At 43.8% G+C, this 72,089-nt stretch overlaps 3 protein-coding genes across 3 annotated transcripts; 1 reads left to right on the top strand and 2 right to left on the bottom strand.

Moving 5' to 3' along the window:
* Positions 1-15,448: 15,448 nt before the first annotated feature.
* On the bottom strand, positions 15,449-15,968 carry Fam89a (family with sequence similarity 89 member A). The gene is given in 5 exon segments (XM_027419580.2): positions 15,449-15,488; positions 15,490-15,772; positions 15,775-15,844; positions 15,847-15,932; positions 15,935-15,968. Coding segments are annotated over 5 exon segments (513 nt in total).
* Positions 15,969-17,529: 1,561 nt separating this feature from the next.
* LOC100751281 (olfactory receptor 7C2) lies at positions 17,530-18,492 on the top strand. The gene has a single exon (XM_027419581.1). The coding sequence runs from the start codon at positions 17,530-17,532 to the stop codon at positions 18,490-18,492; it is 963 nt and encodes a 320-aa protein (XP_027275382.1).
* A 14,265-nt stretch (positions 18,493-32,757) lies between these two features.
* On the bottom strand, positions 32,758-53,808 carry Slc1a6 (solute carrier family 1 member 6). The gene is made up of 9 exons (XM_027419582.2): positions 53,610-53,808; positions 51,952-52,089; positions 48,870-49,074; positions 47,077-47,119; positions 44,293-44,636; positions 39,477-39,710; positions 37,615-37,809; positions 34,453-34,587; positions 32,758-32,953 (listed from the first exon to the last, which is right to left on the bottom strand). The coding sequence occupies exons 1-9, from the start codon at positions 53,806-53,808 to the stop codon at positions 32,758-32,760; spliced, it is 1,689 nt and encodes a 562-aa protein (XP_027275383.1).
* Between the last annotated feature and the right edge of the window lie 18,281 nt (positions 53,809-72,089).

The raw sequence follows: 72,089 nt of genomic DNA, 5'->3' as shown, positions 1-72,089 counted from the left end.
GGCAGAAGGCTGATCTCCAAAATCTACAAAGAACTCAAGAAGCTAGTCACCAAAACACCAAATAATTCAACTAAAAGTGGGGTACAGAACTAAACAGAGAATTCTCAATAGAGGACTCTAAAATGGTTGAAAGACAAGAAATTGCTCAACATCCTTAGCCATCAGGGAAATGCAAATGAAAACAGTTCTGAGATACCATCTAGCTCCTGTCAGAATGGCTAAAATAAAAAACACCAATGACAGTTTATGCTGAAGAGGATGTGGAGGAAGGGGAACACTTCTCCTTTGCTGGTGGAAGTGTTAACTTGTACAGCCACATTGGAAATCTGTATGGCAGTTTCTCCGGAAAATGGGAACCAGTCTACATCAAGATGCAGCAATTCCACTATTAGGCATATACCCAAAAGATGCACATTCATACAATAAGGACATCTGTTCAACTATGTTAATAGCAGCATTATTTGTAATAGTCAGAACCTGGAAGCAACCTAGATGCCCCTCAACCAAAGAATGGATACAGAAACTATGGTACATTTACACAATGGAGTACTACTCAGTAGAAAAAATACAGTGGAATCTTGAAATTCACAGGAAAATGGATGGAACTAGAAACCATCCTGAGTGAGGAACCCCAGTCACAAAAAGACAAACATGGTATGTACTCTCTCATATATGGATTTTAGACATATAGCAAAGGATTACCAGCCTATAATCCACACTGCCAGAGAAGCTAGGAAACACTGAGGACCCTAAGAGAGACATACATGGTCCCACAGAAAAGGGGAAAGGGACAAGATCTGCTGAGCAAATTGGGAGCATGGGGTGAGGATAAAGAGAGTTAGGAGAAAGAGAAGGGGAGAAGAAGAAGGGAGAGAGGGACATGAGGGATCAGGAAGGTTGAGGTGGATGAAGAATAGAAGAGAGCAAGATAGATACCATAATAGAGGGAGCCATTACAGGTTTATAGGGAAATCTGGCACAGGGAAATGGTCAAAGATCTACAAGGATGACACCAACTACCAATCTAAGCAATAGTGGAGAGGCTGCCTTAAATGCCCTTCTCCAATAATGAGATTGATGCCATCCTAGAACCTTCATCCAGTAGTTGATAGAATGAGAAGCAGACACCCACAGCTAAACACTGAGCTGAACTCCTGGAATCCAGTTGCAGAGAAGGAGGACTGATGAGCAAAGGGATCAAGACCAGGCTGGTAAAACCCACAGAAACAGCTGACCTAAACAAGGGGGAGCTCATGGACCCCACACTGATAGCTGGGAAAACAGCATAGGACTGATCCAGACCCCATGAATGTGGGTGTCAGTGACGAGGCCTCAGCAATCTATGGGGCCTCTGGTAGTAGAGCAGTATTTATCACTAGTATACCAATGGACTTTGGGAGCCCATTCCACATAGAGGGATACTCTCTCAGCCTAGACACATGGGGGAGGGTCTAGGCCCTGCTCCAAATGATATGACAGACTTTGAAGATCCCCCATGGAAGGCCTCACCCTCCCTGGGGCACCAGAAGGGGATGGGATAAGGGGGTAGTGAGGCTCCAGGGGGGATGAGAGGGAGAGGGAACTGGGATTGATATGTAAAATAAGATTGTTTCTAATAAATAAAATTTTAAGATGATAAAAATATGAAACAATAAACCTTTTAGAAATAAATTCTCTATATATGTTAAATAATAAAATCATCATCTTGATCTCAAAAAATTGAATATATTACTCATCAAACACTGTAGAATAACCTAATCTACCTTTAAAGGATAACAATTGATCAAATATAAGGTAATTTGCAGAGCTTCCACATCGTATGCCTTTAATAAATAAGACATGGTAGTCTACATATGAAGTACTCATTATCTGCTAGGACAGGCAGCAAAAAAATGCTAAAGACAGAGGAGTGGGAGTAACCTTGGTGAGAGATATGAAAGTGGAGTGTAAAATTACAACTTTAGAAAATGAAGGTTGGAGGGAGAGCTAAATAAAACAGCAGGAAAAATAAACAGTATTCACAAAGAGAAAATTGGCCTCTAAAAGAATCAGTTTCTTATTATGTTAAAATATTTATCAGCAATAATAACATTAAAACATTTTTGGAAAGGAATGTATTACAGAAATATTTACATTATTTCCAAATTGTAAAATGAATGGCGAAATTGGAGAACATGTGGCTTTTGTGATTCCGGTACATCTATTTGAGAACATCGTAGAAAGAAAGGGATCTCAAAGGACACTTTGTTGCACTGCATTCACACTTAAGTCCTCTTAAGTATACAGATGCATTTTATAAGGAGGCAATATCAGAACCAATCTACACTCCTGGAATGTTATCAGTACTCTAATGACTGCAAAACAGATACAAGAGTGTCACTCAATTCGAAGAAACTTACAGGTAACGAAAGAAAAGGAAGCATTAGGGCTGATTAACTTGGGGCACCATGAGATAAAAGGGATGTGTGAGTTTAGAGTTAGTCTTCTTTGCTTATGCTTGAAACAAAGGGAGATTGTTTGGATCACAGTGCAATGATCTAGTGTTAGTGACTGGCTTAGGGAAAAAGGGGAACACGTGGATGCACTCATGATCAAATTCATTCCTTCCAGATATGGATCAATGAGGGAAGTGTCCAGAAGGTCACTATGCAAACACAGAGAGGAACCACTGCCTACAGAAGTCTGTGACCTTCCTGACTTATGATGACCTCTTGGGGAAGACACTCACTTTCATTTCCCTGGGCTTCTCGTCACTCACAGCTGTTGTTCTTGGGTCTTTCTGAAGCACAGAGACACTCCCATTGTCAAGGCCAATAACCAAGCTCTCAGCTACATCCTGCTCATCACTCTCGTGCTGTTTCCTCTGTCCCTTGCTCTTCATTGGCCTTCCCAACACAGCAACCTGTATCCTGCAGCAGAATGCATTTGGATTTCTGTTCACTGTGGCTCTTTCTACTGTGTTGGCCAAAACTGTGACTGTAGTCATGGCCTTCAAGGTCACTGCTCTGGGAAGTATAATGAGGTGGCTAATGATATCAAGACTTCAAACGTCATCATTCCCCTCTGCACCCTTATCCAACTTGTTCTTTCTGGAATATGGCTGTCAACTTACCCCCCCCCTTTGTTGAAAGAGATGCTCACTCTGAACATAGACACATCATCATCACCTGCAATAAGGGCTCATCTGTTGCCTTCCACTGCATCCTGGGATATCTGGGATTCCTGGTCCTAGGGAGCTTTCTTATCCAGGAATCTACCAAACACATTCAATGAAGCCAAGTTCCTGTCTTTCAGCATGCTGGTGTTCTGCAGTGTCTGGGTCACTTTTCTCCCTATCTACTGTTAGACTCCCGGAAAACTCAGGTATCCGGGGTCCCAGGCCACATTCGAGGTCACCCCAATCACCAGGCGGATTCAAGAGCTTGCTGCAAACTGCACGAGCTTTATTGTAATTTAACGAGCTAACCCCATGTTAGCTCGGGTCTTTCACCCACCCGCAATGGCGGATGGCTAGCAAAAGACAGTTCGAAGCCACTGCATACAGATCTTTATAGGGCAGCGTAAGGAGAGTGTCTAGGGGTATGCACAGGTTCAGGATTGGTGTGCCTCCAGGCTTGGAGGGTTTGCCCTGTGTTGATTGGTCAACTGGTTGTTATGGCCCATAGGCCCTCCCAGGGTGGATGCTATGCTCTCTACGTCATTGCTGTGCACTTGTCCATAAAGCACACCCAGAGTCATAAAGCATAGTGCCACCAGCTAACTTCTGATTGGTTCCTTGTCACAAGTCAGGCATCTGACTTTCTAGTGACTAACTAACTTCTGATTGGTTCCTTGTCACAAGGCAGGCATCTGACCTCTGTGACCAAGGCAAGTTTATGGCAAGCATGTGTTCGGCTGTTATGGCTGCCAAAAGGGGAGCAGGTCCCTTCACTACCACAGTACCAAGGGGAAGGCCATGGTATCTGTGGAAGTCTCTATCTTGGCTTCCAGTGCAGGGATCCTGTGCCTCATCTTTGCACCTAAGTGCTATGTCATATTATTAAGGCCAGATAGAAATTCGGTTCATAACATCAAAGGCTAAACACATTCTAGAAGAAAATTCCTTCTTAAAACTTAGCTAATGTGGGGGATGGGCATGGCACACATCTGATGGGGGAGGTCCTTCTGTGTATATGTTTGTCTTATTGGTTGATAAATAAAGCACTGTTAGGGAGCAAGTTAGGTGTCAAGGAGGATTCTGGAAAATGTAGTAAGGGCAGCAGCCGCCATGTGATCCCAGGAAAACAGGACTCATTCTGCCAGCGTCCTCAATAAGTTTATAAAATATATAGATTAATAGTTATGGGTGATACTTAAGACAGAGCCAGCAAATAAGAAATCTTAGTCATTGGCCAGCAGCATTGTACCTAATATAAGACTCTGTGTGTTGTTTTGGGCACCCACGTGGCAGCAGGGCTCGGGTGGCTTGGCGGAAAGATTTATCATTACACACATCTTTAATCCCAAAAGTCGGGAGGCAGAGGCAGGTGGATCTCTGTGAGTTCCAGGCCAGCCTTGTCTACAAAGAGAGTTCCAGGATAGCCAAGACTGTTGCATAGAGAAACCCTGTCTCAAAAATAAAAAAATCATAGCTAATGTATTTCTCAAATTAAATGGAAATCTTGAGGCCTGTTATGTACCATCTTAGCAGTTTCATATAGTTTGTAATTTGATATTTCATGACATGATTTATTATGTCTTTATTTGAATAGTTTAGGCTTATTTTATTTTGTAGCAATTAGATTTTTCATTTCCAAAACTTTTTGAGTTTTTTATATCTAATATTACTTTTCTGTAACTGAATAAATTTTCTTATGGAATGCATGAAAATTTATACATGGAAACACATAGGTTATTCACATACTTTCATAATGTGAAAATTTGATTCTAATAAAGATTTCAACTATTAATAAGTGATGACAAATAGATTCAAGAGCCATATATGTCCTCATTAAGGATTTCAAAATCATTTTACGTCTTTTCATTATAAAATACTAAATTTGTATCCATATATGGGTTTGCTACCAAACCCTTAATTTTATTTCAATAATTTATGGTACTTGCATTTGATTTATATTCCCACCAAGGAAATTCAAATCACATAATATTTATGCAATTTTTCATGAAGTTTATACTACAGCAAATGATTGTATAATGGGCTATATACTAAACTATTTTTAAGAGGAGACATCATCTCAAAATACGGTGTAAAATGTGATATTTTGTTTTGCTATAACAAATAAAGCTTGACTGAAGATAAGAGGGTGGAGCTAGCCAGTAGTTATTCATAGAGGCCAGGCAGTGGTGACACACAGCTTTGATTCCAGCACTAGGGAGATGGAGATAGAGATAAAAGGCAGGTGGAGACAGGATCCCAGCCTATTCAGTCTAAGGATTCTCTGAGACAAAAGCTCAGCCCAGGCTGGAGAGATGGCTCAGTGGTTAAGAACACTGCTGCCTTTCCAAAGGACCCAGGTTCAATGCCCAGCTCTCATACAGAGACACACAACCATCTGTAACTCCATTTCCAAGGTATCTGACATCCTCTAGACATACATGCAGGCAAAAGCTCAGCCCTTTTCAGTCTAAGGATTTTGTAGAAGTGAGAACTTTAATGGCTGGCTCCTTTACTTCTCTGATCTTTCAGCACTTACCCCAATATCTGACTCCAGGTTTTTATTATTAAGACCAATTAGAATTCGAGCTACAGCAAAATGTCAATCAGATCGACAAATTAACATTCAGTTGCATCCAACCACTCTTTAAACTATGATGAAATACATCAAATTCCCATATGTAACCAGGCCATATGACTCTAGTGCCAATTCTTTGACTCCAAACATTGAATCATCCCTTAATTAGTCATTCCTCCACAATCCATCTCTTTGTTAGACTGGTTTGTATTCTTTCAGTTTACACCTTGTAATGGGCAAGACCTTCAATTTTATTACTACTCAATTTCCCATAACTTATTACAATTTCATAAAAATTTATAATTTGTAGTTCTTTCTCTTTTTATTTTTTTGTGAAAGATAAGTACGATTTCTTTTTTTTTTAAGACAGCTTTTCCATGTAACATCCCTAGCAGTCCTGGAACTCATTTTGCAGACCAGCCTGGCCTTGAACTCACAGAGATTCGTCTGCCTCTGCCTCCCAAGTGCTGGGATTAAAGGCGAGTGCTGCCATTGCCTGGTGATAAGGGTGAATTTCTTATTGGGTTAAGAATTGTAAAACCCATGGTAACACATTCCTCTTATTGGGGTAAGAATTGTGAAACTCATGATAACACATTCCTCTTATCTTGCTTATCTGTCAATCATTTCTTCTTAACTTTCTTTTTAGTTATTTGTGTCTTTCATGCATCTCCAGCTCATTCATCTCCCTGCCCCTTCATATCCACCCTCTGCCCTTGAAACCCCCCAAAAAATAAAATAAAATTTAAGAGAAAAAAAGACAGAAATCACATTCCAGAAACTGTAATGTGACACGGTGTCACACAGTATACCCTTTAGTCTATATATCTTTACTTGCAAGTGTTCATTGCAAAGAGTCATTGGTCTGGTTTGAGGCCTCTGGTTTCTTTTTTATCATTTAAATTAGAAACAAGCTTGTTTTACATGTCAATCCCAGGTCCCTCTCCCTCCTCTCCTCCCCTGCCCCCCACTAGCTCCCTATGCCATCCCTTTTCTGCTCCCCAGGGGAGCATGAGGAGGCCTCTGGTTTCTGCTACACTATTGATGCTGGGCACTTACTGGGGCTTCTCTTGGATGTCCTCTTGTTCTGTGTTGTGGAGATCCTGCAACTTTGGGTCTACAGGACCAGCCCCTTCATGTGTTCCAGCAGATCATAGATTGAGTGGGCATTGGGGTGGGCCAACTCATAACCCTGATTCTGGGCCTGGACAGATATAAGCAGAGATCCATAGAATTTACACACCGACCAGCATGGCCTACTGCTTGATAATGTCCAAGGCAGTGAGACCTCATGCCAATAAATACCGTAGAGAAGAACTAAGTAGTGACACCTGAAGTTGACCTTTCACCTACAAGCCATGTGCACATGGGCACATACGTCTGAACCTGAACATACACAAAGAAGACATTAAATCAATCTTTGTACAACAACCTCATAAGTATATTATGAGTGTGTGCATGTGTGTGTGAATGCATATCAAATATGACTGGAAATGTTCATACCTGTGACCCTAGCACTGGGGAGGTTGTGACAAGTGTTGAAGGCCAGCCTACTTTACACAAGAAACTGTGTCTGGATATAGAGAAGTAGAGGCTGGAAATGGACCAAGTTCTAAGACACTTGTCTGGCATTTTCGAGACCAGGCACTGAGAAAACCCAACAGTCCAACCAGGTACTTGTCAGAAAATGCCAGGAAAAATAACCTTTAGAGGATGAGGGAGGAATGCTGGGAGCAGAGCAGCAGGCATCATAGGTGATGTCTGCTCCATGCTCTAATACCCCTATGTGCCTTTCTGGTACCACAGCTTCTTGTCATTCCTGTCCATGGGCCAGGGGGCTGCCCTGACCCTCCAGAAAGCACTTGACACTTGTCCTGACATCTCTGACTTCTTATTGTCACTGCCAAGGCTCTGGAATATGTTATCTGATCCTGTTGTTTTAGGAAGAGCCCTCACACCTCAGGCTAGCCTCAGACTCACTGTGTAACTGAGACGGGCCTTGAATTCTTCATCTTGCCTTGTGCTTCCCCAGCCCTGCTCCTACAGGCTTGGACCATGCTTAACTTATTTATTTTTTGTAATGGAGTCTAACAGTATTTTTCAGGCTCTTTTGTCAGGTTTTACCAAGTTATCTTTCTGCCTCGGCTTCCTGAGAAGCTGAGACTACAAATATGTGCTGCCATATTAGCTCTTAGTTCATGTGGTTGTTTGTTTATTTATTATCCTTCTAAAAATTTATTTTGTATTTTGTGTGTGATTTCCTGCATGTATATAAGTGAACTGTGTCCATGTGTATGAATGTATGTCCGTGTGTATGTGTGTGTATGTGTGTGTGTGTGTGTGTGTGTGTATGTGTGTGTGTCCGTGTGTATGTGTGTGTATGTGTGTGTGTGTGTGTGTGTGTATGTGTGTGTGTCTGTGTGTGTATGTGTGTGTGTGTCTGTATGTGTGTGTGTCTGTGTGTGTGTGTGTGTGTATCTGTGTGTCTGTATGTGTGTCTGTGTGTGTCTGTATGTGTGTGTGTGTCTGTGTGTGTGTGTGTCTGTGTGTGTGTGTGTGTATGTGTGTGTGTGTCTATGTATGTGTGTGGTGTACCATGTTCTTGTGGGTGGCCCCACACACATGCCCACACTAATTGAACTTAATCTTCTTTCAAAATATTATTAAATTAAGAGGACATTAAGTTTGGCAGGGCATGAGGAGAGTCCAGAAGAAGTTGGAACAGGGGAGTAAGGGTAAAATATGACCAAAATTCACTCTACACATATGCATACATTATATATATATATATATATATATATATATATATATATATGGATGTGGGTCTGTACATATACATATACATACATATACATATAGAAAGAGTATATGAAATATATATGATGAATATAATGCATAATATGTAATATATATAAACTGGTCATGTATATGTATGCATATACATATAAGTGCATGTATGTGTATACAATGAATATATATAATTATTATATAATAGAACTCATTATATATGTATTTCTCAAACAAAAATATTTTCTTTTTTACTTTATTTACTTTACATACAGCGTTTTCTCCTCCCTCCTCTTCTGCCACTCACACCTCACACCTCTCCTTTATACCCCCATCCATTCCTTCTGTTTCTGTTCAGAAAGTGGCAGGCCTCCCATGAGTGTCTACAAAGCACAGCATGTCAAGCTTTGGTAAAATTAAGGCTTGGTAAGTCAATCCAGTATGAGGAATAGGTTTACAAGAGCTAGTCAAAGCATTAGGGACAGCCCCTGCTCCTATTGTTAGGAGTCCCACAAGTAGACCAAGCTAGGCAACCACCACATATATGTAGAGGACCTAGGTCAGTCCCATGCAGGCTCCCTGGTTGTTGGTTCAGACTCTGTGAAACCCTATGAGCCGGTGAGTTTTCTTATGATGTCTTTGGCCCCCTCTGACTCCTACAGTCCTTCCTTCCTGTCTTCAGAAGGATTCCCTGAGCTCTGCCCAGTGCTTAGCTGTGGATGTCTGCATCTATTTCCATCAGTTACTGGATGAAGGTTCTCTGATGGCAATTGGGGTTGTCACCAATCTGATCACAGGAAAGGACCATTTTAGGCTATGTAGCCACTACTATTAGGTCATCCTTATAGATCCATGGGAGTTTCCCTTGCATCAGGTTTCTATCTGACACCTAAATGTCAGTCAATTTCCAGTCATCTCTTTCAGTGCCCTCCCCTTCTGTCTACTCCTAACTGAATCCCTCATGTTCCCATCCTGTCCCCAGTCCACTCAGGACATCTCTTCCATTTCCCCTTCCCACAGATATCTGAGCACTCCACACACACTTGGACCCTCCTTGTTACCTAACTTCTCTGGTTCTGTGGATTGTAGCTTGGTTATCCTTTATTTTACAAATAATATCCAATTATGAGTATACACCATGTTTGTCTTTCTGGATCTGGGTTACCTCATTCAGGATTTTTTTCTAGTTGCATCCATTTGCCTTCAAATTTCCTGATGTCAATGTTTTTAACAGCTGAGTAATAGTCCTTTATATAAATGTGACACATTTTCTCTATCCATTCTTTGGTTGAGGGGCATTTAGGTTGTTTTCAGATTCTGGCTATTATGAAGAAAGTCTCTATGAACACAAATGAACTTGTGTCTTTGAGGTATCATTGAGCATACTTTGGGTATATGCCCAAGAGTGGTACAGTTGGGTATGGAGGTAGAATAAAAATATTTTTTAAAAAAGAATTCTGTGTCATACTGTTCTTATATTCTGGAGTTGTTTAGATAATGCTTGAGTTCAGTTGTGAAAAGTAATTTATTATCAACTGTCTAAAGTAATCCACAAAGCTTAAAACAGGAATCAACAGTTAAGAACACCAACTTCTCTTACAGAGGACCATGGTTCAATTCCCAGTACCTACACGGCAGCTCACAACCATCCTTAACTCCAGCATGGGATCCAGCCCCAGCTTCTGGCCTCTAATGTACCAAGCACACATATAGTACACATAATGCAGATAAAACATTCATGCATATGAAATGAAAATGAATAAATAATTTCTGAAAGGAAAGAAAAATATGACCCAAAGTCCCTGTCCCGGAATGTGAGAATTACATTGGATGTGTTGAACAAGCAAAGTGATGATCCATGCAGAGTCCGATCACACAGAAGCCAACCCATCCTTCATCTTACTTCTGTTACCACATGTCTGGACTTGTATCTACATAGTTTTACGTATGGCTAGTTTTATGTCAACTTGATACAAGCTATAGTCATCTGAGAAGGGAGAACCTCTGCTGAGATGATGCCTCGGTAAGATCAAGCTGCAGGCAAGCCTGTAGGACGTTTTCTTAATTAGGGATTGATGGGGGAGGTTATGGTCCATTGTGGGTGAGGCCATCCCTGGACTGGTGGTCCTGGGTTCTGTAAGAAAGCAGGTTGAGCAAGTTATGAGGAGCATGACAGTAAGCAGCACCCCTCTATGGCTTCTGCATTGGCTCCTGACTCCAGTTTCTTGCCCTGTTTGAGTTCCTGCCATGGCTTCCTTAATGATGAACAATGATGTGAAAAAGTAAGCCAAATAAACCCATTCCTGCCCAAGTTTCTTTGGTCATGGCATTTCATCACAGCAATGATAACCCTAACTAGTGACAACGTCACTACTACTCTTTTAGTTTAAGCCAATCTGATCCCTGTGCCCAGTTTCACATATAGCACTCAGGTTAACATGGCCTTGAAACAATGTCTGCTCATGTTCTTGAAAGACAAATGTTGACATGTACATGGATTGACATGAACATGAAAAGGTAACTAAAAATGAGGACCAGTCCAGGGAGTAAGGGCACCATGATCATAGAGGTCAGGGGCAAAGAAAGGCATACCTGGCAAACAAGATCCTCTTTAGTATACAAAAATATCTTTCTACTTATTTTCCTCACTCATGTGAAATAAATTCTTCAGAGAATACAGTGATAATGGGGCAATTAATTTAATGAGATTCTATGGGAATTCAACACAGAGTCACTGGGAACACTTTTTCCCACCTGATGCTCCCACATACAGTGCAACAGTCCAAGGAATCAGTGACTTCAACTGTTCCTTCAAGTGGGATTAAGCACTTGATGTCACATCCTTGTCTTGCCTTAGAGCTTAGCTGAACCTCGTCCATTCAGAAAAAAGAGAAAGGGGACAGCTCGCCGCACTGGAGCTCCTGATGGGAAGTAGGTATAAAAGGAGCCTGTGTTCTGAATGGGTGAAGTCTGGTGCTCAAAAAGGTGCAGTGCAATGAGGAACATTTCTTCACTTAGTGTTCCACTCCATCAGCTCCAGTGTCTTTCTCAGTTTCTTTTCCTCTCAGCTTTGACTCATCCCCTCCCCTTATAGAATCTAATTCAGATATCTCTCACCTTCCTGGGGTAAATTAATCTTCTCTTAGCTCTCTGCATCTCTCAAAGCGTTCTTTCTCAGTCACCTGTATCATTTGTCCGAAGGCACTGAATTATTTTCATTCTGTCAAACATGTCAGTGTCAGGGGAGATGGCTTGGTTGGTAAGCACCTGCCACATAATCGTAAGAAACTGAGTTCAGAATATCAGAACACATGTCAACATGTGATGCAGTAGAGTGGTCTAGAATTTAGTGTTCTGCTCTAAGATGGGAGGTAGAGTTAGAAGAATCCCAAGAAGCTTGCAGTCCAGCTAGCCTGGTATATGCAGCAGCAAATAACACACCCTGACTCAACCAAGTGTAAGGCCAAAACTGACAGCCACATATGCACCATGGCACACAGGCGCCTACACATCCACACACAACACACTCACACACAGTGTGAGAAAAGGCCAGAGACCAAACTCCAGCCTCTGAAAGATTGGTGTGTGCTCTTAACCACTGAGCCAGCTCTCTACCCTTGAATGTGATGAATTTCAACAAAAACTAATAAATTAATAAGAAAGTCCAGAAACAACTAATAAACCTCATCAAAATAGGTAGATTTTATTTTTGTTATTATTGTCATTACTACTGATATTTAATTTTGTTTTATTTCACTAGTAGAAGTGTATCATAAAGGGATATCATTCTTGGTGTCAACTTTGAACTATGCTAAAACACTATTAACAAACAATAAGTATAATTTGGGGTATTAAAAACCATCAGAAAATTTTGCTAAGAAAGATACTGATTTCAAGAAGAGCTGTCTGTTTCTTCAACAAGAGTTTTAACACAATAATAAAATACATACTTTTTCAGAATGAACATAAATTTGATGAAATCTAATAAATTTAAAGACTACTTTTCAAGTAGTACACAGCATTTTGTGGAGGTCAGAGAACACTTGTAGGAGCTTGTTCTCTCCTACTGCTCAGGTCTCAGGGTTTGAACTCAGGACATCACACTTGGCAACAGGTGCCTTTGCCACTGAGCCACCTTCTGGCCTCCCAAATCCCATTTTTCCCCTTTTCCTTTTCTGACATCATCCATCTTGTGCCTCAGGAACTCTTAGTGACAGGCCTGATCCTCCAAAGGATATAGAGCCCAGATACTGTGGGCCTGTAACATGTGGTGCCCCAGACATCAGTCCTAGATGGGGACCTACCCACTACCCCTTGACACATTCTGTTTTCCCTGTCACTGGGCTGAGTTGGAACCCACTCCTGATCTGAGACATGGGAAAAAATCCCAAGTGAGTCTTGCCAACTCTGGTCCATGGTCTTCCATTGCATTGGTGGTGCATGCCTTTAATCCCACCACTTGGGAGGCAGAGGCAGGAGGATTTCTGTGAGTTTGAGGCCAGCCTGGTTTACAGGGTGAGTTTCAAGACAGGCTCCAAAGCAATACAGAGAAACCCTGTCTTGAAAAACAAAAAAAAATTGTATGTATAATTATTTAGAGCAGTTTATTGATAAGAAGGTGAAAGCTGTATGTATGCTTTATACATTTATTTTATTATTAGGTTTCTTGCTTGCTTTGTACTTATGAACTGTTAAGAACTCATAGAATGCTTCCACAAATTGTCATAAGAAAAAATTCAAATTAATCTGAACTGTAGTTGTAATATAGACAAGTGAGAACTGGGGTTGTCCACATGGACAAGATTTAGTGAGCAACTTACATGTAGAACACTTTTATGTGATGAGACTCAGAGGGCTGAGATGTAGCTCAGTGACAGATCAACAATGCCCAGAAGTTCCCTCCCAATAAAGTCCTCAAAAACAGTCAGATAATGGAAAATGAATTTAAGACTTAGAAACTCTGAATTCTTCATGCTCAGAAATTACATTTTATAGAATGTGTATAACAAAAGTGGCAAGATAAGGAAAACCTAAACAATGATTACAAGAAAAGTGGGCAACCTAGATGCCCATCAGTTGAAGACTGGATGAAGAAAATGTGGTACATTTACACAATGGAGTACTACTCAGCTGTTAAAAACAGTGACATCTTAAAATTTGCAGACAAATTGACTGAACTAGATAAAACCATCATAAGTAAAGTAACCCAGACCCAGAAAGACAAACATGGTATGTATTCACTCATAAGCGGATATTAGATGTAAAGCAAAGGATAACCAGGCTACAGTCCACAACCCCAGAGAAGCTAGGTAAAAAAGGGGGGCCCTTAGAGGGGGATCTTAACTATTTTCCTTCTCCTGGATAAACAGGGAGGGGTAGAATGGAGGGATGGGGGAAGGGAACATGAGACCAAGTTGGGGAAATGGAGGAGAGACCAATCAAAGAGATATCTTGATAGAGGGAGGCATTATGGGGTTAGGGAGAAACCTGGTGCTAGAGAAATTCTCAGGAATCCACAAGGATGACCCCAGCTAAGACTCCTAGCAACAGTGGAGAGGATGTCTGAACAGGCCTTCCCCTTTAATCAGTTTAGTGACTACCCTAATTGCCATTATCGAACCTACATCTAGCAATTGATGAAAGCAGATGCAGTAACCCACAGCCAAGCACTGGGCTGAGCTCCTGGATCATATGAACATATTCAATATCAATATCTGCCAGAGATAGCTGGCAGAACTAGTGGGGGCTCACGGAGTATGGACTGACAGCTGGGGAACCTGCATGGGACAAAACTAAACCCTCTGAATGTGGGTGACAGTTATGTGGCTTCATCTGTTTCAGGGAACCCCTGGCAGTGGCACCAGGACCTATCCCAGGTGCATGAACTGGCTTTTTGGAGCCCATTCACTATGGTGGGATACCTTACTCAGCCTTGATGAAGGGAGGAGCTTGGTCCTGCCTCAACTTGGTTTGCCAGACTTTGTTGACTCCCCAAGGAAGGCCTTACCCTCTCTGAGGAGTGGATGTGGGCCGGAAGGGGGAAGTTGGGATGGGGAACTTGGGAGGGGCAGGAGAAAGGGAGGGAGAGAGAACTGGAGTTTGCATGTAAAATGAAAACTAATTTTTGAGCATTTTATACAAGTTTAAGCTACAGTGTGAAGTTCTCATACATAAAGTTTTTCAAAAAATATATTAAGGTTTCAGGTAACTACTGTTTGAAAGGATTGCTTTCTAAACCTGAAGTTTACAGAGTCTGTAACCATAAACAGTCACCATCTTTTGATGAGTGATACAAATATTAGCTGGTCCCAGGTTTGTTTGCTTTTTCCCTCTATTCAGTGTATATTCATTCATGCTTTTTCTCTCTACCTATGTCTGATGTCAGTTTTGGTAGTTGCAGAAAAGTATAGACCAGTGTGGCAGAATATTTCCTAGAAAATATTTCTAGAAAACTCTCATGAGTCAGTGATGCAACTTTCAAATAAATATGAGTGAAGAGGTTAACAGCTCAGTAACAGCATGAAAAGATTCATGCTGCCTTGGGGACTCCAGACAGGGGAATGGTGGTTTTCATATTTCACAAGCCAGCATGGCATTCCTAAACCAAAGAGGGTATAACACACTTGCCACCTACGAAGAAGCTGGCTGAGAGCAACCTCACCCAAAAATACACGTGAAGGCTTTCCATGTGGAACTTTGTGTTTCCATCAGTGCTGCTAAAGTTGTCAAGGATATTCTAACATGCCTGGGAAGACCCTGCAGCCACCTAAGCAGGCTGTCCCACTTGTTAACAAACTCCATACCCACAAGATAAACTACTGGTACATGTCCCCATGTGCCCATAGACTGTCCACCACGAAGAGGCTGATGTACTTTCTTGCAAGAAAGAAACAGAGGCTGCCAGTCTGTGCCGGTGGACTCTAGAGATGTTAGATAGACTCCAGAACACAGTCACTGCTGGAGAGGTAACAGGTAGTGACAAGTCCCGGGGAGGCCTCAGCCCTGGCCTTCTTGGGGAGAGCCCTGCTCCTGGAAGTCCTCCTCTTCATCGAAGAAGCCATTCTCCAGGGCGTAGGTGCAATCCAGGCTGGAGGCTGCCTGGCATGCTCCCTTGTACTCCTGAATGGACTCATAGAGGCTGTACAGTTGGCAGAGTAAGGACATGTCCAGCTGTCGGAGGCCAACCGTCTTGCGCAACAGCGCCAGCATGGCGTCCAGGTTGCGGGGCTTGGTCCGCGTCCCTGCAGCCCGCGCCCTCCACCGCCTGCGGCCCCTCGGCTCAGTTCGTTCTGGATGAGCGACTTCTGTGCGTACAGCCGTACAGCCGCTCCAGGTGCCGCCAGCCGCCACCCGCCGCCGAGTGCAGCAGCCCGCTCAGGCTTTTGGGTAGCGGTGGCAGCCCGTCTACGCGCAGCCCCGGGCAGTGCCCGCAGACCCTGCCCCGCTCATCTCGCCGCGGTGCCGACACAAGCGCACAACACAGCAGAGGTCCCGGGGGTACCGCGGGTCCCCACCCACTTCCCGCCCCGAAAACTAATTTTTTAAAGGAAAAATACTGTGATCAGGCTTACACAAGGACCAGAATATGTGACATGTACAAAATTACAGAGAAAACACAACAATGGGGAAAAAAAAGGTTTCTAATAATTTACGAATTACAAATCAGTATATACTCAGAAAATCCCCATTCACACATTAATTAGACAGAACACACCAAAGTTGCCACCAGGGATGCTCAGTTGGTATGAAGGGTTTGCAAATGCTCATTTCTAACAACTGTCAGAGTGATGCTGAAGCTCGAGTTCCAGAGAACAACACGGTCTGGTCTGCAGCCAACTTGTTTTGGTGAGAATGGTAACAATAAATTTTCTGCCACAGTGCCCTCATGAATCTTGTTTGTTTGGTAAGTTGGATTAAATTTTTATTATATTTAATTTAAAGATTTCTTATAGTTATTTTAATTATGCATATTTTAAATGTGTATATATCTCTCTCTCTTGCTCTCTCTCTCTCTCTCTCTCTCTCTCTCTCTCTGTGTGTGTGTGTGTGTGTGTGTGTGTGTGTGTGTGTGTGTGTGTTTGTACAAGAGTGCAGGTGCAGGCTGAAACCAGAAAATGATATCAGATTTCCTAAAACTGGTGGTTTTGAGCTGCTCCACCTAGACACCAGGAATAGTATGCAGGAGTAGTGTGAGCTATTAATGCTGAGCCATCTCTCCAGTCCTGCGTTTATTTATATATTCTGTGTGTATGGATGCATATGCCTGCCATGGCACATGTGTAGAGGTCAGATGACAGGTTGGAGGACTTGGGGCTCTCCTTACACTGTGCACACACCAGAAATCAGAATCGGGCCCTCAGTCCTGATAGAAAGCACTTTGAACACTGAGTCATCTCACCAGCATAGGACCTTAGGTGTTTTGGGTGTGTTTTGTTTTGTTTTGTTTTGTTTTGTTTTGGAGAAGTGGCCTGTTTGTTTCATTTCTTTTGTTTTGTTTTAGGGTTTGGTTTTTATTTTATTTTATTAACCTTTTTATTTTACATCCCGAACACAGTTTCCTCTCCCTCCTCTCCTGTTCTCTCCCTCATCTATCCCCGCCCCATCCACTCTTCCCCCTCCATTCAGAATGGGGCAGGCTTCCCATGGGCTTAAACAAAGCATGGCACATCAGGTTGAGGTAGGACCGAGCTCCTCCTCCTACACCAAGGCCAAGTAAGGTAATCCAGCATGGGGAACAGGTTCCCGAAGCCAGCTAAGCACCTGGGACAGGTCCTGATCTACTGCTAGAGTTCTAGGCTGTTCTAGAACTCTCTATTGAGACTAGGCTGACCTTGAACTCACAAAAATTCTCATGTCTCTGCCTTCCAAGTACTGGGGTTAAAGGCATGTGCCACAACGCTCAGCTAATACCTTGGGTTTTAATAAAATATATTAACGTTATTTGACAGAATCCACTTAGGCTAACTTTGTGTTTGTTTTTCCTCTCCTTCTAGATAATCCCAGCAGTCCTATGGAAAAAGAAAACCAAACGGGATGCAGAAACTTTCTCCTCCTGGGATTTACAGAAGACGCTGACCTCCAGTCCTTCTTCTTTGGGTTGCTTCTGTCCATGTACCTGGTCACCCTCACAGGCAACCTGCTCATCATCTTGGCCATCATATCAGACCCTCATCTGCACACGCCCATGTACTTCTTCCTCTCCAACCTATCTTTAGCTGACATCGGCTTCACCTCCACCACCATACCAAAGACTCTGCTGAATATCCACACGCAAAGCAAACTCATCTCCTTCACAGGCTGCATCACACAGATATTTTTTTTCATTGTGTTTGGCTGCCTGGATAATTTACTCCTGACAGTGATGGCCTATGACCGCTTTGTGGCCATCTGCCATCCCCTGCACTATGTAGTCATCATGAATTCTTGCTTCTGTGGGATGCTGGCTCTTGTGTCCTGGTTAATCAGTGTCATGAGTTCCCTGCCTGAGACCTTGACTGTGTTAAGGCTATCTTTCTGTATGAACATGGAAATCCCACACTTCTTCTGTGATCTTCCTGAAGTCCTGAAGCTCGCATGTTCTGACACCCTTGTCAATAACATTGTAGTATATTCTATAACTATAGTCATAGCTGGTTTTCCTTTCTCTGGGATTCTATTGTCCTACTATCAGATTTTCTCCTCCATCCTAAGGATTCCCTCAGCTGGGGGCAAGTACAAAGCCTTTTCTACTTGTGGGTCTCACCTCTTGGTAGTCTTCTTGTTCTATAGCAATGGTCTTGGGGTCTACCTCAGCTCTGCAGCCATGTCATCTTCTAGAATGAATCTGATCGCCTCATTGATGTACACTGTGGTCACTCCCATGCTGAACCCCTTTATCTATAGCCTGAGGAACAAGGACATGCAGAAAGCTTTGGGGAAACTCCTCAGAAAGATGGTGCTTCTTGGTGAAGGAACCATAGCACAACCCACATAAACATCAATTCAGTGAAGAAGGAAAACATATGCTCCATCATCTAATGTAGAGACTACATTTCTCCAGAAATAAAATTTGTGTTGTTTTATTTATTCTTTGAAAATTTCATGCATACACATAAATGTGATCATATATCAAAGGTCTCAAATAGGGGTTTAAGAGGGACACTGGCACAAATCTGGGGGTTAAGTAGTTTATTAGAAAAGTTATTAACGTCATGGACAGAGAGGCAGGCAGGCAGAAAATGGTGTGACATGGGCTCTGAGAAAAGTTCAAGCCCTATCACCAGAGACAGGCAGCTCCAAAGAGGGTATCAGGGCCCATGATACAGATTCTAGGTCTCTTATTGCAAGGAGGGCTGCTCACAGCACAAGTCTGAATCCAGACTCTGTGATTCCCAGGCAGAGGGAAAGGTAGGGAGCAGGATGTGTGGCCACCAGTATCTCCTGTGATGTGAGTTTATTTCTACCTAGAAATCTGTTAGCAATGCCCTCAGTGAGGTGCTTTCTGGCAACTGTGAGAGAGAAAAGAGGCTGCATCAGGTATTGGGGCCTTAAACAACAGTCTGGTCTGGATTCAAACACTATTCATTATACACACACACACACACACACACACACACACACACACACACACACAGAGGTGCCCACGCACATTTTACTCTTCAAACTCTCCTCCAAACCCCGACCAATGTGACCTGCTCCCAGTATCAACTTCTCTTCTTATTTGTTCAATAACCTGCTAAGTCCAGTTAATGCTGCCAGCATGTGCATTGGTGTGGGGCTATTTGTAGGAGCATGGGCAACCTACCAGTGGCCACATGCCTGAAGAGGAATGACTCTGTCTCCCCCAGCAGCCAACAGTTCCCAAAAACTCTTCAGTTAGGGGTGGGTCCTCATGAGTCCCCTTCCTCTCCATTCTGGAACACAAATGTAGAAACACAAGAAATTGGAGGAAGGAGCAACAGGTTTCTTCCAAACTTATCAATTCTACAATCACTTTGATAATGAGTTTTATTAAATCCCAGACAAAGCATTCAAGAGAATGATTATAAGAATGTTTAGGAAATTAAAGAGGATGTTTATAAACTCTTGAATTAATTAAAGAGACTATAAATAAAGAGCTAAATGACATAAGGAAGCCAATGTAGGATATAAAGAGGGACTCAGTAAAGAGAAATTTAAATATCAAAATTTTAGAAATTAAAACCTCAATAAATCAATGTTTAACAAAATCTCACTAATAAAATGAATGAGGTGAAAGAGAGACTGAGAAATTGAAGATAAGGCAAATGAATTGGAGCCTTCAAGCTATAAAATTAAGAATGTATAAACAAGACTAAAGAATTATTGACAGTTACAAGCACTTTAGTTTTCAAAACTCTAGTAATTGGCTCAGGAAATTCCCCCTTAAGGAGTTATTTTATGTTCGGCTCAAATCCAGACTTTTTCCCTTCGAAATTGTGTCATCATATATAAGTAATATGATCTCTCATAGCCACAAATTCTTCACTGGCAAAGTGGGGATAATTCCAAACTTAAAAGACTGTTTTGCAATACACAGCAAAGTGCAGTGTACTGTTAACTGTTTGGAATAAAGTAAGCACTCCTAAACATGCAAAAAACTGTATAAACAAAACCTAAAGGATCTAAGAGACATCAGTAAAGAGCCAAGATTATGGAAGAGTGAGGTGTGTGTGTGTGTGTGTGTGTGTGTGTGTGTGTGTGTGTGTGTGTGTACGCATGCACATGTGTGCAAGGCAGAGGTTGATATAAGTGTCTCTCCACTTATTTTTGAGACATGGTCTCTCACTGAACCTGGACATTGCTAATTCATCTACACTGGCGAGCTAGCTATCCCCAGAGATCTTTCTGTCTTCCCAACATTGGGATTATGTGTTCATGCACCAATCTTTTTCATAAGAGTCCTGGGAGATTGACCTCACTTCCTCATGCTTGTGTGACAACAACTTTAAAGGCTGAGCCACTTTCCCGAGCCTTTAATCACAGCACTCGGGAGGCAGAGGCAGGAGTGAGTTTGAGGCCAGGCTGGTCTATGGAATGGGTCCCAGGATAGCAAAGGCTACACAGGGAAATCCTGTCTCAAAAGAAACAAACAAAATAATAGTAATAATAATAATAATTAAAAAAAAAACATGTCCTGTGGTAGGTGTGTACCTGACCCCTCTTCCTCCCAGTACTTAAAGCTAAATTCAAACTGTTTTCCAAGGAAGGAAGACTGTGAAACACAGCACCACTGGAGCCCCTGCTGTGCAGCTGGTAGGGATGAGGCAGGGCTCTCGATGAGTGAGCCTTGAAGTCCAAGCAGGTCAATACAAGGAGGAACATCTGTTCACTTAAAATGGTCTGTGCAACCAGTCTGTGTCTCCAAACTTATTTTTCTTTTCCCTTCCCTCACTTCCTCTCTCTCTGAAACCAAATTCTGTGTAACTCTCACCTTCCTGCTGCAAACTGAGAAATCTTAGTGACCAGAATCTAATGGTTTTCTCTTTTAATGCTTTGAGAATTTCATATATGTTTTCAATGAAATATGATCATATCCAAACCCCTGTTTCCTTTACCCAGCTCCAACCCAACACATCTGTCTTCCAACATCATGTTCTTTTCTTTTGTTTTAAGAACTCACTGAGTCCAAAGAGTTATGCCCATTTATGTATGGGTGTGGGTCCATGCTCTGAAGAACGGGAAACCAACCAGTGGTAACACCCTAAAGAATGACTCTCCATTACCCAGCAGTCATCACCTGCCAGTAGATATCATTAAAGGATGGGGTCTCATGAGTTTCTCCCATGGAATTTTGGCTGGCTTTATCAAGTGGGGCTCTTTTTTTCTTTTTTTTTTTAAGGATGATCATTGAGGTTTTATTTTAAATGCACAAAGTTTCAGTTCAAGGAAAAAGACACATCTCAGTATGCTGCAATCACAACCATGTCCCAGAACATTCTCTTCTCTGAGTGTTCTTAACATCCTAGTTAATTCACATACCAACAAACTATTATTCTTTGTCATCCAGTATTTCTCTTAAATGCATTTGTCCTCTGTATAATTTCTTCTTCTACTTTTGCCTGTTTTAATTTCCTTAAAAGATTAAATTTCATGTCTTGCTCAGTACCCACAATTTTGATTACTTAAAGTAGATATATTTTAACAGAGGTTTTAATCATTGTACTTTTATATATCTATTTTTTTCAGATTTTTTTCATTTGAATTAGAAACAAGATTGTTTTACATGCCAATCCCAGTTCCCTTCTCCCTCCTGTCCTCCCCTACCACCCCCACAACTAAAACCCTACCTATCACATACCCTTTCTGCTATTCTTCACCTGACTCAACCCTTCTGCTCCCTCATGACCTCTGCTCTTGCACAACAGTCTTTTATTCAACCTCCATAGCCATCTTTCTAAGCTAACATAGATACCTCTATTCTCCCACGTTGGAAATTCTGGGCATTCTAAGAGTATTCATTTTACATGTCGTATCATAAATCTTTAATACTCTTCCCTTTCCTTATCAGTGCACTCATCTTTCTGTGATTTATATTTTAGTCTTTATAAATTAAAAACATTAACCTTTATCAAGCAGGTTCTTCATGCATTCTGCTATTCCACAGGGCAGTTTTCTTTTTTTCTGTTTGTAGTTTCAATTGTCAATGCTTTCTCCTCTTGCTTCTACCCATGATTTTATGACACTGTGTAATTTATTCTAGTTTCATTTCTGTAGCTGTGATAAAATGCCCTGACACAGGCAACTTAAGGAGAAAAGAGTTTGTTCTGCTCACAATGCTAAACTACAGTCTGTAAGGAATAAATTATTATGGTCCATTTTCAGTATGAGATGCTGGGATGGTTGGTTTTAATGTCAACTTGTCACAAATTTGAATCACCTGGTTAGGAAGCCTCACCTGAAGGGTTCCCCCAATTGCCTTAATTTATGAAGGATAGCACATCCCAAGTGAGAGTAGTGCTTTCTGGTAGCAGCCCAGATAAAAAGGGGCATGACAGAAGGAAAATTCCTCATCATTTTGCCTGTGTCGGCATCCCTCTGTCCATCAAGTTTGGCTACTCTTTGCTACTAATGATTCCTGCTGGTATTAGAGCCAGCCTTTCTGGTGTTCCAATGTTGACTGAGGGCCAGTGGCTCTCCAGGAACATTCCAGGTTTGGGGTGCCAGATTGGGACTGCTTGGGTACCCAGCCTCGTGGACTGAGCAACGATTGGGTTTGGGACCTCCCTAATGTGAGACAGCCACTGTGGAACTGGTTTTCATATTGTTTTTCTGAATAGTTAGCTAACCATTAAGTATTTATTCATACTATCCCAAATCCCCTATAAAATACAGGATTTAGAGTGGCACAATTTGCTAAAACCTAACAGAAGAGGAGCAATCAAGGAAGATTCCCACATCAGCCTCCACCTCAACACACACACTCACATACACATGCACCCGAACACATGTGTGCCCACACGTGCAAATACACACACACTAACATACACATGCACCCAAACACATATGTGCACACACATGCAGATACACACTCACATACACATGCACCCAAACACATGTGTACACACACATGCAAATACACACACACACACACACACACACACACACACACACACACACACACAAAGGCATGCTGCAAATACAAATAAGCCAATATTAATTTTAAATTTCTCTTTAGTCACCCTAAATAAAGTGGGGGGCAAAGAAAGTTGAGAAGCTGAATTTCATGATTTTTATGTATTCATCAATTTGAGCTTTCCAAATCTCACTTTAATATAAAGCCTTTATGTTTAAGATTTGTCTCTTTTATTAGTTTCTGTGTATGAGTGCTTTGTTTGCATGATGTCTGTGCACAACATGAGTGTTTGGTACCCAAGGATGTAGAAAAGGGCATCTGATCCTCTGAGATTGAAGTTACAGACAACTGGGAGCAGCCATGTTGGTTCTTGTAATCAAACCCTGGTCCTCTGCAAGAACCACTGAGCAATCATTCCAGCTCCTAAAGGTTCTCTTGTTTACATGACACATAAACCACATGTTGAATACAACATGTAGTCAGTGTCTTCCATATTAGTGTCTACTACAGACAAATGCAAAAGATGCTGTTACTTAAGTACTCTGCCCAAGCAAATCAAAATTTGTGACTTGTGTGAGCAAGTGGGGGGGGGGGGTGCACGAGATGTCCTAGCACAGGGAGGCAGAATTTAATGTTGGGTTCTCTTATTGCTATTCATCTCTCTCTCTCTCTCTCTCTTCTCTCTCTCTCTCTCTCTCTCTCTCTCTCTCTCTCTCTCTCTCGATATTCAACAGAAGCTAGAGCTCACTGATTGGCTACACTGGCTAGCCAATGAACTCCAGGGATCTGCCTGTCTCCACCTCGATTTCCCCAACAACAGCACTGGGGTTACTGTTTTTCTCTTCCTGAGTGCTGGACATCCTAATTCAGGCCCTCATGGAAAACCCAGCTGAATAAATGTCTTACCCAGTGTTGACTTTTTTTGCTTTTGGTCCCATCCCTTGCTTGAATTATGAAAAATTCTGGTATTATACCCCCACCTTATCATCAGTTTGTTGTTGGGGGGGTTCTTTTGTTTTGTTTTTGGAGGGGAGGAGTAAGAGAGATGGTTTCTCTGTATAACAGCTCTGTCTGTCCTGGAACTCACTTTGTAGACCAGGATGGCATCAAACTCATAGAGATCTGCTGCCTCTGCCTACTGAGTGCTAGAATAAAAGGTGTGTGCTACCAAGCCTGGCTTACACCTTATCATTTCTTTTTTATATTTCTTTTTCTTCTTTAATTTAAATTAGAAAAAGTTTGTTTTACATGTCAATCCTAGTTCCCTCTCCCTCCCCTCCTCCCGTCCCACCCCCTTTCTGCTCCACAGGGAGGGTGAGGCCTTCCGTGGGGGATCTTCAAAGTCTGTCATATCATTTGGACCAGGGCCTAGGCACTACCCCATGTGTCTAGGCTGAGAGAGTATCCTTCTATGTGAAATGAGCTCCCAAAGTCCATTCGCATATGAGGTGTAAATATTGATCCACTACTAGAGGCCCCATATATTGGCCTGGCCTCCTGACTGACACCACATTCAGGGAGTCTGGGTATTTCTGTGGGTTTTGCCAGCCTGGTCTTGATCCCTTTGCTCATCAGTCCTCCCTCTCTGAAACTGGATTCCAGGAGTTCAGCTCAGTGTTTAGCTGTGGGTGTCTGCTTCTCCTTCCATTAGCTATTGGATGAAGGCTCTAGGATGGAATTTAAGGCAATAATCAGTCTCATTATCAGGGAAGGATATTTAATGTAGCCTCTCCGCTATTGCTTATATTGTTAGTTGGTGTCATCCTTGTAGATCTAAGGACATTTCCCCAGTGTCAAATTTCTCTTTAAACCTGTAATGGCTCCTTCTATTATGGTATCTCTTTTCTTGCTCTCCTCTAGTCTTCTCCTGACTCAACTTTCCTGCTCCCTCATGTCCTCTTCTCCCCTTCTCTTTCTCCTAACTCCCTCTCCCCTCCCCTCATGCTCCCAATTTGCTCAGGAAATATTGTCCCTTTCCCCCTCTCTGGAGAACCATGTAAGTCTCTCTCAGGGTCCTCCTTGTTTCTTAGCTTCTGTGGCAGTGTGGATTGTGGGCTAGTAATCCTTTACTCTATGTCTAAAATCCATGTATGAGTGAGTACATACCATGTTTGTCTTTTTGTGACTGGGTTACCTCGCTCAGGATGGTTCCTTCTAGTTCCATCCATTTGACTGTGAATTTCAAGATTCCATTGTTTTTTTTTTCTGGGGAGTAGTACACCATTGTATAAATGCACCACATTTTCTCCATCCGTTCTTCAGTTGATAGGCATCTAGGTTGCTTCCAGGTTCTGGCTACTACAAATAATGCTGCTATGAACATCATTGGACAGATGTCCTTGTTGTATGAATGTGCTTCTTTTGAGTATATGCCTAAGAGTGGAATTGCTGGATCTTGTGGTAGACTGATTCCCATTTTCCTGAGGAGTCGCCATACAGATTTCCAAAGTGGCTGTACGAGTTGGCACTCACACCAGCAGTGGAGAAGTGTTCCCCTTTCTCCACATCCTCTCCAGCATAAACTGTCATTGGTGTTTTTGATTTTAGCCATTCTAACAGGAGAAAGATGGTATCTCAGAGTTATTTTGATTTGCATTTCCCTGATGGCTAAGGATGTTGAGCATGTAAGTGTCTTTCAGCCATTTTAGACTCCTCTATTGAGAATTCTCTATTTAGTTCTGTACCCCACTTTTTACTTGGATTATTTGGTGTTTTGGTGACTAGCTTGAGTTCTTTGTAAATTTTGGAAATCAGCCCTCTGCCAGATATGGGGTTGGTGAAGATCTTTTCCCATTCTGTGGGCTGCTGTTTTGTCTTGTTTTGTTTTGTTTTGTTTTGTTTTGTTGACTGTGTCCTTTGCCTTACATAAGCTTCTCAGTTTCAGGAGGTCCCATTTATTAATTGTCAATCTCAATGTTTGTACTACTGGTGTTATGTTCAGAAATCAGTCTCCTGTACCAATTCATACAAGGGTACCTCCCACTTTCTATTCTAAGAGGCTGGATTTATGTTGAGGACTTTGATCCATTTGGACTTAAGTTTTTGCATGGTGATAGCTATGGATCTATCTGCAGTCTTCTACATGCCAGCATCCAGTTATGCCAGCACCATTTGTTGAAGATGCTTTCTTTATTCCATTGTATAACTTTAGCCTCTTTGTCAAAAATCAGGTCTTCATAGGTGTGCTGGTTAATATCAGGATTTTCAATTCCATTCCATTGGTCTACCTGTTTATTTTTGTGCCAATACCAAGCTGTTTGCAGGACTATAGCTCTGTAATAGAGCTTGAAGTCAGGGATGGTGATGCCTCCAGAAGTTCCTTTATTGTACAGGGTTGTTTTGGCTATCCTGGGTCTTTTGTTTCTCCATATAAAGTTGAGAATTGTTCTTTCAACGTCTGTGAAGAATTGTGTTGGGATTTTGATGGGGATTGCATTGAATCTGTAGACTGCTTTTGGCAAGATTGCCATTTTTACTATGTTGATCCTACCTATCCTGGAGTATGGGAGATCTTTCCATTTTCTGGTACCTTCTTTAATTTCTTTCTTTAAAAACTCAAAGTTCTTACTAGGCAGATATTTCACTTGTTTGGTTGGTGTTACTCCAAGATATTTTATGTTGTTTGTGACTATTGTAAAGGGTGATGTTTCTCTGATTTCTTTCCCAGCCCAAGTGTCCCAAGGACCCTTGCTCAATCATGTTCATTGCTGCTCTATTTATAATAGCCAGAAACTGGAAATAGCCTAGATGTGCCTCACCAGAAGAATGGATAAAGAAAATGGGGTACATTTACACAATGGAGTATTAATGGGCTGTAATGACATCAGGAAATTTGAAGGCAAATGTACAGAACTAGAAAAAAATCATGCCAAGTTAGATGAACCAGAACTAGAAAGACAAATATAGTTAAGTACTCACTCACCAATGAATATTACTGTAAAGTAAAGGATAACCATACTTACTACAATTCACAGATCCAGAGAGGCCAGGTGTAGATGGAGGTTCTGTCCCACCTGGTCCCACAGCTGTTTAGCCCAAATAAGCACACAGAGACTTATATTAATTATAACTGCTTGACTGATGGCTCGGGCTTCTTATTGGCTAGATCTCTCTTAATTATTAACCCATTTCTATTAATCTAAGTATGTCCTCATGGTCTTGGACATACCCATCTTCTTTCTTCCTTGGCAGCTACATGGCATCTCTCTGGCAGCTCCTCTCTACTCCTCCCCCCAGAATCCTCCTTGTCTGGTAGCCCCACCTATTTTTTCTGCCTGGCTATCTGTGTTTTATTCATCAACCAAAAAGAGAAACATATGTACAGAAGAACATCTCCCATCTGCTAGGTAACAAGGAGAGCCCAAGGAGACTAGAAAAACACATGAATCTCCCAGGAAAGGGGAATAGAACAGACTTTATAGGTGGACTAGGAGCAGAGGGGGGATGAGAATGGGAGGATTAGGTAGGAAAAGGGGGGAAAGGATGAAGGAGGGAATTCAGGGAGAGACAAATTTGGAATTGAAGGGCATTTGGCAGATGACATGGAAGCCTAATGTTATGGGGATATTTTGTTTATGATCTAACAAATGAAGCTTGCCTAAAGATCAGGGTGCAAAGCTAGCCACACTAGTTAGTCACAGAGGCCAGGTAGTGGTGGCGCACACCTTTAATTGCAGCACTCGAGAAACAGAGGAAGATGGATCTCTGTTAGTTCAAGGCCACCCTAGGCTATAAGAAATTGATCCAGTCTAAAGGACAAATAGTGCTCAACACAAAGGTGATCCCAGCATTTGGAATGACATGCCTTTAATACCAGCACTAAGGAGATAGAGACAGGAAGGGATATGGCTGGCAGAGAAAGGAATATAAGGTGGGAGAAGACAGGAGCTCATGGCAGTCTACGCAGTCTGAAGCAGTAAACTGAGGAGCAGTGCAGTCTGAGGCAGTCAGTCTGAGGATGGAGTCTGAGGAACCAGTCTGAGGCAGTCAGTCTGAGGACAGGGGGGCCCCTTTGATCTGATAATTGGTAGAGGTAAGAACTATCTAGTGACTGGTCACTTTGCTTCTCTGATCTTTCAGCTTTCACCCCCAGATAGCTGCCTCAAAATTTTGTATTATTGAGACCAAAGAGAATTTGTGCAACATCTGGCGCCCAACTTTTGGGGTACAAATTCATGAAGAAACTGGGGCAGGAGAAAGGAGGCTCCAACAGTAGAGCGGTGTGGGGGTGGGGGATGCTTTTACCTCTTGGCTTGTCATACCCCTTTCACACAAAGTAGTTAGGATAGAGACCTTTGAACACAAGACAGGATGGAGCAGATCTAAAGGTTGAAATCGAGCTGAAAACCTAAGGATCCAATGTGGAGCCCTTTGTTTGTTTGGATGGTTGGTTGGTTTTGGTTGGGGTTGGTTGGTTGGTTTTGTTTTGTTTTATTCTGTCTTGTTTTAGAGGCAGGGTTTCTCTTTGAAGACCTGGCTGTCTTAGAACATGCTCTATAGACAAGACTAGCTTTGGACTCAGATCCACCTGACTCTGTCTTCCAAGTGCTAGAATTAAAGAAATGCACCACCACATCTGGCTTGGAGTCAGTTTTATTAACAATGCCTCTTGCCTTTGCAAGGACCACTTCTAAAAAATCTATAAATGCCTCAGTTGCAAATAGGTTGCATTAGATCTGAAGCCTTCCCCCTATATTTCCCAATTGCTTCTACTTCAGGCTTATCTCAGCTGCTTAAAGAATAATGTGAGGATGTATCAAAACAAATATACACTGAGGGTTACTCAGTCCTAAGTAAGACGATGATTCCATGCCCCCTCTCCACTTGACTTGGAGCACATCATGAAAGGGGGTAGAAAAGCTTCAATAGCCAGCAAGCAGATGTGAAGAATGTCTGGGAAAGTGCCACTGGGGTTGGAATAGTTAGTTATTACCACAGAAGTGGTCATTGTTAGGATGCCAATATGCCCCCCTGTGTTCTCTGGACATGAGAGGACCGATATACTCATGAATTCATAGTGACTATGGTTGCTTACACAATACCTGTATAAGATCAATCCAGTCAAAATTTTAGCATATATGGTAGAGAGGCTTATGGTCTTATATCTAGCTGAAAAGCCTTAGCATTTGTGAAGGCTGCTGACATGAGAAGTCAGGGTTTTTCAGGAAATTGGCACCTGGTAGGTTGTCTATGATCCAGTGGAAGGCCCTATATCAGTGTACCCAAGGATAGCATTGATTGGACTGAGTGGGATATGAAAAGAGGACATAAGGTTGAGAAGGGGGTTTGGCCAGGGTGGTTCTGGGATAGGTTGGAAGGGAAATAGAGAGTTGTTATGTTCAAAATATGTTGAATACATGTACAAAATTCTTGAAGAATGAACTTTTTTAATCTTAAAAAAACAGTAGCTGAAGAAATGGCTCAAAATTTAATGGCACTGTGTGCTCTTCCAGAGGACTCGGGTTCATGTCCCAGCACCCACAAGGCAGCTAACAACCATCTGTAGCTCCAGTTCCAGAGTATCTGGAACCCTCTTCTGGCTTCCATGGGCACTACACACATATGGTGTACTGGAAAAACACTCTCGCACATAAAATAAAAAATAAATCTTTTTAAAAGGATTAAATTTAGGAATATAAAGCATTAAAGAGAATATCTGTACTTGGATTTCTTTCCCCTATTGGAAAACAATATTCAAGTTAGGTTTCACCTAACTTTTCAAAAGTTAATTTTGGGCTTCCTCGGGTGACCCTTCTTCCTTGTGGACATGTCTCTCATTAGCTTTCTCGGGTGACCCGTCTTCCTTGTGCACACCCTCCCTCCCCTCTGGCTTCCACTTTCAGTAGTTTATACAGACTTGCTTACTTTATAAATTATCTAGTCTTTATTATTGTTATAGTAACAGGAAACAAACTATTTCACTGTTTCTTTGTGTTTTCATTAAGTCTTTGGTGTCCCTCCAGGTTCACCAAAGTGCAGGAAAATAATTCAATGTCCTTCTCTGATTGTAAAGAAATACAGAATCCACTGAGGCAGCATAGAGTTATAAGTGCAGTCTTGTGAGTCAATGGTTGGTGATATTATATCCGAAAACCTGTCTTATGGGAAATTCCTTTCTTTCCAACTTGGTGTACATTAAAGAGGTTAATTTAGTGGGCAAAGGGTGCTCAAAACCTGTAAACCCAAATAGAGGGCTGGCCTTTACTTATCTCTTGAGCTATGACCTCCATTCTACTTGGTTTAAACTGTTAACTTGACACAGCCTAGACTCACCTAAGGGAATTCCAACTCAAGGATTGCCCAGATCAGCTTGGCTGGCTGGAATTTGGGAGGAGGGAGTTGTGGTAGTTTTAATAAGAATGGCTCCCACAGGTTCACAGATTTGAATACTGGTCACCAGGGAGTAGCACTTTTTGAAAGGATTAAGAAGTATGGCCTTCGGGAGGAAGTGTGTCACTGGGGGTGAACTTTGAGGTTTCAAGACCCAAACCAGGCCCAGTGTCACTTTCTCTTCCTGTTGCCTGCAGATCTAGACGTAGAGCTCTCGGCTCCTTCTCCAATACCATGTCTGCCTGCATGCCACCATGCTCACAGCTATGATGAAAGCAGACTAAACCTTTAAAACTGTAAGCAAGCCCCAGCTACATGCTTTGCTTTATAAGAGTTGCCATGATTATTGGGTCTCTTTCCAGAAATAGAACATTGACTAAGACAGATGCGTTATTAACTGATGTAGGAGGGCTCAGTCCACTGTGAACAATACCATCTCTCAATAGTTGATCCAGAACTATGTAAGAAACCAGTTGAGTACACATCTGCTGCCAGCAAGCAGAAACTTCCATGGTTTCTTCTCTACTCCTTTGGCTGCAAACTGAGCTCCTTGGTTGGAGAATAGAAGCAGGCCTGCCTTCAAGTTCCTGCCTTGACTTCACTCCGTAACCTGGAATTTTACATCAATTAAACTTTCCCTCCCAAGTTGCTTTTAGTCAAAGTGATTTACCACAGCAACAGAAGTGAAACTAGAACACCTTTGATCTTTGGCATAATCTTCCTGATAAAAGTGTCAGAGAAAACAATGTATATGCTGACCGTGAGGGTTATGCCTTCTGGTATGCACTTGGTGCCCTGGACCATCGTGCACTGGACTGTTCATTTCAGAGACTGAAAAAATGCTAAGTCAGTGTGTGTTTCATGCCTATGTGACATGACCTCAGGGTTCAGGTGAGCTTCTTAATGGTTTTCAGTCTTAGTTGTCAACTTGATAGGTTAGAATTGCCTGGAAGGAAATCTCAATGAGAAATTGTGGAGATAGGGTCTTCCTGTGGGCATGTGAGTGATTTTCATTGAGTTATTTGAGATAAGAAGATCTACCCTGAATGTGGACCACACAGTTCTATGGGCTGGATCTTAAACTTGACAAAATGAAAGGAGCAGGCTGAGCACAAGTGAGGGGCATTCATTCTCTCTGCTCTTGTCTGTGGATGTGTTAACTGCTTCAACTTCCGGCCACCTTGACTTCCTTGCAACTGTGGAATGTAACCAAATAAACCCTTTACCCTCAAGTTGCTTTTGCCTGGGCATTTTGTCACAAAAGAAAATGGAGCTAAGACATCAGTGCACTGTGCATGCTGCCACATATTGCTGTGAGAAGAAGTCTTTGGTTTTCATGACTTCGATAGAAAGGGACTGGAAACACATCTATCTGGTTTAGCCCAACCCAGCCCTGATGAGTTGTGCCTTTGTTGATTTTAATTGGTGGCCTTATCCATAATAAGTCAAATCTGAGAGGAGAATGCCTTTTTTGGAGTTTGTTAAGTCTTATTAATGAATCATTAAATCTGAAGGTGGTCTTAATGACCTCAACACAAAAGCCACAAATCACTTTATCACAAGAAATAATAGGTATTTTTTAACCCTTGTCAACTCCACCACTCCTTAAGAACATAAAGAATATGAATTGATCTTTCTTGTTGAATTTGAAGATTTCCCTCCCCCAGTTCTAAGTGTCCCCTTCCCCTTTTTCCTCACACCCATCCTTCAAGTTCTCATCATACACTCAGAGATGAACAGAGACCTTTGTGATGATGAAATGTCCTTTTCAGTTTGACAGGACTGAAACAAGTGCCTAGAAAATTCATAAAGCACACGTCTGTGTGTCAGTGAGGGCATTGTCAGGGATGATTACATCATGAGGTCTCTGACCAAATGAACAGACCAGTCCCTTGATGGTTCCATAATATGATGGCTGTATTGGAAAGTGGTGAAAAGTAGGAGTATCATTGAAGAAGTAGTTGCAGGTAGGGTGTGTCTTGGAGAGCTGTGTCCTGCCCTGGTTACTTCCCATTTCTCATGTCTCTGCTTATTGATCACCATGAAGTGAGCTGCTCTTCTCTACCATGCCTTCCCGCTATGGTGAACTAAGCCCTTTATAACCATGGCCAAAATAACCCTTCCCTCCCTTAGGTTGTTCTTGTATGTGGAGCACACAAATGCAACAGTGATGCATATACCTTGGAAACCTTTCATTCCTTTTCTTTTATCCCACCAGCTCCCAGAGAAGCCACACAAAACATGTATTTCAACCCACAGTCAGTTGGGCAACAAATTGTCCCCAGGACTCCCCTCCCAGTCCCTTCCCTCCTCCCTGGGCAGAGAGCTGGAAGCATCTCACATGACGCTCTCATTACCTCCCCGACCCCTTGATGCCCCCTTTTCTTGTGCCATGAGTGACTTATAAGGCTTCCCCAGGCTGGGAAGGGTCAGCTCAGCCTCCTGCAGCTCCAGCTCCCGTTGGGACAAATGCTCAATGACAGCCGCTCCAATTGAGTCTCCAAGTACATTAGTCATCGTACGAAGCCGGTCACTGGTGAAGGATAGATAGATTAATGGGGGGGGGGCTGAAAGCTCCTTTGAGAACCAAGGGCAGACTAGGAGGGCTTCCAAGCCAATTCACAACCACATGACCTTGAATAGGCCCCACTTTTCCTCTGTTTTCTTTCCTAACATCATCATCCCTGAAATTCCCAGATCTAGTCTTTGATTTATGACTCTTGTTTCTAAATACATGGACTTGGAGAAGATTAGATATGGGAGTCTGATGCAGACAGTTAGACATTAGGATTTGATATAGACTATTGGATGTTGGGGTCTGATGCAGACGGTTATACATGAGCATCTGATACAGACAGTTAGGCACAAGTGTCTAGTGCAGACTATGAGACATGAATGTTTGATATAGACTGTTTGACATGAGTCTATGTAGGTGTAGGGCAGGCTGGGGACTTGTTCAAATGGAACTTTAGTCCTTCTGTACAAATGGGACTTAGTCTTGCTCACATCTCCCATGTGTGGATGAAAAGCAACAGTTTATGTAACTTGCATGTTATAAAAAAATGAAATGAGAAAGGGAGGGGACAGTGAAAGGAGGTAGTGATGCAGGATGGAAAAAGGGGAAGGAAGGAAGGAAGGAAGGAAGGAAGGAAGGAAGGAAGGAAGGGAGGGAGGGAGGGAGGGAGGGAGGGAAGGAAGGAGAAAAGGAGGGAGAACGGAAGAGAAGGGCAGAAGGAATGGGAAGGAAGGAAAGAAAGGAAGAGAGGGAAAGAGAGAGCAAGAAAGGAGGGGGAAGCATGGGGATTAGGGAGTGGCTCATCCCTGATGAACTGATGGATTAGGACTCCTTGTTTTCAGGTACACACCCTGTCAGGAGCCTGCTGAGCTCCATGGCATAGTCCAACACGAAGACACACAAACATCTCTGCTGTAACTCAGTGGGTCACAAACAAAGAACATGAAGGGGGGGTTGCAGGGAGGAAGGCTGATGGGGTGGGAAGGAGTTAAGAGAGAGTGGGGGGAGTGACCGGGAAGCATTGCATGCATGTGTGGAGCTGTCAAAGAACAACAAGAGGAAGGAGAGAAGACAGAGAAAATGTGCCTAAGCACTTAGCTTATAAATCCACCAAAATTCTTTTGCCCATCATCACAGGTGATTTTATAAGCCAATTCTTCACTATTTAATGCAGCAAATTCTTTAGAATTCTTCAAAAATTCTTTAGAATTAACACTGTCACTAAGGAAAAATCTTTTAAAATGTTGAGCTTAAAAATATATATACTTGAAAACCTTTGCATGATTCTGTCTGAAATGGACTAGAGGAGTGAGCTGGCCAATGGATGGAGACCTCCTTTTTGGAATCCTCACTCCACATCCCAAAGATGAAATATCTATGGGCTTGGAGTCCAGGGTAATCACTAGCAGAGCATCCCAATGCCTCCCTTGCCCCCAACACCCTACAACTCTCTCCTTGCGGAATCCTTCAGGAAAAGGTTATGAGAAGAAATAGGCCCAGGTCCAAAGCACACTTACAGGAACCAATCCACAGCTATGATCAGCGTGATGTCCTCTGTGGGCAGGCCGACGGATGTGAGCACAATCACCATGGTGACCAGTCCTGCCTGGGGGATGCCAGCTGCTCCTACACTGGCAGCTGTGGCTGTGATGCTACAAATGGGAAGAGTTGGGGATCCAGACAGAAAGAGAGAACAGAAGATTGGAGGATCAGGCAGGAAAGGGCGTCTTAAGTAAATTCCAACACAGAAAGTAAAATACTGCATGAGCTTGCTTTGGCTGTGAAATTAAATAAAATAAATAATTTAATTCATTAAATAAATTAATTAATGAATTAAATTAAAAAGTTGAAGTCACAGATGCAATAAGCAGAAACCATGATGATGCTGGGCAGAAGGGCTGAGAGACAGATCTGTCCAAGCATCCAAGATGTCTAGACCCCACATGACTGGGTTCTGGGAATCTAATGTGCAGTCAAGGGTGTGACTATCATACTGTGTTTCTAGTCTGTTCTCACCATCAACAAAGAGAAAGAGAAGGAGGGAGGGAGAGGAGAACAGAAGGACAGGCAGGGAGGGGGGAAGGAAAAGAGAAGGGGGAGAGACTACAGAGGGAGGAAGGAGGGAGAGGAAAAGAAGGGAGGGGATGGGAGAACATAGGGATCAGAAGAGGAGGTGGGAAGGGACAGGAGGACAGGAGGGACAGAGTGACAAATAAGAGAGGAGATGAGAAAATGAGAGGGAAGCGGAAAGGAGACAAGACACAGGCAACAGGAGGGAGAATGGAGGGAAGGGAACTTTAGGAGATAAATATAAAAATCAGCCTGGCTGTGGCCATCATTTTGCAGAGTGCACATATAGCAAATAATCATGAAATACACCATAAAATATGCAACTTTTGTCAGCTATCATTCAAGAAAGATGTGGCTGGAAAAAGACAGAGTTATTTTTTAAGAGGGCAAATACAACTTACCACATTGCGTGTGAAGGCATTCTGGCCCACCTTGGTTTTAGAGCCTATTTCTTTCTTGATTTTTTTTAAAGTTGTCTGTTTTCTTAATTTTATATGTATGAATGTTTTCCTGTGTGCATGTTGTACACTGCATATGTGCCTGGTGGCCATGGAGTCCACAAAAGAGAATTGGGTCCCCTAGACCTGGGGTGATAAACTGTTGTAAGCCACTATGTAGGTAGTGGGAGCTGAACCCAAACCTCTACAAGAGCAGCAAGTGCTCTTAACCACTGAGCTGTCTCTCCAGCCCACTAGAGACCATTTCTTGGTCAGATAATCTTTTTTTAAAAAATTAAAGAGGGAACGGTCTACCTCAGTGGTAGAGCACCTGTCTAGCATGTACAAAGTCTTGTTTCCACTTCTAGTCCACAAGTTAATATGAAATTGAAGGTAGGGGCCAATAGGTCACAGGTGGCCTATGTCAAAACTCCAACATCAACTCCAAATGTCCAGAAAGATGTAGTATGCATTGCAAAGGCCACTAAGCTTCCCAGAAAGGGCAGTAGTGCCTTCCAGATACCAGCTCTCCCCCCAGTAGTTTAGGAACCCTTTCTAGAGTCTATAGCCATATACATAGAACAAGGGGAGATGATTAGCCCAGAGGACAGCTCTGTGAGAATGGTGGTTGAGCAAATGCTCAGACTGGCATCAAAGAATGAGAGAGGACTCCATTCATGAGCCTTATACCTTGCACATGAGCTCAGAGCCTCTCCTGCCTCATCAGGAGAATGACAGATATATGCCTATCTTCTCATTGTGAGCAGCAAACAGCCAAGGACAGTGTACACACACACGTGTGTGTGTGTGTGTGTGTGTGTGTGTGTGTGTGTGTGTGTGCGCGCGCGCGCACGCGCGCATGTGTAAATCAGGAGAGTTTTATTTCAGCTCACACTTCCAGATTACAGTCCATCGTTGTAGAGAAGTCAAGGCAGAACTTGAAACAGTAAGCCACAACACATCCACAGTGGAGAGCACAGAAAGAAAGTGTGCATGCCAACAGGTCAGCTCTGTCTCTATTTTTAAACTCAGGACCCATACCGAGGAAACAAGTACTTCCAACTTTTAAACTAAGCCTCCCTGCATTAATTCAAATAATCAAATTGGTCTCCCACAGACATGCCCAAAGGCCAAGCTGATCTATACCAACCCTTACTGGGATTCTCTGATCAGGTGATTCCAGATTCTGCCAAGTGGACAATTAAAACAAACCACCACCACATCACTAGCCTGGGAAAAGACTCCAATCAAAAATGAAGCACAGGGACCTGAGAGATGGCTCAGTGGGTGACGATGCTGTGCTGCCAGGGCTGACAGCCTGAGTTCACTCACCAGGACCCACAGAACAGAAGAGGAAAACTGAATCCTGTGGGTGGTCCTCTGACCTTCACATGTGCATTGCGGCACACACACACACACACACACACACACACACACACACACACACACACACCAATAATTAATGTAATTTTAAACTCTTTAAAACCAAGGAGAGATGAGCTGGAGAGATGGTTCAGCAGTTAACAGCACTTACTGATCTTGCAGAAGACCCAAGTTCTATTCCTAGAACCCATGTCCATGTCCACGGAACTTGAAGCCTTCTTCTGACCTTAGAGAGCACCTTCACACATGTATCGAACACAGACTTGGCAGGCACACATACATATACGAGAACTAGAAGAAATGCTAAGTGTAGTTTCTGCTGGACACGTATCACACTCATGCCCTTACTAGGCATGGCAGCACATGCTACAATCTCAGCTACTCAACTAGGCCAGCCATCTCAGAAAGAGGGGGTAGAGGGAGGGAAACAAAGATCATAAGTCAAACCATCTTAAGTCAGGATAAATCTACAGTAGAAATTTCCAATGAAGAAAATACTTTCCTTCAGTTTACATTTTCTTTCTTGTATAACAGGCAGACAATAAGCAACATGGGTGAGAAAAATCACCCATGGAGACAAATGCTACTGAGCATCCCTATATCCTTCATCCAAAATACTGGAAACCATAGATGTTTCATAGGTTGCTTTTTTTCTTCAGATTCTGGGTATTTGCATATACATAATTATATATCTTAGGTAGAAATGAGATGTAACTATAAACAAGAAATTTGTCTGTAGGCCTTGTATACACAGCCTATCCTATCCAGCTGATGACATCATGGTCTCACCTGATTGTGGTGATCTGGCCCAGGTTGAGCTCATAGTTGTTGACTTGAGCAATAAAGATGGCTGCCAAGGCCTCGTAGAGTGCAGTACCATCCATGTTGACAGTAGCCCCCACAGGCAGCACGAACCTGGTGATGCGTCGGTCCACGCCCAGGCCCTCCTCCAGGCAGCGGAAAGTGATAGGCAGGGTTGCAGAGCTGGGGGAAGAGAGCTCAGGAGGCTGAGAATAGGGAGTTGAAGGATGGGACAGGGCAGTGGCAGCAATGGACCAAAGAAGGGCTTCCCTCGAGCACATGGAGACCTGGTTGGAATTTGAGCAAGGAGTAGAAAGTGGGATGACAATTGTGTGTGGGGAAGTGGGACTCCTGATGCAGAGAGAACTCAGTGGTAGGAATCCCCCAACATCTTGTCTCTTGACCCATCCATATCAAGAGTTTATGCCAGGCCAGCCCAAGCAGCTAACCTTCCACACCAAAGCCTAAACATGATGGGTAACTTTAACTGTCAACTCCAATCAGGGACTACCTGGGAAGAGAGTCTTGATGATGGCTTACTATATTTGATCATCCTATGGGAATTTCCTTTTTTCTTTTTTTTTTTTGAGATGGGTTTCTCTGTGCAGCCTTGGCTGTCCTGGAACTCACTCTGTAAACCAGGCTGGCCTCCAACTCACAGAGATCCACCTGACTCTGCCTCCCAAGTGCTGGGATTAAAGGCACGTGCCACCACCAACCAGCTCTTAGAATTAAATTTGGGGATTGTCTTAACTAATTGATATAAGAAGGCCCAGCCCACTGTGGGTGGTACTACTCCCTAGGCAGGAGGTCCTAAACTATTTAAAAGTGAAGAAACTGAGTTAAGCATAAGCAAGCAAGCAGCAAGCATGCATTTATTCTCTGTGCCTCGGTGTGATGTGACTAGCTGCCTGTTTTGATTTCCCCACAGTAGTGGGCTGTAACCTGGAATTATAAGCCAAATAAATCTTCCCAAATTTGCCTTTACTGGGGTATTTTACCACAGCAACAGAAATGAAACTAGAACAGTAAAAACAGAGTGCTTATATGCACAAGGAACAACCCCATCCATCTACAGGAGCCCTAGGTCTCTCCCCAGCCACTTCACAGAGTGTGCTTTCAATTAAGTGGCAACTTCAGTGAAAGAGTAGGCATCTCATCTGGGATCACTTTGTCTGCAAGAACTGACCCTGTGTGGCCAGCTTTGTGCCATGAGACTTAGAGCTTGGACCTAGACATTGCCTACTATGAAGAACCCAACTCTACTTCAGCCTTTCCCAAGCATCAAGCATCAGAAATAGCACTGGGTGGAGTGGGAAGGGGAACTGACTAGCTCCATAGTGATCAGATTAGTTTAATTCTGGGTACAGTAGTATCAGTCCTATTTAGCCACAAATCAAAAATCAAAAGGCACATTCTCCAATCACCATGAGAACAATAAAAATATTTTCTCCTGTTTGGCTCTTGGAATACTTTCTCAAACTGATTTGAATTTGGATGATGAAATATAAGGGAGATCACTTTATTAACCCCCTAAAAGCACAAATAGGAAAAGAAAGCCTAAGAAGCCAAGATTCTCTGATCTTGTGGTACTCCCGCAGTACTATCTTAAACTCAGAATTGGCATCTGGTTCTCCTTATAAACTGGAGAAACAAAAGAGAAGGTTAGGAGTGTCATCTGAGGACAAAGGCCATATCCCCAAGTATAGGCCACCTACAGAGAGCCTCAAGAGTCCCCTAATACTATTGTACTACCAGAAGAGGTGTTTGGGAGGTGGAGAGGAGGCTACCTAATGGAACCCATGACGGATGAAGAATGGACCCAGGGAGAGTTCGGGGAAAGGCCATACCTGGAAGAGGTACCCATGGCCGTGATGAGGGCCTGTAGCATGCCCCCAATGAATGGGAAGGGGTTCCGATGGGTGACGAGGAAGTAGATGAGGGGCAACACGCCACCAGCATGGAGGAATAAGCCAACGATGACGGTCAGGGTATACATGCCCAGCTGACCTCCAAGGACCGCCATGTCTTCCATTTCCAGAATCTTCCCAGCAATCAGGAACAGGATGCCCACTGGTGCATACCTGGACAAGGCACATATTTATTAGGGTGACCTTCCTCATAGGTCTGGAGTGTCCTACCATGCAACCTCAACTCCACACCAACCCTTCCCAAGCATCAAAGCCAGCACTGAGACATTGGGAAAATGACCCTGTGGTTATGGGTACTTGCTGTTTGATGATGAAAACCTGATTTTGGATACCACCATCCATATTGGACAGCTCAAAAACACCTCTAACTCCAGCTCCAAGGGCTATGGTGCCACTCTTTGATCTCTGTGGGCACCCACAGACACATCTGCACATCTGCTCACACATCCACACACATAAATAAAATAAAATAGTTTTTAAATAGCACTGGTGCTAGGGCTTGCTTCCAAAACACTGCCCCCCAAGGCTCACATGTTGAAGGCTTCGCCCTAAGTAGGTCAGTGTTCTGAGATGGGGCCTGTGTAACCTCTGCTATGAATTATCCCTTGATGGATTCATAGCTGAATGAGCTATTGGGAGTAAACTGTAGGAAGGGCCTAGTTGAAGAAAGTAGGTCACTAGGGGGTGTACCCTTGAAGGATATGCTTTCTCCCCAATCCCTTGCTCTCTCCCTATCTTTTTCCTAATGCAGTGAAATTGGCAGCTTCATTGGCTGTATCCATTCACCATCATGGCCCAGAAGCAATGGAGCCAGCCAACCGTCTACTAAAACCTGCAAAGCTGTGAGGCAAAAAATAAACCTGTCCTCATTTAAGTTGGTTTTCGTGCACATTTTTCCATAGCAACACAAAGCTAATAAACACAATCAGAGTCTATGAATGTACCCACCTCCCTCCGGTCACCCCACAGCTCATCTGATCATCAAGAAAGTTCCTACAACACCATAACATGCAGCTGCTGGGATCTTTAGCTCATTTCCTCATTCAAGGCCCTTCCAACTCAACTCCAAATGACTTTTTCCTTCAGAATCCTTTCCTTAGGCATTGCAAAGTGTGGTGGTTTGAAAGAAACCCCATAGGCTCATAGGGAGTGGTACTATTATATGCGGTCTTGTTGGAGGAAGTGTATCACTGGGGGTGGGCTTTGAGGTTTCAGATGCTCAATCCAGGCCTAGTGTGTTTCTCTCTTCCTGCTGCCTGCTAGTACAGGTGCAGAACTCTCAGCTCCTTCTCCAGCACCATGTCAACTTGCATGCCACCACACTTCCTGCCATAATGAAAATGAACTATTCCACTGAACTGTAAGCCAGCCCTAATTAAATGTTTTCCTTTTAAGAGTTGCCATGGTCAGGATGTCTCTTCCCTGCAAAAGAAACCCTAAGACACCCTATCTCTTGTCTTCTAAACTTCCATAAATTGTTCTTTGTGCTAATTCGTTTGATCTGTCAACTTGACACAACCTAAAATCAACTGAAAAGAAAGGTTCAATAAGGAATTATCTAGATCAGGTTGGCCTGTGGGCATGTCCTTGGGAGACTGTTTTAATTGCCCTTAATTATGGTCAGCTCCATTTAATGGGCTTGACCCTGGACTGTATAGGAGTAAGGGAAGCTAGCTGAGACAAAGCAAGCAAACAAGCAAGCAATCAGGGATTCATGCATTGATTCTCTCTAGACTGTGATGTGATGTTTTAAATTCCTGTCTTGTCTTCTCTACAACAATGGAAACGTGAGGCTATAAATAACCCCTTTGCTGCTTTATGTCAGAATTTTATCCCAGCAACCAAAGTGAAGCTAGAATACTCATTGTACAAACACTCGGGGTCTCTCGGGCTTTGCCTGTTTTCTTCCTTGTTTTTGATGTCCCTCGGTCCTCTTCCTGTACGGTTGGGTTCTTCCTCAGCTTTCACGCCCAGCTGCATGTCTCACTCCTCCTCTTCCCAGCCAGCATCCACTGCACAGGCATCCATCCCCTGCTGCTGAATTTCACCACAGCACCTTCTGCTTTGTGTTACATATCTGCGCTCTACATCTGTCTCCTCCTAGATTCTACAAACCTCTTCAAGATAAAGTAGGAATTCAGCACATCTCTGTGTTTCAAGACTGGGGAAACACCTGCTAGATGAATTATCTAGTGAAGGAGTGAAAGGATTTTGAGAAAAGGTCTAGGGATATGGCTCAGTGGTTAAAACACTTATCATGTAAACATGGGGACCAGGGTTTGAAACCTCCAAAGCCCATCCGATGCTGGGCAGGCACCGAAGCAAGTGCCTGGACTTCCAGCCTCAAAAGCTGAAGTCAGGGGATCCCTTAGAGCAATTTGGCTAGCATGATGAGCTCTGGGTTTGACTGAGAAATCCTTCCTTAATGAATAAGGTGGAAAAGATGTAGAAAATTATTCCCAATATCCCCCTTGGGCCACCTCACACATACTCACCCCAACTCATGCAAAAATAACATACATCCACAGGCACATCACACCACACCCAAATGTAGAAAGGAAAATAAGAAAACCTAAGTAAGTATAAATGAACAGATAAATGGAAAATCTGAAGGAGTAAATGAGAGAATGGCAAATGCATAAAAACAGGTCTGGGAATGAATCCAAGTAGATTGGTTTAAATGAGTAAACAAAGAAATTCACTCAGTGTCTTAACTAAGGGGGTTAAGACTGCAGTGCAGTGTCACAGCGATTGCCTTGCTTATTCAAGGCCTTGGTTCCATCCTGAGCATCATGTATAAAAGACTGCTATTTAGGAAACTGAAGGTACAGCTCAGTGGTAGAGTGATTGATTATCTAGTATACGTAAGGTCTTGGTTCAACCCTAGCACTTAAAAATAGCCAAAAAGGATGGCCTCACGTGTTCTGCCAAGCCTGATGGCCTGAGGTGGATCCTGAAATCCACATGGTAGGAGGAAAGAACTAACTCCCACAATTTTCTCCTCTTATCTCTATCTCCTCATGTATGCTCTGGCATGCATACCCATACACATATATTCAGACTAGATAGATAGAGAGATAGAGAGATAGGTGATAGATGCAATAAAGTAATAATAATTGTGAAATAATTTAACTACTGAACAGATTTATCAGTGAATAGCTAGATGAATAAGTGATTTAACTGATAAATAGAAGAACAGATTAACAAACTGTTAGGATAAAGCAATTGGTGAACGGTGGCGAATTCCATGACAGGCGAGGGTGACCCAGGCGGGAGGAAGGGAGGGGACAACTTGGACAAACAAGCCAGGCAGATAGAGCTTAAGTGAGAAGTTTTATTAGAAAGGGAAAGAGGGAAGGAAAAAGAAAAGAGGTAAAGTGGCAGAGAGACAGAGAGAGGACAGAAGAGAAGAGGGAGACAGGAAAAGTCCTGTCTACCCCAGGGGAACAGTAGGAAAGATAAGAGAGAAAAAGGCGGGAAAGAGTGGTGAAAGAGAGAGCAAGTGGACAGAGGTCTTTCTTTTAAAAGGGTCCTTTGCACCTGGGCTGACCAGGGCACTGCCTGGGTGCATTCTGCCAGGTGACAGGGGCAGGCCAGCTTAATGCCTGAATCCTTACCCAGAAGATAAGTAAGTAAGCCAATGCTAGAAAAAATAAGAATAAATGAGTGCACAAAAGAAATAAATGAGCAAATGAGTGAATGAATGAATGAATGAGTCACTAAAAATCATTGCAGAAAAGAATGAGGATGTGAATTAATGAGTTGACAGTGAACTAACCAGTGCAGAAATGAGATGGTGCGTGACTGAAATCTCACTTTTCAGTAGGCTGATAAAAAAGCTGGCAGGGTCCAGACAATCCTGGAGTATTTAGAAAGACCTGTCTCAAAAACAATGCAATGAACTCATAGCAACTGTAGTCATCTGCACAAGATTGACACAAGGTCAAGCCAATCAACATTCCAACATGGAATGGGGCAGGACTCACAAGCCTTACCCTAGCTGAGAAACTGTTTTTGACAGTTAATGGCTGCTGAGGAAGGGAAACTCAATTTTCTGCATAGATGTGGCATCTTGTAGTTGCCCAAGATCAGTGGATGTGCCCTCATCCATGTTCATATATACAGCTCTAACTGGGATCAACAGAAGATATATATGAATGAGTACATATGGGGATATAAAGTTTGGAATGGGACATGAGAGTCTGAGAAAAGTTGGAGGGAGTGTGGATATTATCAAAACACTTGTAGACATGGGAAATTCTCTAAGAACACATTTTTATTACATAAAAATGAGGGGGTGACTTAGTATGTAGAAGAATGGCCATAGATGAACGGATCTCAATTATGAATGGATAGATGAGTTAATGACTTAATTAACTAATCACAGATGAATGAATCTGGCCAAATGTCTCCAATAGACCCATCTGCCCCATGGACCTCACCCCCAGGAACCATCACCAGCCACCCAAGCACAGGCACCCACCCACCAGGAACCATCGCCAGCCCCCAGGCACAGGCGCACACCCCCAGAACCATCACCAGCCCCCAGGCACAGGCGTGCACCCACCAGGAACCATCACCAGCCCCCCAGGCCAGGCGCCCACCCCCAGAACCATCACCAGACCCCAGGCACAGGCGCCCCACCCCCAGAACCATCACCAGCCCCCCAGGCACAGGCGCCCACCCCCAGAACCATCACCAGCCCCCCAGGGACAGACGCGCACCCACCACTCACCAGATAATAATGCCCACCAGCCTCATAATAGCCTCATTAAGACTGTCGAAGAAGTCCCTCAGGACTCGCCCTTTGTGCTTCATGCCACCAATGACCAGCCCAAAGGCCACGGAGAAGACCACTAGACCCAAGGCATTGATGCCATTGGCTGAGCCAGGCACAGGCACAGTCTCCTCAAAGCTTATCACCTCCTGCAGGGTGCCCAAGGCCCGAGTGACATTTTCCAGGATGCTGGTTTCATTCTCTACTGAAGATGGGGGAGACATGGAGGCTCCCAGCTCTGACCCATTTTCTGTCCTTACAATCGTCCTGGTTACCACTCGTGTGCTGTACTGTGTCTTAAACTGAAATGCAGAGAAATTGGGACCAGATTCAGCATGGTGGTTAACTCCACCGTAAAAAAATAAATAAAATCCCTAAGAATGGACGTGTTGCAAAAATAAAAACGGGGAGCTAGGCATGTGAGGCCCTATGCTCCATCCTTGGTGTTTGCATGAGTATTCATGCATGCACGCATGCGAGAGCGCGCACGCGCGCGCACACACACACACACACACACACACACACACACACACAAACACACTTTATTCATTACATTTTATTTATTTACTTTCTGTCTGTGGTTATGAATAGACATGGGTGTATGCTGTTGTGCACATGTGGAGGTCCTAGGATGAGTTGCAGACTCAACTCTCCACTTCTACAGTGTGGGGCCTGGGATCAAACTAAGTTTATCAGCTTTGGCTGAAAGCACCTATACCCCCTGAGCCTTCTTGTCTGTCACAGATTTGGATTTTATTTTTTTGGGGGGGGGGCTTTCAACTTGTATTTCTTTGAGTTACTTAATTCATTTCCTTGGTTACATATCCAACTGTGAACTTGCTGGGCTATAAGAGTAATTTACGTGTGTGTGTGTGTGTGTGTGTGTGTGTGTGTGTGTGTGTGTGTGTCTGCTTGTCTAATTGGCATGATTTGGCCATTTCACCATGTATATGTATTTCATATATATCTATACATCTTATGTTTATGTATAAATACATATTACATATAATAAATTATGTGTGTAAAATATATAAACATGCATTTTCACATATATTTTATGTATTATTTAATATATATTATATATAAATATCTGTATGTATATATATTTCAACGCCCCATAAAAACATACAGTGTATCCTCCTGTTGTATAACAGCTTCTTCTAAATTGGAAGATTCACTCCAGTAGGGAGCCAGAAGGTTCATGAAATTCAGGAAGTAAACAAACTTCACATGTGTGAGAAGCTTACGAGATTCGAAAAGGCCCTTCCTTGCCTTTAAGAAAGCATTAGATAACTGCTAGTGGAGGAGACTCTGACCTGCCAAACTGCCCAAAGGAGATTCCCAGACCTGGTGAGCTGCTTGCAAATTGCAGAGAGCTCCTTGGGGAACACAGCTTTGAATGGCTGTCACTAGTGCTGGGACAGGCTTTTCTGGTGGTCTGGAAGGAACCCCTCACCCATATGCCAATTAGAAAGACTGCCAAAAACTCATTGCTTCACCAAATTGGTGCAATCTTGACTTTGGTCTGTCATGGGGTGACAAACTTGTGAGTTTTGTCTCCCCCAAAAAAGTGTCGCACAAAACTTGGCATGTTTGAATTCTGTGTCCACAGACACAAGCAACCGTGGATTAAAAATACCAGGAGGGGCTGGAGAGATGGAGGAGCTGTTTTAAAGGGCCACAGCATTAAGAAGGTTGAGAACCACTGCAGAATAACAGCTGTCTGCGTATCATCTACATGTGTTAGCGCCCTGCATCATCAGGAGATATCATCTACAAATTCCACCTACTGATATAGGACACTTGAGCAGCAAAGATTCTGTGTGCAATCTTTGTTAACGCCAACGGATCATACTATTTTTGAATCTCAATTTTAAATTTTTTAATAAAACATACAACTAAAGAAATGAGTAACTGGACCAGCAAGATACTAGCTTATGGAAGGTAAAAGTGTCCATGGCACACATACATGATGACAATCTGAGTTATATCCTCAGGACCCATCGCAGGAGGAGAGCCAACCTCCAAAAGTTGTCATGTGAGCTCCACACCCACACCTGACATACATTCACACACACACACATACACACACTCTAATAATGATGATGATGATGATGATGATGATGATGATGATGATGATGATAATAATAATAATAATAATAATAATAAAACAAATTAGTTACTGACATTTGCCTAACATAAACAAGTCTTGGGCTTCATCCTCTTCACCAAGGAGAAAAAATGAGTAACTGAATAGTGAGAGCGTTAAAAACCAAAGCATGGAAGAAAGGATATATAGCTTGCATTTTATGTCTAGCCCTCAATAAAGAGGTTGCTAAACACCCCCTGCTGGCCAAATCCAGTCCACTACTTGCTTCTGTAAATAAAATTTTACTGGAAAGTCCTCTTCACGTGTTGCCTTTGGCTGCTTTTCTACTAACAGCCCCAGGTGATGCTCAGACAGATTTTAGGACATCTGCTGTCAGAAGTCCCTGAAGCCCTACCCCAACTTCGCAGCTTCCACGAGTCCCATACCCTGGCAACCCTTTGCATCACCATAATAGCTATGGGAAGTACACTTATTCTCCCAAAGTCCTCCCCAGGGCACCCACTCACTCTCAGGCCCTTCTTCCCACCCTTCTCCTTGGGAAGCAAGCTCCCTCCACCCTCCACCCTCCACCCTCCACCCTCCACCCTCCACTCTCCACTCCTCTTTGATCAAACCACATGTTTCGTCCTAACCTGTTTGAAGCAGGCCTCCACAAGGTTAGGTGGGAACATATTTCTGCACAAAAAAACATGAGAAAAGGGAAAGCAGTTAGACTTGGGAAGTCAGCCAAAGGTGATTACTGATAGCAATGGCAATAGTGGCAGCAGGCAATGTAGAAATGTATGGTGTGGGCCAAGTTCTGAGCAAAGCACCTGCCCTACGTCAGCTGGCATCAACCCTTACAATGACTCTAGAAATAAGTACTGTTACTATCCCTAGCTTCCAAACAAGGTAAGCAAAGGCCAGAGGACCCACAGAGCTGCTCAAAGGTGCAGATGTAACTTACCGAGGATTGACTATCGTTAGCCCCCCAAAAAAATGTCATGTTGGAATCTGATTGCCATAAAGGTGATGTTGGGATGTGGAGCCTTGGACCAAAGAGATATATAGATTAACAGGAAGTGGCATTGTTTTTGATACGCTTGATGGGCGATGTCCTTCTGTATATATGTTTCTCTTATTGGTTGATGAATAAAACATCGATTGGTCAATAGCCAGACAGGAAATATAGGTGAGGTTATGAAACAAAGAGAATTCTGGGGAGAGGAGGCAGGCAGAGGCCGCCGAGAGAGATGCCATGTAGGAAGATGGGATGTGCCAGGCATTCTCTGGTAAGATAAGGCCATGTAGAAATACATAGATTAGTATTATGGGTTAATACTTAAGAGAGAGCTAGCCAGTAAGCCGCCAACAATTTATAAATTAATATAGTATCTGTGTGCTTATTTGGGACTGAAGGGCAGCGGAACCTGACGGGACAGAAACCTCCATCTTTATACGCTTGCTCTGGCTAGCCATCATATGCTCTCTGCCATGTTGGATGCAGCTAGCTTGTCCTCACCAGATGCTGGTACCAAGTTCTTGGACATCCTACATCCCTGAATAATGAGCTAAATAATAAACCTTTGTCTTTGGGGTTTTTGGTTTTGTTTTTATTTTACAACTAACTAAGTTTCAAGTATACTTTTATTTAATTTTTAATACGTGTATTGGGGAGGTGCAGTGCCATGGTGTACATGTAAAGGGTAGACAACTTGTAGGAGTTGGTTCTTTCATTCCACCATGTGGGTCCCATCGGGTTATCAGGCCTGATGACAAGTGCCTCTACCCACTAAATCATCTCACTGGCCCTAAATTTTATTACACTTATTCAGGGATATGTGTGTTTGTGTGCATGTACGTGTGTGTGTGTGTGTGTGTGTGTGTGTGTGTGTGTGTGTGTGTGGACATGTATGCCACGGCGTGTATATGGAGGTAGGAAGACAAGCTGTGAGATTCTCCTTCCACCAGGTGGTCCAGAGGATCGAATTCAGGTGGTCAGGCTTGGCAGCAAATACTTTTGACCACTGAGCCATCTCATTGGCCTCAGCTATTGCAGAAAATACCTTAAGAGTTCCTAAACTCTCCCAACTCCAAGTCAGTACTATGGGGACAATATGGCTGGCTTTGCCACTAATATTGACAGGTGAAGTCTTGTTGGACTAGGAATCATTTGCTCACCACAGGAGGTTGGAAGAGCCTATCGAACAGCAGCTCCGCTTACTCAGTCCTGAGACACTACAACTGTGTCCTCTCCAGCCTCAGAGTGCAAAGATCATACCTAGATGTAGCTTTCTTGAGGATATGCAGGGCAGAAAGCGAGTTCCACAATAGCAACCAATAGTTGCTTCCTTTTCCAAACTAGATCCACCTTTCCCTGTGGTCTCTCATGGAAAGAGAGTCGTTGCGTGTGCATCTAGAAGTCTCAACAAAATGAGAGTGTCACCTGACCAGGTCCATGAAAGCATCAGCTGTTGGGACAGTCTCGATGCGGCCCTCACGGTGCAGCCCCTCCTTGGAGCCCTTCCCAGGATGGATGATGGTGACCATTAGGATCCCGATGAAAACCGCAATGACTGTGGTCACCATGTAGTACACAGCTGCCCGCATTCCCATCCTCCCTGTCGCCTTGTTGTCCAGGGATGCCATACCTAGAAGAGAGATAATGCAGTCTGTGCTACGGCACCCATCCTTGTTCCCTCCATCTGTCCCATTGCACATGCCTTAACTGAAGATGTCCACAGAGACCACGGGTCCACCTTCAAATGCTGATAGTTACCTATACAACCACTTCTATGCTATCACCAATAAATATTTTATCAGGTAAGATATAATTTGATTGCAGTTTTTTAGGTGAATAAAGGGGGCTGATGAGATAACTCAGTAGTTAAGAACACATACTGCTCTTACAGGGAGCCCAAGTTCCTTTAGCAGCACAAACGTTCGGGGGCTCACAACCACTTGAAACTCCAGCTCCAGGGTATCTGATGGCCCCTTCTGGGTACCTGCATTCATGTGCACATACCCATATAGACACATGAGTAAATAATAATAACTAAATATATAAAAGTTCTGTTTCACTTTGAAATAAAGCTGTACACTGTACAGGGTATACCCCATTATCTAGAGACGTTTTGAAGTACATGAGAGGAGAGGCAGAGGTCATCTGCAAACACTACATCATTTTACAGAAAGGGCTTCAGCGTCCTCAGGTATTGGTAACTATAGGGATTTTGGGATCAGTCCCCTGATGGTCCAACCAAGGGATGATTCATCTTTTGATTCTCAAGCTAAAAACAATTTTTAATGAAAATATTGTTCAAGAAATGAGTAACTGGGCCAGCACCCTAGACCTGACTGAAAACCAGTTCACTCACCACAATACACAGACTGAAGGGAACACACACACATGAGCACATACCATTCCAGTTTTTTATTCCAAATAACTCCACCAATCACAGTACCCCCCTTTACTCCAAGTCAACCTTTCAACTCCCACCCAACCCTCCCCTTATCCCTGTACCATAAATATCCCAAACACTGAAGTCTTCATCCCATGATGTAGCCCAACTCTCACCTCCCTTAAACCCACCTCTTTCTACATTCTTCCTGGGTACTGTTCATGCTGTACCTACATGTCCACTACCAGGCCAATGCCACCATCCAGCTGCTATGAGTTTGGGATACTAACAGCCTGCACTTTTTCCTTCTCCTAAGAATGATCCCCAGCAGAATGAGAGCTTCCTCCTCCAGAACGGCCCCAGAGTCAGCTACAGTCAATGACTGGCTGGCTCAGGGATTCGGATAAAGACAGAGCTGGGGATGAGGGACAACTCCATGATGCTGCTCACATTCAGAGACCCCACCCAGTGGGATCACACTGAGACACCAACCTTCTTCTAAACACACATCTTTGCTTAGCTCCTTTCCCCACCTGTCCTGCTTCTTCGCTTCCTCCTGAGTTTCTCCCTTGGTGATCTCTTGTGACCAGGGCCACATGTCAGGCTTGGCTTCTGAGAAGCCCAATCTAAGAAACCAGTGTTTTAAGCCTTGATCATCATTTCTGTCCCTAACCCAAGGGTTGTTATACACCACCTATGGGCTAAATTTTGTGCACTAAATAAAGTTTTATTGAAACACAACTCTGATGAGTAGTTTCAATTGTTAACACAATCTAGAAGCACTAGGAAGAGAGACTCAATGGGGGATTGTCTAGATCAGGTGGACCTGTGGTCATGTCTGTGAGGGTTTGTCCAGATTACACTATTGAAGGATGAAGGCCCACCTATTGTGTGCAGCACGGTTCCCTAGGCAAGGGATTTGGAACTGTGTACCTGTAGAGATGTTGTGTGGTAGTGTATTACTTATGATTTAATAAAGCCACTGGAGATCAAAATACAAAGCTAGTCACAGCCATAGAGTCAGACAATAGTGATACACACCTTTAATTCCAGCAGCCATACTAGTCAGCCATAGAAATAGGCAGAGGTGGCGCACACCTCTAATCCCAAGACTCAGGACAGAGTCCTGAGTGATCTTCGGCCACCCTGGGCTACACGAGAGTGAATCAATCTAGAGAGTAACAGAGCTCACGCCTTTAATCTCAGCACTAGGGAGGTGGAGACAGGAGTGATATGGCTGGGCAGAGAAAGGAGTATAAGACAGGAGGAGACAGGAGCTCAGGGCATTTGCTTCTGAGGGTCCATGGAGAGCATTGTCTTTGAGGATTCATGGAGACAGGACCACTATTTCAGCTTGGTAGAGGTAAGAGAAGTGGCTTGCCTGCTTTGCTTTTCTGATTTTCAGCTTGAACCCCAATATCTACCCCTGGGTTTTTATTATTCATGTTATAATGTTGCTTGATACAAATAAGCATGTGTCCATTTATTTTCTGCTCTTGGTTGTGGATGGGTTGTGATCTCCTTGAATGGTGGGATAAAACTTGGAATGGTGGGCTAAAATAAACTCTTTCTCCCCTAAGTTGCTTTATGTCAAGTGTTTTATTACAACATAAATGAAGCTAGGGCGACAGCCCGGCCCGCTTGTTGACATACTGCCTATAGGTGCTCTTCTACTCCAGCATCAGAACTGGAGCACTGCAATGAAGATCGGATGGCCCTTGACGCCACAAGCATTGACTATCTCAAAGGAACGGAGCTACACTCCCCATCCCCAGCCCCTTCCTTTCCTTTCTTCACTCTCCATCCTGACACCTCCATCCCCCTCACTCACCTCCTACATGGTCACCCACATCCCATCTCCTACTCATCTACCCCATGTCCTGGCTACTCTCCCTGCCCCTCTGTGACCTTTCTTCACCTCTGGATAGCCCTGACCTCTGGAACGATGGCATACAAGGAAGTTATTGGACTACACGGCTCATGTGGCAGCAGCTCCTAAGTGAGACCTGGGCACAGTCTGAGTTGATGAGTTGGGAAAGGGCTCCCATGGTTAGGGTAGCCCTGCCTCTTTTCTCACGTTTGGTCTCTGAATGGGCCCTGGAGATGCACGATGACTTGGGCTCTCACCTGTGACAAGACTGGAGACGATGAGGGGAAGCACCAGCATCTGTAGCATCCTCATGAGCAGCTCACCAGGAAAAGAGAAGTACTTGATCTGGCGGTAGGAGAGCTGGTATGGGCGCAAGGCGAATGCCAGGCTGACCCCTGGAGCCGGAAAGGAAGGGTTCATGGAATGGACTGTGGATCTCAACCCCAGGCAGGGTCCATCCATCCCAAAGACAGTATAATAGGGTGAGCAGTGAATATTCTATGAGGGTGTGCATTCATGTGCATGGATACATTTGTGCATGGGTACATATGTGTACTTGCACATATATGGATGTGGATATTTTACACATGCATGGGCATGTGTAAAAGGTTGTATGCATGACTATGTATATGTATGGGCATGCACATGGGTACTTTCATGGGCATGTGCGTGCTAGGAGGAAGTGTGCATTTGCATATGCATGGGTCTGCGTGTACATGGGTGTGTTCCTGGGTGTGTATGTGCATGAATGAGCGAGTGTGTGTGAGTATGTATGCACATTTGTGTGAGCACGGGTATGTGTGCACGATGTGCATTTGTGCGAATGGGTGTGTGTGTGTGCAGTTGTGCGCCATGGATATATGTGTGTATTGTGTTCATTTGTGTGTGCATAGGGTGTATGTACACTCATGCACGTATATGTGACAGTATACATTCAGTTGTGAGCATAAACATGTGGCTGAATATGTGGGCTCATATACAAAGATATGTACATGCATTTCTTGGGTCTGTCTATAAGTGTGACTCTTGTGTCTATGTTATCATTTTCAAACATGGAAGTCCATATGTAATTATGCTTCTAAGCATGGAGAAACCTAACAGAGGTGGCCCTGGTATCCTTGGACACCACACTGTCAAATTAATCAAGCAACATGGAAATTTTTAGGGGAAATATTGTTATCTGATGAAATCAGAAGGGGAGCTATTGGGGGAGAGGGAAGGGACCCCACAGTGGGGTACCTGGGTAAGAAGGGGTGAAGGAAAAAGAATATGACCAAAGCAGATTGGATATAGATATGAAGATGCCATAATGAAACCCATTCTTCCATACAACATACACATAATTTTAAGTTGCGTCTGTTAAACATAAAGAGATTTTTTTCTATTATCACTATTCCCTAGACAATGCAGTACAACAACTATTTACCTAGCAGTTAAGTTGCTTTAGATGTTACAAGTAACCTAGAGAGCAAGATAGCCACAGATCGTATACAAACACTATCCGCATTTTATTAAAAGGACTTGAGTATCCACAGATAACAAAAGCTTGTGAATAATCAAATCCCCGAATATCCAAATCAATAGACACTCACATTCCTTAAATAAATGGGGTAGTGTTTGCTGGACCCAATCTCCCAAAGGAGAGCTGCATATTTATAAACGTTTGCACAGTTTATGTGATTGCACCTCTAAATTCTGTACATTTGTAAGACATACTCATCCTTCTCTGTGTGTGGTCGTAAGGTGCATGTTTGCGCAGTGTACTTGCATGTGCACATCGCGTTCATACAGCTGTGCTTACCTATGTGTGTGCCCTCTCTCCCTGTGTCCTCTGAGGAACTGGGGACACGTGAGATGAGTGCACGGGGCGGGGGTGCGGTTAATAGAAGTCCCGCCTCCCAGAAGCAGAACTCACCAATGATCACTGCGCTGACTGTGAGCAGGATGAAGGCATTCCTGCGCAGGAAACGCCGCACGTGCTCTCGGGTCATGGTCTGAAGACGCAGGCGCGTGCGCAATGCTCTCTGCTGCAGACTGTCCTGCAGGCCCTGCAGACAGCCCACACCACCCATGCCGCTCTCTCTCAGGAACAGACTGTTGCCGTGGCTGCTCATCGCGTTTCTGCCGGGGACAGAGGAGACCAGGTCTGGTGAGGGAGGAGTCTGGGAAAGGAGTGGTAGGGTGGAGGGGTCGGCACTGCAGCTCAGAAGTCAGGGGAAGGGCGATGTTGAATCTGTCCCTGTCCACCTCGCTTGGCGTCCCTGCTCCGAATCGGATTCCATTTTTATCCTAGCACCAAAGAAGGTGGTTAGAGACAGGGTAGGAGAAACACACACACACACACACACACACACACACACACAGGGGAGGGAGGGAGGAGGAGGGAGGGAGGGAGGAGGGAGGGAGGGAGAGGGAGGGAGGGAGGGGGAGGAGGGAGGGAGGGAGGGAGGGAGGGAGATACTGCACACCTTTAAGGATTTCTGCCTCCAGCCTCCTCCTCACTGAGATCATCTCAAGCAACTGGGAACTGCTGCAGCTCTCAAACCAAAGAGCTAGGTCTTTGCTGAATGCCCATTGTGTAAGAGCTCTCGAAAGGGCACCTTTAGACTAGTCCCCCAACCACAATAGTTGGGCGTCCAGCCTGAAGACACCCATAGTCGACCCTTCACAAAGACAAAAATCAGCAAATGCCTGGCAAACAATGGCAGGCTGCCTTGTGTGCATGACCAGGAGAGCAACGTGGTAAGGGAGGTAAGGGAGGAATGGCTTGGGAAAGAAATGAGGACATTTCTAGTCCCAACTTGACTGATGTTCATGAACCTCCTTTGGGGTGAAACCTCAGACTGTGTTGCCTGTTTGACTTACTTTTTTCTAAGTTATCCAAAATGGGATGTTGTATTTTCCGTAATTTAAATAAAATGAATGTAAATATAAAACCTGTCCATCTGTCTACCAGCCAAACACTTGGAAGTTACAAGCCAGCTTAGAAACTGTGGTTTTCAACCCAACCTTTGAAAGCCCTGTAATATTGGCCCCTCTACTCTTAGGGGTGGCGGGGGAGAGCAGTTTACAAGGTCAAGACCAGCACCTGCAATTTAGCAGGACCCTGTCTCAAAATAAAAAGTTACAGAGAGAGCTACTGGGCAAGGGCAGGAGACAGCTCGGTGACTAAGGGTGCACAGTGCTCCTGCAGAAAACCAGAGTCCATTCCCAGCACCCACATCAGATAGCTCAGAACTGCTATGCACCTCCCAGCCTCACTGGCACCTGTACTCACACACACACACTCACACACACACACACACACACACACACACACACACACACACACTCACAAATAAAAATAAAATTCTTTTTTAAAGAGGGCCAGACTACATAGCTCAAGGTGGGGTACTTGCCTGCCATGCTCAAGGCCAGAGGTTCAGTTCTTGGTACTGATCCCCTCAGCTTCCCAAGTAGCTGGGATTGCAGGTGTGTACCACCATGAACTCTTTCGGCATTGTTTTGCTGCCACTACCCAAGTGGCTGTCTTTCTAAGATGGCTGCCCTCTGTCTTTGTCTCAGTTCTCCACCTGCTTCCAAAAGACAGGCCACCTGACTAGGCTTCCCATGCCCTGCTTCTCAGTGTGAAGCCCACATCAGGATTTTGCTCTAAATGGACTGGTCCCCTGAAGTCACGGTGTTGTTATTGCCTTGCTCTGAACACTCACAGACACTGGACTGCAAGCTGCACAGAAACTGAGCAGTCCCTCCCTCTCCTCTGGGATATCATGTTCCTGGTTACCACATGATAACTGGAAATCACCCTGAATCCCAAGAGCATTCAAGTGAGTCCAAAGCAGTCAGGAGCCTGGCTACCTGTCTCTTTACCTTTCTCTACTCTACAAGCCATGCTGTCCAGTCCAGGCAGCTGGTTCTGCAGATCCATAAATCAACCTCAGATAAAACCAACACTGGATGAGAAATGTTCAATGAGTCAAGCCTAGAGCTGCATGCCCATCATCTCAGCACTCAGGAGGCTCAGACAGGAAAAGTAGGAGTTCAAGGCCAGCCTGGGTTACTTAGAAACACCCCATATCAAAAAAATCAATCAATCAGGTCGTATCTAGCCGCAAGAGCTATTGACAGTTGGTGGATTCTGGACAACGAAGGCTAGTTTTCTCCAGTGGTGCGGCCCATGACTGGTTGCCCGTGCTCCAGTGGATGGTGCCTTATACACTAAATGGACTCTGTGGATTATTTAGAGGAAGATGAAGAGGTGGAGGCAGCAACATGAAGTTAGGAGGCGGATTGGGGGGGAGGGCTCAGGAAGAGTTGAAGAGGAAAAGGAAGGAGAGGTAGATATGATCTAAATATATATGTATCCATATATGAAATTACCAAAGAATATTTTTTAAAACTCAATGGTAAGGCTGGAGAGATGGTTCGTAGATAACAGTGCTTACTGCTCTTTGAAAAGACCAGTGTTAGGTAGCTCACAGCCAGAGGCGCCAACTCTGTCTCAACAGTCACCTGATCTCATGTGTACATACCCACACATGGATACACATAATTAAAAAGATAAAAATAATATATTTTATGTGAACAAGTGTTTGACTCCATGTATATGTGTGCACCGTGTGTGCAATAACCACAGAGCTCAGGAAGGGGCATTGGATCCCCTGGAACAAGAGCTACAGGGAGTTGTGAGCTGTCCTGTGGGTGCTAGGAGCAGAATCTCAGTCCTCTGGGCAGCAAAAAGCACTCTTAAAGTTTAAACCATCTTTGTTGTTGTTGTTGTTGTTGTTGTTAATCAATGGTAGTATAAGCTTAGCATGTGCAAAGGCTTGGATTTAATTCTCAGCACCAAAAGTCAATCAATCAATTGATGAAGTTATTCAATTTGCATCTGTACCAGGCATGAAAAGACTTCTCCTCTTATTCCCTAAACAATATAGCATAGCAACTATATGCACAGTATTGAAGTTGTGCTAGGTGGAGTTATTATCTCTCTCTCTCTCTCTCTCTCTCTCTCTCTCTCTGTGTGTGTGTGTGTGTGTGTGTGTGTGTGTGTGTGTGTGTGTGTGTGTGGTCAGAGGACAATTTCTGGAAGTCCATTCTCTCCTCTGCCATGTAAGTCCCAGGGATTGAACTCAGGACTTCAGGCTTGGTGGCAAGCACCTTAACCCACTGTGCCAGGCGTTTAAAGTAATGTAGAAATGAGTTAAATATGAAAGAAGACAGGAAAGGGTTCTGGGTGAATATGATGCCATTTATGTAAAAGACTCTCACATACAAGGGTTTCAGAGTCTATCCAGGATGGAAGGTGTGCCTGGAACAAATTCCCTAAAGAGACCCAAAACCTGGATAGTGTGGGAGTTGACATGTGATAGTCTGTGAGTCAAACCTGGCCTGATATCTGTGTGGTTGGCATGTTTTAATCATGGTATTGGCACACAGCTGCATTCATTCATTGTGTATTTCTGCAGGTGCTTTCAAGCTACAGTTGCAAAGGTGAGTTGCTGAAATAGAGATCACAAAACAAACTATTTACAAAAGTGTCTCTGACTTTGCAAACGTGAGGGGTGGGGAGAACAAGATGACTTGATGGGTAAAGAGGATTGCTGCCAAGATGGATGGCCCGAGTTCAATCCTGGATCCACACAATTAAAGGAGAGAACTAATTCCCACAAGTTGTCCTCTGACTGCCTTGTGCATGCTGGGGGTTCACACACACACACACACACACACACACACACACACTGAATAAATGTGATAATTAAAAAACAAAAAAGGCTGACTGTAGCCTAGGAAAAGCAGATATGAAGGCATTGCGCAGGAGCAGAGCATCCATCAAGTGTATGAGGCCCTGAGCTCCTTCCCAGCACTGGAGGGGGACAGCCAGCAAGTAGCAATTAAAAAAACAATTTAACACATAAGCAGAAATCCAAAAGATACAGGGTTGAGCTCAAACACAGGCTATCTTCTACACTTTCACCATGCCATTGTAGATCACTGTAAACGCAGACAGCTGTGGTTTGTCACTATGTTAAATCTTCCATTTTATCCCAGTGGACATGCTCCCACCGACAGGGCACAGTGAAACCTTTCAGAACGTGAAGGTGATGCATGATGTCAAATCAAGTTCCTTATCACTTTCATCTGCATTAGCCAGGAGCCTTTCTGAAAGAATAAACTGTTGAACAATATCATCACCCTCCCCTTCCCTGTCTCCCCTCTCACCATCACTATTCCACTCTCTGTTTGTTCAAGGTCAAGATTTGTAGCTTGCATATGAATGCTATCACACAGCATTTGACTTTGTGTGCCTAGCTTATAAAATTAACATTAATCGTTTGGGGAAATGGTGTGATGAAACTGAATTCTTTGCAAACTTATTAAAATGTAATAAACATTTTTAAAAAACATTTCCTAATACTTAACTTGAAAGTATTCTTCACCTGGGCCTTCCTGGGGCTCTTAGGCCCCTAGAGCTGTCGGGCATGTCTCTTTCAGAGAGCCAGTTGTTCTGGTTTCTTCGGGTTCTAGACCTTCTCTTGGCCTCTGGCTCCTGAGCTATCTATTCTAGAAATGTCCTTTCCAGGATCTCCAACCTCCAGAAGGTAAAGGGTTAAAGGATGGGTCTCTCCCGTTGTCCTCTCAAGTCTCATGTGTCACAAGCCATGCCAGCCACCCCTTGAAAATAAAGGGAAGACAAAGTTCTTCTGACCCCTAAAGCTCAAACAAGTGTCTGACTTTCAAGACCAAGAAGAGGTCTTTGAAAGTGAAGGGCTTGCCTCACTATACAGATGATACCCGAAGCTAAGGGCCTCCTGCACCATGGCCAGAAAGTAGTGGGTGAAAAGACCTCAAAAGCTCTAAAGGAGCCATGGTGTGTTATAATAGGTGCCAAGGGAGAAAAAAATGCACATTTCTTACACTGGCCATACATTGGCTATAGATGTGCAATGGCATCAACTCAACAGAACAGTCATTGTCCTGGGACAGAAGGTTCATCCAAAAACAGATCTCCGTGAGCCTGGCATGGCGATGCATGGCTGTAGTCCCAACACTTGAGAAAGAGCAGCAGAATGGCATGTTTCAGGCCAGCCTGGGTTAACAGGGAGCTCTTGTCTTCTAACAGAGAGAGAACGGCAAGGAAGGGAAGACAGAGGAAGGAGCGGGGAGGGAGGGTTTGTTGGTACTTCTTAACCAAATCAGAATGTGATGCAACCTTGGGGGTTAACTTCAGTCTTCAGGAAAGGAATAGACAGAAAAGGATTTTTGTGTGTTTGTATTTTTCATATTTTCTTTTTCTTTGTTGATGCAGCCCAAACTGTCTCTCTGTGTGTGTGTGTGTGTGTGTGTGTGTGTGTGTGTGTGTGTGTGTAAAAAGATGAATTTATGTATCTTTTGTATATGAGTGTTTGACCTGCATATAACATGTCTGGTGCTTGTGGAGCCCTGAAGAGGATGATGTTAGAGGCCCTGCAACTGGTAATCAAACTATGGAGCAGACAGTGTTCTCTCCCACTGAGCCTGCTCTCCAGCCCTGAAGCTGTGTCTTTTCTTCCCTCCCTCCATTCTCAGACCTAGAACTAAGACATTGCCAAGGTCTTCTCTTATACAAACAACAGTGGGCTAAATCGTATGTTGATGGGGTGAGTGACAGGAGGGAAAGACAGGATAGAAATTAGTTAATCACACATGCTTAGAAACAGCCTCACATCTGTGTGCAATTGGCACCTACATAATCCTTTATGGACTCACAGTCCCATGCAAACTCTTCAGACAAACAGCCACTCACACCCTTCAGAAATTTGAAAATCCGTAGAGCCACACCAGACACACAGTTCCTCCACAATTCCACACAAATATCTGCTACATTCATGCACACCAGCAGACACGTAACCTGTTACACTCCCTCAGAAATGTAACCACATGCAGTCAGCATCAGCCATACAAAGTCTATGGAGATACACACACACACACACACACACACACACACACACACCAGCCACTGCCATGCACAACCACGAAACTCAAAGCCACACAATTTGAGTCTCCTACACAAGTACCCCATGCAAATGAAACTACATGGACGTTGACATCCACACAATTCTTAGACACACAAGCACACACTTGAGAGCATAAAACTCTCTACATTCGAACACTTAGCTACACACACCTCTTTTAAAAAGCAATGCCATTCAAAACTCAATCACACACATACAGCCATACACACAGCATCTCCATACCCAGTCCCCTGGAATGGTGGCCAGTCTTAACCACAGCAGACATGGCTGGGTTTGGGTTATGAACCTCTGGTAGGGAAGACGGAGTCCAGCCCAAGAAACAGGAGAGGCGTCAGATTTACTGTTGGAAACAGGACTACCTGAGAGTTGAGGTTAGTGAATGGGGAGTGTGGGAGATAGGAAGGAGACCCAGGTGTCTAACGACAGGAAACTCACCAGAGTGACCTGGGGCAGAGGCAGGCTCAGCACCTGTAAAGCGACAGGGAAGAGCTAAGGAAAGATAGCGAGAAACTGGGGACCTGTGCACAGTGGACCCCCACCTGCCTCGGACTCAGAGCCAACCCAGCGAAGGGGCAAATGTCCCCACTCACCAGCCTTGGGTCAGCGGGGCCGCCTTGCCCGCGCCTCGGCCTGTGCGCTGCGCTCGGATGCAGAAGCCCAGAACCGTTGGAAGCTCCCGGCTGGGTCCTTCGGGACCCGCCAGGGACCCGCGCTGAATCTGCGTTGGGGACCGGACTACCGAGGCACGGGCGCGCTATGCAGCCGGAGGGATGCGGGCTGGTCTTGCGCTCACGTGGGCGCGGGGGGCGAGGGACCGGGGCGGGGGCGGGGCCGGGGCGGGGGGCCGGGGCGGGGGGCGGTACCCCTCAGGGATGTCCCCCTGCCGCAGCCGCACAGGAGTTGGGGGACTCGGGGCGGGCGGGGTGACCGGCCTCTCGCTCACAGCCTCCGCCCCTGCGCCGAGCCGCGCCTCCTGCCCGCCCCCTGCCCCTCCCGAATCCTCTAAGGCCAGTAAGTCCCCTTGGGATTCGCAGGGTACCAGGCGCTGTTACCCCTGGGCCGGAGCCCACATCGTCAGCGTGGGTCTGAGTCGGGGGAGGGGAGACCGCCAGCGTCGGGTGACCACCGCCACCACGTGGGCTCGCTGGCCAGCTTCTCCCTCAGGTGCACCTTTCTGGCTTTGGCCACTTCACTGCTGTGTCCCTTTGGGCCAGCCACTCTCCCTCTCTGAGCCTGACCCGAGAGAAAATTACAGCTGAGCAAAGCAAAGCGCTGGAGAGCATGGAAACGCTCTCTGCAGCGTGAACCGCTGTGCAGACCGGAACCTTTCATAATTGCTGTTGCTGTTGTAATTAATAGTATCCCTTGCTGTCAGCTCAGTACACGGGACATTGTGGAGCTGCTTTTTCCTCTCAGATGACACTGACTTGGTTGCTTCCAGCGCATTAGTTCTTCTGAGAACTGAGAGACTCTTTATAGAGTTCAGGAAAAAGCCCAACAGAATAAAAGTCAATGTGGAGGACCCCGGTCAGATGGCCTACAGCTTACAGTGCTAGGCTGGTGGTTTGAGTTCCATCCCTGAATAAAGGTGAAGGAGAGAACCGACACCAGACGTTGTCCCCTGACCTCCACGCAAATGCTGTGGCAAGCTCACCAACACACACATGTACACACACTCATTATTACTATTATCAAAGTCCAATAGGTGCTCGTTATTGTTATTATTGGACAATTATGAGTGGCAATCTCGTGAATCAGACAGACTCCTTTAGCTGTATTTCATTTGCGTAGCCTACAAAGTAGACATGACCACCCCAGTTTGTGGACAAAATGGCAGGTACTCAGAAAGCAGCACAGCCAAAGAGCTGTCCCCCAACTCCAATCTTTGTACACACAAGCCCTGGCCCTAATTCTTGAACACACTTAGCTGTACCCTTCAAACACAAGGGCAACTTTTTAAAACTCTAATGCCAAATCAAAACTGCACTGAGATTCTATCTCCCCACCACCACCACCACCCAGGTCAGTGTGGCTGTCACCAATAAAACCAGGAAGAAATTCTGGCAAGGACAGGGAGTAAGAGAACCTTTATACTCTGTAAGAATGTAAAATGGTACAGCTACTGTGAGCCTTCCTAATGAGGTTCCTCAAAAAAACTGAAAATACAAGTACCATATGGCCCAACTAGGCCACGTTTGAGAAGAGACCTAAAGGATTTTAATCCCGAGATCCACACATCATGGGTGTGGCTACGCTACTCTCCACCACCACAACCATGACGTCCATCAACCCCTGGACACATACTAACACTACAATACAGGAACACAGTGGAATTTGAGTCACCTGCAAAGAATGACATTGTCAAATTTGCAGGAAAACAGGTAGAACTTGAAATCACCAATTTTTTTGTTGTGGTTTGGTTTGGTTTGGTTTTGGTTTTGGTTTTTCAAGACAGGGTTTCTCTGTATTGCTTTGGAGCCTGTCCTGGAGCTCATGCTGTAGACCAGGCTGGCCTCGAACTCAGAGATCCGCCTGCCTCTGCCTCTCGAGTGCTGGGATTAAAGGCGTGAGCCACCAACACCCGGCTGAAATCACCATTTTTAAATATATTTTTATTTATTCTTTGAGGATTTCATACCACATACAATGTATTTTGATCATATCCTCCTTCCAATCCTTCCCTCACTACTGCACACCTCTACTGACTCGCTATCCTCTTAGTTTTAACTCCCTGAGTCCCTCTTGTGCTGTTTTTATGTGGACATGTGTGTGGCCAGCCACTGGGGCATAGTCAACCTACCAGGAGTCATACCGCTCAAGAAAACTGACTTTACCTCCCCGGACAGCCATTAACTGTCGTCGGTAGCTCCTCAGCTAGGGGGTGGGGCTTGTGAGCCCCTCCTGGCTCTGTGCTAAAATGCTCATTGGCTAGATCTTGTGCAGACCCCCGGAGTAGCTTTTCATGAGTTCAACAGTCCTGCTGTGCCCAGAAGACATTGCCTGCCAACATGTGGCTCATAAAACTTCTGACTCGAGTTTAAACTGCAGATCAATTGAATCGTATCCCTTGAATGGGACCCAGACTTTGGATTATTTATATAGCCCTGGGGGTGATGCTCAGGTGAAGGTTAAGGGAATACCTGTCCTAGATGTAGGTAGGACCAGGCCACACTTTTAAGCCATCCCTGCCTCCTCCCCAGCCCCCTGCTTTGCTCTCTACCTATAATCTGATGTTTCTATTTCTCCTGCCTTATATCTCATTTGCACAGCCCTGTTGGCAGACATGGAGCCAGGGACTCAGAGAGGTTTGGTGACTTGTCCCAGGTGGCACAGCCAAAAGTGGCTCCCCAGCTTCAGTCTTTGTCAATGCAAACTTGACTCTGGTCCTTGGACACATTTGCTCACCTGGGTGGTTCTCAGCTCTACCTACATAACACATCCGATGCCAAGTCAAAGCCGCACTGAAGCTGCCCATGTGTGCCCAATTCTGCAATTGTGGTGAAGCATATGTGGTCCTGTGCTTAAGGCTTGAGCTACCAACAAAGAAAGTCTCAGAGCAGAGAGGATATCAGGAAATCCAACAACCCAGTGTAACTCAAAATCTCAGTAAAGAACGAGGCTGCAGCTGAAATCCAAAATTCTCCAATATCCAAACCTTACATGATCTACATGACACCACAGATGGAGATTCCACGTCTGACCACATGTGACAATCCACCGAGGAAACTTAAAGGCACTAAAACACACTGTAGACTGAGCATGGCGTCACACACCTACGCTGCTTGTTTGCAATTACAATGCCAGCCTGAGCTACAAGCATGAACTTTCCTCTAAACAAACAAAAAACTCATATATAAAATGGCCTTCAAACAATGTATATCCGTGTGTATGCAGCATAATTGAACTTTTCATTTAGACTAGAGTCATGCCCCCAGGCTATCACATTATGTATGTACCAATAATCCAAAATCTGAGAAGAAACTACAAATTCTGAAACAGTGGCTAGGGTAATTAAAGCCCTTTCCAAACAAGTACAATTGCCAGATTGCATGGCAGCCCTTCCATAAATCCAACCTCAGAATGTAAAGACAAGAGGATCTCCAAAGCAAGCAAGCTAAGGAGAGAGATGCGTCATCTTGGGCTTACACACACACACACACACTTTCCTCTTGGGTAAGACAGTCTGTTCTAGAGAAAGGGTCTTTAAGAATAAGGAGGTCCTGAGGGGAAGCTGATTAACAATAAGGAAATAAACAACTCAAAAGGCTTGAGAAGTCCCTGAAACCTAGTAGATTCACAGAGCTCCTTTATATAAGCAGTAAGGGCTGCAGAGGAAGAGACTCCCTGGCCTTTCAAGTTGCCTGCAATTCATGCAGAAAGTCAGTGTTCGAGAGTCATCACCCATGCTCGCCCCTACCCCAATAAACACATTGGTGGTGGTGTTACTCTGGTCTGCTGTCAGTTCCCTAGCTGGGGCAAGTACACACTTATTTTACATTTCTCCAGGAAGAGAGAGAGTCACACAGACGTGGCAGTACTAGGGAGGCCGAGACAGGAAGACTGAGGATGTCACAGCTGTGACAATTATGAACTCACAGAAGCTTTGCCGACTGGTCCTCAGCCCAAACAAGTTGGGTCCTCCTACCAGACAACTAGAGAGAGAAGAGAAGCTCACAGGATACCACCACCTACACTGAACCTTTAGAAATTAACAGAGTTCAGGAAAGGGGGAGGAATAGTATCCCGTGTTGTTCCACTTGTAAGCCCACAAGGTTTTGATGGTTAGTTCCAAATTCAAGGTCACACAGATGGCTCTAGTTAAACTCTGTGGAACACTAAACAAGCTAAAAACCAATGCTTACCAGAAAAAGATTCGTAAGAAAGGAGTAGGTGCTGCCAGGACTTGGAGAGACATAAGAGCAAGTAAGTGCGTTAGTAACCAGAATACACTATATACATGTATGAGCCTGTCAAAGAACAAAATTTATTAATGAAAAGAATCAGATGGATTAAGGAAGACACCCAATGTCAATCTCTAGCCTCTGCACACATTTACACACACTTGAAAACAGATTATATTCTTTGACAAACAAAGCACACACAAAGGCCACACAGCATATGTTTCTATTTCTGTGAACTGTCCAGAACTGGTCCATCCACAGATACAGGAAACAGAGCCCAGGGAGAGCAGTGGGTGTGATAAAAGGATTTTATTATGGTGATAAACCTCTTCTGTAACTAGATGGTGTGGTACTTACCCAACATGGGGAATCGTACTAAGTGAGATAACAATACCAAATTCATGCTCTTTGAAATTATCATTGCATATGACATGAATCTCCCCTCAATAAAAAAAACTAGTAGCTAAAGAATAAAAATTTGGCATTTAAGATAGATATTTCTACAAAATATTTTTCCAAGATTCATTTATTTTACATTAAGTGTAGTGGGCAGGAAAGGTGTTATATGGTGTGTGTGGTGCCTGCAAAGGCCAGAAGAGGGCATTGGATCCTCTGGGCTACAGTTACAGGTGATAGTTGCCAGAGCTCAGTGCTGGTAACCAAACTCTGGTCCCCTTCAAGAGCCATACAAGCTTTTAATAGCTGTGCCATTTCTCCAGGCCCCTCAGCACAGCATCTTAAATGCTTAACACTTGACACACCAAACCTCGTGTGTTTACCAAACCCATCACCTAATAGCTCATTCAGTATTAGACACTATATAAAAATGATGACAAAATACCCACACTATGCAGAATGTCACCAACTGTATTAAGGTTCTTGTTTTTTCTTTCTGCCTCAACCACCTGTGTGACTTGGCTCAACAATATTACTGATTCTGTCAACATTTAGGTATTTTAATGATTTTATTATTAGTCATAGTAGTGTTACTATAGGAGGGTGTTAGTCACTGACATTGTAGTACTATTCAGAAATGGGCATTCCTGACCTCTTGCACACTAGATAAATCTTTCCTCCCAAAAGTTAAGGATACTGGAATTCTTTGCAGATATGCAAGGGACTAAGTGGCTGTTAATATGTGGTTGCGCAGGCGTTTGAGCCCAAGTCTATGACCTGCTGTGATACAATCAGTCTCTGGCTCCAGCTCCCTCCCAGAGCTGCTGTCCCTTGACGACTGCTCCCTTCCTATCGGGTGGGACTGAGCACTGAACAGAAGCCTGAGATGGAAGAATCCAGGCTAATTCCTCTGTGGGAAGTACTCCCTAACAATTAATTGGGGCAGAACTAGCCTAAGGCATCCCCGAAGCCCCAAGTGTCATTAAGGGAGAGGAGGGTCTCATTATGGCTGCTTCTCTGCTGTTCCCAGAACCCCAGAGGTGGAGGTCTTCCTCTCTGGCTCCCACAGCCTCTCTTCCTTAGCCAGAGCAGGGAAGGTCAGAGAATAGAAAGAATTTCAAGGGAAGAAAGAAGGAGTGGATCATCGGAAACCACATACACACACACACACACACACACACACACACACACACACAGAGTTCAGTCTGTATTTTCTTCACATTTTATTCCCATTGCTTGATATATGTTAATTCTTCGAAACTACAGAATGTTTTCTCTTGGTAGTTGTGTGATAGTATATGGTGATATTAATCATATTTATTGCATTTCGCCTTTTTACATGCTTTATATTATAAAGTTAACTTTATCTACTTCATACTAAGCTGAGTCCTTATAAACCTTTCCTTGATTTCAAGAGATGTATTTTTAAAATAATGGCAAGTAAAACCTTCTATCTTAATTTTATGTCTCATCAAATGATTTCTTTACAGTCCATGTGTACAGTGATGAGTTTTGTCAACCACAAGTCATTTTCCTGTCTGTAGCTTCTTGGACTTATTAGAATAAGTCATTTTAAAGGGGGAACATAAACTTGGGAGAGAGACAGGGTGGGGGTGGGAAGTGGTGGTGGGTGATTATGATCAAAATACATCATATAAATATAAAATTTTCAAAGAATAAATAAATATTATTTAAAAAATAAAAGGTACATATGTAGGTTGATGGATTCTTCTAGTAAATGAGTTTTTTAGGCAAATTCAGAGTGGGTAAATCCATAAGGACAGAAGACAGAATGACTGTCACCTATCAGGGCTGCAAGCAGGGGAAAGAGGGTTAACGGTTTAAATGGAGTCCCTTTGGGGTAAAAAATATCTAGGATTTTTCCAGTGATTTATTTTGTAATTATGTGCATATGTGAGAGTTTGTGCAGCTCCCTTGGGGGCGGAATTACAGGAAGTTGTGAGCTGAAATTCTGATCCTTGGCAAGGGCAGTATGAGCCCCTAACTGCTGAGCCATCTCTGACCCCCACAAGCCAATACTTGAATTCGGTGTCTGCATAGCAAGATGGTCGTAATAAATGCCTGAAGTGTGTGGGAGTTGTTTGTTTATTGGGTCAGTTGGTTTTGACTCTTTTGAGACATGGTCTCATTCCATAGCCTGGACTGGCCTCAAACTTATAGCAATCAGCCTCTTGGATGGTAGGATTACAGGTGTGAATCACTATACCCAGCTGAATTGTGTACTCTATAACAGTCAATTTTATCTTATGTATATTTTACACTTAAAAAAAAAAACAAAGCCCGATATGATGGTGCATGCCTTTAAATTCAGCACTCGTGACACAGAGACAGTGAATCTCTGTCAGTGCAAGTCCAGGCTGGTCTATATAGCAAATACTAGGCCCACCAAGGCAACAGTGTGAGGTCTTAAAAATAAGTAAATAAATAAATATCAATCTCAGGGGATGGCTCAATGGGTAATGATGCCTGCCATCAAACCAGATTCATAAGTTGTTCTCTTTCTTCCTCATGCATACCATGGCATGCATGCAAGAATGAGAAGGCACACACACACACACACACACACACACACACACACACACACACACACAGAGAGAGAGAGAGAGAGAGAGAGAGAGAGAGAGAACAGTTTTTAAAATAAGTTTTACTCTTTGATTAGAAAGAAAGAAAAGAAAGAAAGAGTAAGGAAAAAGAGAGAGAAAGGAAGGAAGGAAGGAAGGAAGGGAGGGAGGGAAGAAGGGAGGGAGGGAGGGAGGAAGGGAGGGAGAAAAAGCAAGAAAGCAAGAAAGCAAGAAAGCAAGAAAGCAAGAAAGCAAGAAAGCAAGAAAGCAAGAAAGCAAGAAAGAAAGAAAGAAAGAAAGAAAGAAAGAAAGAAAGAAAGAAAGAAAGAAAGCTGGAGAGGGCCTGCCTGCCCGGGATGCATATGATCCGGAGTTTGGTCCCCAGCAGGGACAGGATGGGGAAGAACACAGCACTATGCACTTCAATGCATCATGTTCAAAATACCAGTTGTTGAAAACAGAAAGGTAGCTAGCTACAGGGGGAGAAGGGGACCAGCAGAAGTGGAACAGAGTTGGAAGATGAGAATCACCAAAACAAATTATGTATAAAATGTCATCATAAAGCCCATGGCTTTGTATGCTTATTTAAAGAAACTACTTAAAAAGAAATTTTCTAATTTAGCAAGAACTAGAATTTTTAAAAATCATTTTTCTAGGTGGGCATAGTATCAAACTACCTTCCAAATAGCTATCTTCATATCCATTGGATAGCACAGCCCTCAGATGTCATGAGAGAAGTTGCTTTGTGTGTGGAGACTAATCCAGAAGCTCACAACCAATCTATGTACAGTGTGTAATGAGTGTCTGTGGCATGTTCAACCACAAGTAAAACATGTACATCACACTCCTTCCTGATGGGGAATGGTCTTCTGTGTATCTTTCTTTCTTTCTTTCTTTCTTTTTGATGCAAACTGCACGAGACTTTATTGTAGTTGTTTAACAAGCTAACCCCATGTTAGCTTGGGTCTTTCATCCATCCACCATGGCAGATGGCTAGGAAAGACTGCAAGAAGCCACTGCATAGAGATCTTATAGGGCAGCGTAAGGGGAGTGTCTAGGGGTACGCACAGGCTCGGGATTGGTGTGGCTCCAGGCTTGGAGGGTTTGCCCTGTGTTGATTGGTTAACTGGTTGTTATGGCCCATAGGCCCTCCCAGGGTGTAGGTTTCTTTTATTGATTAATGAATAAAACACTGACTAGCTGATCGGCCAGACAGGAAATGATGTAGCTGGGTAGAATCAGGATATAAACAGGGACAAACAAGAAATCACTCCCTTCTCTGAGGAGACACTGAGCAGTCACCATGTAGCATGCAAAGGAGTTGCAGATCTGGCATTCCCTGGTAAGCCAAGACCACATGGAAATACATGGATTAATAGAAATGGGTTAATAATTAAGACAGAGCTAGCCAAATAAGAAGCCGTAGTCATCAACCAACAGTTTCATAACAAATAGTGTGTGTGTGTGTGTGTGTGTGTGTGTGTGTGTTTATAGGGGGCTGAGCAGGGCAGCGAGACCAGCAGGACCAGAAAACTCATGTTATACCTTCCCATCAAGGAAGAAGATTACCAAGACTGTAAGAGCCAGAGGTTAGAAAGGACCTGAACAAAATAGTGACTCCTACATATGATAAGATTCATGAACTCATGGGAGCTGTCATTTATCTGCACAGGAAGCCAGTCAACACTCCAGATGGATCTAAATGGGCACACAAGTCCCCATCCCCAGCCGAGGAGTGACTGACAGCTGATGGTTGCCAGAGGAATGAGAGTCAGTTTTCACAAGGGATGTGATCCCAGGTGGGTTGGCTGACCATGCTCCAGTGAGTGGCCTCACACCCATGCACTTACAAGCAGCACTAATGGACCCAGTGGGATATAAAATGAGAACATGAAGTTGGAAGGGTGACATAAGGGAAGGTCTAGAACAAATTGGAGAGCGTATGAGTGATGGTGGATGTCCTTCTGTATAAATGTTTCTCTTATTGGTTGATGAATAAAACACTGTCTGGCCAATGAAGCAAGAAGATAGGTGGGACGAGGACGAGGAGAATTCTGGGAAAGATAAGCAGAGAGAGCCTGGCAAAGACAGTCACCATGTAGCCCAACAAAGGAGTAGAAGGTCCAGACATTCTCTGGTAAGCTAAGACCACGTGGAAATACATAGATTAATAGAAATGGGTTAAAATTTAAGACAGAGCTGCCAGTAAGAAGCCCTAGTCATCAGCCAACACTTTTATAATTCATATATAAGTCTTTGTGTGTTTACTTGGGGCTAAAGTGGTGGCAGGACCTAGTGGGACAGAAACTGTTCATCTACATAATGAGAGGTGAATTTATTCAAAAATATATTGTATGCATATATGAAATTCTCATAAATTAAGCAAGAATATCTAAATCATATTTTACATGATAAAAACACAAGGTTATCTAGGTAAGTTTTAAAAATTTCAAAAGAAAAATGTCCTTCCAGCTTATAGTTATTTATTCAACAATTTTTAATGTTTTTATTTTAAGCACGTGATTGTTTTGCCTCCATGTATGTGTGTACACCATATGTTTGCCAGGTGCCCCAGGATGGTGGTTCTTCTGGAACTGGAGTTACAGATAGTTTGTGAGTCACAGTGTGGATACAATTTTGGAACAATCTTTTTGTACACTGTAAAGATGTGTTATTCTCATTGGTTTAATAAAGAGCTAAATGGCCAATAGTTAGATAGGATGAGGTTAGGCAGGACTTGCAGACTGAGAGCTTTGCCATTGATGACAAATGGCGAAGTCACCAGGAGAAGCAAGATAAACATGTTGTGTTGAAAAAAGGTACTGAGACACCTGATGAACATAGATAAGAAATATGGGTTAAATATGGCAGACAGGACAGAAAAGTCCCTCTACAGGGTCCTGGGAATCAAACCTAGCTCCTCTAGAAGAGCAGCCAGTGCTCTTAACTGCTGAGCCATCTCTCCAGCCCTGACTTAACATTTATTATCTTCTACTTTATGGCTAGGTATGGTGACTTAAACCTTTAATCTCAGAACTCAGGAGACAGAGACAGGTACATCTCTGTCAGTTCAAATCCAACCTGGTTTACAAAATGAATTCCAGGCTAGTCTGGGCTATAGGTCAGACTCGGGCTCAAAATAAGTATAATAAAAAAAATCTACTTTGGCATCATACTAAGACAGAAAGCCTAGTCCAGCCTGATCTTACAGTGAAATGGTCATGAAAAACAGTGCTGGAGAGTTTTCATAGCATGCTCTTCTATGGCCTCCATCTTCGCCTGCTCTATGTCCAGACACATTGGTCCTCATGTACTATACCAACTGGCTCCATGATCCTCTGGCTTCTCTTGGGTTCAAGCCATGGAAGGTGAGGAAAGTTTGTGAGTCACCCCTCCCCCATGCTCCCAGAGAGCCATTCCTCTCCCAGGTCTCCCCCACCACCTCCATACTCACCCCAGTCTGTGTTCTCTCTTTTCTGTTATTACTGTTTTTCAAAAACCCATTGAGTCCAAATTATGTTCCCCAAATATTCTTGAACTTGGAACCTGCCTTGGAATATGATGTACCAATCCTTAAAGAAAATAGATTCCACCTCTCTCCATAGCAATCAAATGCCAATAACTTCTCAGCCAGGATAGGAATGTGCACCCTCCTCCCTCCTTTCACTGCCATGCTGAGATTTTGTCCAGTTTGAGCCCGTCCAGACCTAGGATATGTTGGAGTTAACTGGTGTGAGCTCATAGGTGCAACAGCCCTGTTGTACTTTTTGCCTGCTGCCTGGTACTGTCTGACTTGAGAACTGCTCTTTAATTACTAGTCCTCCAGTCAGAGTTAGGAGACAAATTAATATGCTTAGTGAAAGCAGCCTACGACTTCCCAGTGAATTACACAGGGTGCTTCTCTGGCCTTTGGATACCCAGTAAAAGCTCGGAATTACATCAAGGGAGATGGCAACATATCATATGAGGATCGAGCACGTGGTACAAAGAGCAAAATGACTCCCACACATTGTCTTCTGACCTACATACACACACAAACACACACACACACACACACACACAAACACACACACACACAAATACACAAATAAATAAAATTTTTAATCCCTTTTTTTTTTCCGAGACAGGGTTTCCCTGTGGCTTTGGAGGCTGTCCTGGAACTAGCTCTTGTAGACCAGGCTGGTCTTGAAGTTACAGAGATCCGCCTGCCTCTGCCTCCTGAGTTCTGGGATTAAAGGTATGTGCCACCACTGCCTGGCTTTTAATTCCATTATAAAGAAAGAAACTGAGCATAGGCTGCACATGCCTGAAACCCCAGCATTGCTGAGTGGAGGCACAGAGACAAGACCATCCCAAGAACCCATTGGCCTCACTGAAGTGGTAAGCTCCCCTTTCTCCCAGGCAATAAGTCAGAGGGTAACATAAGAAGACACCTGATTTCCTGAACTGGCCTTAGTATGTGCACCCATTTGCATATTCACATGTATGCAGTATACATACA

Source organism: Cricetulus griseus, chromosome 5 (genome assembly GCF_003668045.3).
Source record: "Cricetulus griseus strain 17A/GY chromosome 5, alternate assembly CriGri-PICRH-1.0, whole genome shotgun sequence".
NCBI classification, from domain to species: Eukaryota; Metazoa; Chordata; class Mammalia; order Rodentia; family Cricetidae; genus Cricetulus; species Cricetulus griseus.
The sequence above is the reverse complement of the archived record's forward strand: the minus strand, read 5'-3'. Positions and strand labels throughout refer to the sequence as shown.

What these genes read in the sequence shown, in the direction of transcription:
- LOC100751281 (XM_027419581.1), top strand. Translation starts at nt 17,530, where the DNA reads ATGGAAAAAGAAAACCAAACGGGATGCAGAAACTTTCTCCTCCTGGGA.
- Slc1a6 (XM_027419582.2), bottom strand. Translation starts at nt 53,808, where the DNA reads ATGAGCAGCCACGGCAACAGTCTGTTCCTGAGAGAGAGCGGCATGGGT. An exon ending in AGTCAGCGCAGTGATCATTG is followed by an intron (nt 52,090 to 53,609) that starts GTGAGTTCTGCT and finishes TTCCGGCTCCAG; the next exon opens with GGGTCAGCCTGGCATTCGCC. An exon ending in ATAGCTGTGGATTGGTTCCT is followed by an intron (nt 32,954 to 34,452) that starts GTAAGTGTGCTT and finishes ATCCTTCACCAG; the next exon opens with TGACCGGCTTCGTACGATGA.